This window comes from Lithobates pipiens, unplaced genomic scaffold (genome assembly GCF_037356315.1).
Source record: "Lithobates pipiens isolate NorthernLeopardFrog02 unplaced genomic scaffold, aLitPip1_a1.2 Scaffold_28, whole genome shotgun sequence".
Classification (NCBI taxonomy): Eukaryota; Metazoa; Chordata; class Amphibia; order Anura; family Ranidae; genus Lithobates; species Lithobates pipiens.
In genome coordinates, this window is record NW_027507789.1 from 230,003,979 (window position 1) to 230,075,788 (window position 71,810).

The 71,810-nt window shown below is 51.9% G+C and overlaps 1 protein-coding gene across 1 annotated transcript; it reads left to right on the top strand.

Annotated features, from left to right (window-relative positions):
• The first annotated feature begins 2,461 nt into the window (after nt 1-2,461).
• ADAP2 (ArfGAP with dual PH domains 2) lies at nt 2,462-46,725 on the top strand. The gene is made up of 11 exons (XM_077460702.1): nt 2,462-2,713; nt 12,962-13,089; nt 17,167-17,258; nt 18,168-18,247; nt 18,329-18,441; nt 21,076-21,222; nt 23,067-23,150; nt 30,128-30,190; nt 41,019-41,096; nt 45,873-46,106; nt 46,268-46,725. The coding sequence occupies exons 1-10, from the start codon at nt 2,635-2,637 to the stop codon at nt 46,086-46,088; spliced, it is 1,080 nt and encodes a 359-aa protein (XP_077316828.1). The 5' UTR covers nt 2,462-2,634; the 3' UTR covers nt 46,089-46,106; nt 46,268-46,725.
• The last annotated feature ends 25,085 nt before the right edge of the window (nt 46,726-71,810 follow it).

The following is a 71,810-nucleotide window of genomic DNA, read 5'->3' on the forward strand; positions in this document are numbered from 1 at the left end:
ATTTGGTAAATCTGAAGACGAAAACCTGCAGAAAATCTGATGGTGTGTGGGGGCTTTACTCCGGAGGGTTCAATATTGAGTCGGCCCTTTGCAGATATAACACCCTCACCTCTTCTGGGAAGGCCGTCCACAAGGTTTAGGAGGGTGTCTATGGAAATGTTTGACCATTCTTTCAGAAGAGCATCTGTGAGGTCAGGCACTGATGTAGGACGAGAAGGCCTGGCTCGCTGTCTGCTCTCTAATTCATCCCAAAGGTGTTCTATCAGGTTGAGGTCAGGACTCTGTGCAGGCCAGTCACGTTCCTCCACCCCAAACTCACTCCTCCATGTCTTTATGGACCTTGCTTTGTGCTCTGGTGGGCAGTCATGTTGGAACAGGAAGGGGCCGTCCCCAAACTCCTCCCACAAAGTTGGGAGCATGAAATTGTCCAAAATGTCTTGGTATGCTGACGCCTGAAGAGTTCCCTTCACTGGAACTAAGGGGCCAAACCCAACCCCTGAAAAACAACCCCCGTCATAACCCCCCCCTGCCATAATCTCCCCCCCTGACACCGTAATTCCCCTCCCCCAACACCATAATCCCCCCTCCTCCCACTCCATAATTGGCTGTCCACCATCAATGGGGACGGCCAATAGAGGGCATCGCCCCCTCCACGTGGAGCTCAGTAGATGCCGGTGACACATATTATGGCCAAACAGCATATAGAAGGTATATTTGTGGAGACACGGAAGGAATACCCCTGGGAGGCGCCCAGTGCCGTGCCGTGGGATTCTGCCCTCTATTGGCCATTGATGGTAATATAGTGACTGAGACGTCCCTCTATCACAGCGTGGTTCACCGCTCCCTACATTTGGATCTGACATTTGTATTTGAGGCGCAGCCCATTAGAAGATGGTGAGATTTAGTGCTGCTCTCTCTTGCTACGTCTTTGAACCTTTTCCCGTGTCCTGAGGAAGCCTTTACGGCGAAACGCGTAGACGCGACGCACAAGGGCTCAATGTACAAATGATATCATTTCATATGATTTTATATTGTTTTGAACACTGTTATCATATTGTATTTTTCAATACAATAAATATTTTTTTCTACTTTCCTATTTGCTTCCATGCCTTAAAAGTCCGACCTGTTGATATCTATTTGGTGTCTTCTTTGTTTTCCCTCATGATACATTACGGATGTGGCATTGTGGGTGCTTCTCCTTCCTATTTCTCGTAGAGGGAGAGAAGGAGAGGGGGGGAGAAGGAGAGGGGGGGAGAAGGAGAGGGGGGAGAGAAGTAGGGGGGAGGAGGAGTAGAGGAAGAGGGGGGGGTAGAGGAGTAGGGGGAGAGAAGTAGAGGGAGAAGGGGGAGGAGTAGAGGGAGAAGGGGGAGAGAAGTAGAGGGGGGAGGAGTAGAGGGAGAGGGGGAGAGAAGTAGAGGGGGGAGGAGTAGAGGGAGAGGGGGAGAGAAGTAGAGCGGGGAGGAGGAGAGGGAGAGGGGGAGAGAAGTAGAGGGGGGAGGAGTAGAGGGAGAGGGGGAGAGAAGTAGAGCGGGGAGGAGGAGAGGGGGAGAGAAATAGAGGGGGAGGAGGAGAGAAGGAGAGGGGGGAGGAGGAGAAGTAGAGGGAGGGAGAAGGGGAGGAGGAGTAGAGGAAGAGGGGGGTAGAGGGAGAGGGGGAGAGAAGTAGAGGGAGAGGGGGAGAGAAGTAGAGGGGGGAGGAGGAGGGGGAGAGGTGGAGAGAAGTAGAGGGAGAGAAGGAGAGGGGGAGAGAAGTAGAGGGGGGAAGGAGAGGGGGAGAGGAGGAGAAGTAGAAGGAGGGGGGGGTTAGAGGAGTAGAGGGAGAGGGGGGGGAGAAGTAGAGGGAGGGGGGGGGTAGAGGAGTAGAGGGAGAGGGGGGGGGAGAAGTAGAGGGAGGGAGGAGTAGGGGGGGAGAAGTAGAGGGGAGAGGAGAAGTAAAGGGAGGGAGAAGGGGAGAGGAGTAGGGGGGAGGAGGAGTAGAGGAAGAGGGGGGGTAGAGGAGTAGGGGGAGAGAAGTAGAGGGAGAGGGGAGATACGTAGAGGGGAGAGAAGTAGAGGGAGAGGGGAGAGACGTAGAGGGGAGAGAAGTAGAGGGAGAGGGGAGAGACGTAGAGGGGAGAGAAGTAGAGGGAGAGGGGAGAGACGTAGAGGGGAGAGAAGTAGAGGGGAGAGGGGGAGAGAAGTAGAGGGGGGAAGGAGAGGGGGAGAGGAGGAGAAGTAGAGGGAGAGGGGAGAGACGTAGAGGGGAGAGAAGTAGAGGGAGAGGGGAGAGACGTAGAGGGGAGAGAAGTAGAGGGGAGAGGGGGAGAGAAGTAGAGGGGGGAAGGAGAGGGGGAGAGGAGGAGAAGTAGAGGGAGAGGGGAGAGACGTAGAGGAGAGAGAAGTAGAGGGGGGAGGAGCAGAAGGAGAGGGGGAGAGAAGTAGAGGGGAGAGGAGCAGAAGGAGAGGGGGAGAGACTTGTCACTGACCTAGAAAAGGGAAATATGCGGCTGGGTTGGTCCGCCTGCTGCTGTCGCACTCGGGGGAGGGGACTTGGCATGGTGTCGGACGTTTTGCTCTCATAGATTGGTGACACTTCACTGAATGACACTGCTGGGGACACAGCTGGACTCTCTCCCTCGTATGCAGTGATTGGAGGATGGCGGAGCGAAGTCAGAAAGTTCTGGAGCTTCTACGTCTTCCAGAGAACTCTCATTGTGCGGACTGTGGACATCCAGGTAAGGGGGGGGGGTTCAGGTAACAGGGTGACCTGTGTACCATCTCCCCCCAGGCTCTGTGCCTTCTATCTACACATCCTCTGTGGTCATTGCCCCCCATATCATATATCTGGGGGTCCTCCAGAGCCCAGCACCCCCCTTCCTGCTGCTTTTCAGGTGGGCAGTCTACATGGAGGATAGAGAGGACTGTGCTGCTTCCCCGCCCCCCTTTACATACCAGACATATTGGGGGGTCAGAGGGATACCAGCTGTGCCAGGACTTCTATTACACTGATAAGAGATCCTGTTTGGGGTCATTTTTATATATTTATATCTTGTCCAAGAATATCCTAGAGATTCATCATGGGGGGGCAGTCTTCCTATATAGGGGGGTACGGCTCTCCAGTCCTCCTCCATACTATGATGTGCGCCCCTCCTCTATGTACAGCTCCCCTTCTAGTGGCCACATTTCTCTGAATGATGAGGATCTCTGATCTTCATGAATTGGGAAGTACTGTGCTGAGTTCCCGGGTCTGTACACCCGCTGTGCCCATTATGAGGGGTTCCCACCATCCCTGTGCTGAGTTCCCGGGTCTGTACACCCGCTGTGCCCATTATGAGGGGTTCCCACCATCCCTGAGCTGAGTTCCCGGGTCTGTACACCCGCTGTGCCCATTATGAGGGGTTCCCACCATCCCTGTGCTGAGTTCCCGGGTCTGTACACCCGCTGTGCCCATTATGAGGGGTTCCCACCATCCCTGTGCTGAGTTCCCGGGTCTGTACACCCGCTGTGCCCATTATGAGGGGTTCCCACCATCCCTGTGCTTAGTTCCCGGGTCTGTACACCCGCTGTGCCCATTATGAGGGGTTCCCACCATCCCTGTGCTGAGTTCCCGGGTCTGTACACCCGCTGTGCCCATTATGAGGGGTTCCCACCATCCCTGTGCTGAGTTCCCGGGTCTGTACACCTGCTGTGCCCATTATGAGGGGTTCCCACCCTCCCTGTGCTGAGTTCCCGGGTCTGTACACCCGCTGTGCCCGTTATGAGGGGTTCCCACCATCCCTGTGCTGAGTTCCCGGGTCTGTACACCCGCTGTGCCCATTATGAGGGGTTCCCACCATCCCTGTGCTGAGTTCCCGGGTCTGTACACCCGCTGTGCCCATTATGAGGGGTTCCCACCATCCCTGTGCTGAGTTCCCGGGTCTGTACACCCGCTGTGCCCATTATGAGGGGTTCCCACCATCCCTGAGCTGAGTTCCCGGGTCTGTACACCCGCTGTGCCCATTATGAGGGGTTCCCACCATCCCTGTGCTGAATTCCTGGGTCTGTACGCCCGCTGTGCCCATTATGAGGGGTTCCCACCATCCCTGTGCTGAGTTCCTGGGTCTGTACACCCGCTGTGCCCATTATGAGGGGTTCCCACCATCCCTGTGCTGAGTTCCCGGGTCTGTACATCCGCTGTGCCCGTTATGAGGGGTTCCCACCATCCCTGTGCTGAGTTCCCGGGTCTGTACACCCGCTGTGCCCATTATGAGGGGTTCTCACCATCCCTGTGCTGAGTTCCCGGGTCTGTACACCCGCTGTGCCCATTATGAGGGGTTCCCACCATCCCTGTGCTGAGTTCCCGGGTCTGTACACCCGCTGTGCCCATTATGAGGGGTTCCCACCATCCCTGAGCTGAGTTCCCGGGTCTGTACACCCGCTGTGCCCATTATGAGGGGTTCCCACCATCCCTGTGCCGAGTTCCCGGGTCTGTACACCCGCTGTGCCCATTATGAGGGGTTCTCACCATTCCTGTGCCGAGTTCCCGGGTCTGTACACTCGCTGTGCCCATTATGAGGGGTTCTCACCATCCCTGTGCTGAGTTCCCGGGTCTGTACACCCGCTGTGCCCATTATGAGGGGTTCCCACCATCCCTGTGCTGAGTTCCCGGGTCTGTACACCCGCTGTGCCCATTATGAGGGGTTCTCACCATTCCTGTGCCGAGTTCCCGGGTCTGTACACCCGCTGTGCCCATTATGAGGGGTTCCCACCATCCCTGTGCTGAGTTCCCGGGTCTGTACATCCGCTGTGCCCGTTATGAGGGGTCCCCTTGATATGTATTGGGGTTCCCTGTACAGTAGAGGTGACATTGTGTATGGAGATGTTCCTTCTTATCACGGTGAATTCCTGGAGCCTCTGCTGTGATTGGTCGGATTGATCTGTCACAATCACAGCACTCATTTCCCTTTTCTTGGAAATCCGGGTCATGACATGATCCGCACATTGCAGACATATGGAAGGTCTCAGCATAGAAGGGCAACCAGTGCAAAAGTACCAAAGCTGAGCTTCCCTCAATGTGGAGAGAAAAATGATACTTCAGGAGCCTGTTTATTATTATTGTCTGCAGCCTCGAACACAACGTGAGCCGCTCTTCTCCCTCCCCCCACTTCCTATACCTCTTCTACTAGGTACCGGTGATCCGTCATCGATCGATCTGAGCCCCTCCCTTGTATTAACACTTGCTGGGCTTTTACTGCAATCGTTATTCCATCCAACGCCCAACTATGCCACATAATGGGGGAGAAATATTCCAATTCTGCCACACACATCGCCAGGATCAGCCATTGTGACCGACAGATCGACTACATGCACAGCTCCTCCGACACCGATCCCCGCAGTTGATGGCCACTCGCCGTAAGGCCCATTTTATAACGATTGTATAATAATCTGCAGCAGTTCATTCAATAGAATCTGAAGGGACAAACATGACAAAATGTTCTTGTAGGATTCCAGATTGTACGATTTTCATTCAATCAGAACATACAAGACATGACATCACTTCCGAATTTTATAGTTGTACCAGAATCTTCATAACTTTAGTAACTTTCACCATCAGACGAGCAGAGCAGACAATCATTCGTCTGATAATCTCATCACATGTACCAGGCATTAGGGTCAGGGTCATGGATAGGGTTAGAGAGTCAGGGTAGGTTAAGGGATAGGGTTAGAGGGTCAGGGTAGAGGATAGGGTTAGAGGGTCAGGGTTGGTTAGAGGCTAGGGGATATGGTTAGAGGGTCAGGGTATGTGATAGGGTTAGAGGGTCATAGTAGAGGATAGGGTTAGAGGGTCAGGTCAGGGTAGGGGATAGAGTTAGAGGATCGGGTCAGGGTAGGTGATAGGGTTAGGGTAGATGATAGGGTTAGAGGGATAGGTCAGGGTAGAGGATAGGGTTAGAGGGTCAGGTCAGGTCAGGGTAGAGGATAGGGTTAGAGGGTCAGGGTAGGGGATAGGGTTAGAGGGTCAGGTCAGGGTAGAGGATAGGGTCAGATCAGGTTAGGGGATAGGGTTAGAGGGTCAGGTCAGGGTAGAGGATAGGGTTAGAGGGTCAGGTCAGGGTAGGGGATAGGGTTAGAGGGTCAGGTCAGGGTAGAGGATAGGGTTAGAGGGTCAGGTCAGGGTAGGGGATAGGGTTAGAGGGTTAGGGTAGGGGATAGGGTTAGGGTAGGGGATAGGGTTAGAGGGTCAGGGTAGAGGATAGGGTTAGAGGGTCAGGTCAGGGTAGGGGATAGGGTTAGAGGGTTAGGGTAGGGGATAGAGTTAGAGGGTAAGGGTAGGGGATAGGGTTAGAGGGTCAGGTCAGGGTAGAGGATAGGGTTAGAGTTTCAGGTCAGGGTATGGGATAGGGTTAGAGGGTCAGGTCAGGGTAGAGGATAGGGTTAGAGGGTCAGGTCAGGGTAGGGGATAGGGTTAGAGGGTCAGGTCAGGGTAGGGGATAGGGTTAGAGGGTTAGGTCAGGGTAGGGGATAGGGTTAGAGGGTCAGGTCAGGGTAGAGGATAGGGTTAGAGGGTCAGGTCAGGGTAGAGGATAGGGTTAAAGGGTCAGGTCAGGGTAGGGAATAGGGTTAGCGTGTCAAGGTAGGGGATAGGGTTAGAGTGTCAGGTCAGGGTATGGGATAGGGTTAGAGGGTTAGGGTAGGGGATAGGGTTAGAGGGTCAGGTCAGGGTAGGGGATAGGGTTAGAGGGTCAGGGTAGATGATAGGGTTAGAGTGTCAGGTCAGGGCAGGGGATAGGGTTAGAGGGTTAGGGTAGGGGATAGAGTTAGAGGGTAAGGGTAGGGGATAGGGTTAGAGGGTCAGGTCAGGGTAGAGGATAGGGTTAGAGTTTCAGGTCAGGGTATGGGATAGGGTTAGAGGGTCAGGTCAGGGTAGAGGATAGGGTTAGAGGGTCAGGTCAGGGTAGGGGATAGGGTTAGAGGGTCAGGTCAGGGTAGGGGATAGGGTTAGAGGGTTAGGTCAGGGTAGGGGATAGGGTTAGAGGGTCAGGTCAGGGTAGAGGATAGGGTTAGAGGGTCAGGTCAGGGTAGAGGATAGGGTTAAAGGGTCAGGTCAGGGTAGGGAATAGGGTTAGCGTGTCAAGGTAGGGGATAGGGTTAGAGTGTCAGGTCAGGGTATGGGATAGGGTTAGAGGGTTAGGGTAGGGGATAGGGTTAGAGGGTCAGGTCAGGGTAGGGGATAGGGTTAGAGGGTCAGGGTAGATGATAGGGTTAGAGTGTCAGGTCAGGGCAGGGGATAGGGTTAGAGGGTCAGGTCAGGTTAGAGGATAGGGTTAGAGTTTCAGGTCAGGGTATGGGATAGGGTTAGAGGGTTAGGGTAGGGGATAGGGTTAGAGGGTCAGGTCAGGGTAGGGGATAGGGTTAGAGGGTCAGGGTAGATGATAGGGTTAGAGTGTCAGGTCAGGGCAGGGGATAGGGTTAGAGGGTCAGGTCAGGTTAGAGGATAGGGTTAGAGGGTCAGGTCAGGGTAGGGGATAGGGTTAGAGGGTCAGGTCAGGGTAGAGGATAGGGTTAGAGGGTCAGGTCAGGGTAGGGGATAGGGTTAGAGGGTCAGGGTAGAGGATAGGGTTAGAGTGTCAGGTCAGGGTAGGGGATAGGGTTAGAGGGCCAGGTCAGGGTAGGGGATAGGGTTAGAGGGTCAGGGTAGGGGATAGGGTTAGAGGGTTAGGTCAGGGTAGGGGATAGGGTTAGAGGGTCAGGTCAGGGTAGGGGATAGGGTTAGAGTGTCAGGTCAGGGTAGGGGATAGGGTTAGAGGGTCAGGTCAGGGTAGGGGATAGGGTTAGAGGGTCAGGGTAGGGGATAGGGTTAGAGGGTCAGGGTAGGGGATAGGGTTAGAGGGTCAGGTCAGGGTAGAGGATAGGGTTAGAGGGTCAGGTCAGGGTAGGGGATAGGGTTAGAGGGTCAAGGTAGGGGATAGGGTTAGAGGGTCAGGTCAGGGTATGGGATAGGGTTAGAGGGTCAGGTCAGGGTAGAGGATAGGGTTAGAGGGTCAGGTCAGGGTAGGGGATAGGGTTAGAGGGTCAGGGTAGAGGATAGGGTTAGAGTGCCAGGTCAGGGTAGGGGATAGGGTTAGAGGGCCAGGTCAGGGTAGGGGATAGGGTTAGAGGGTCAGGGTAGGGGGTAGGGTTAGAGGGTTAGGTCAGGGTAGGGGATAGGGTTAGAGGGTCAGGTCAGGGTAGGGGATAGGGTTAGAGTGTCAGGTCAGGGTAGGGGATAGGGTTAGAGGGTCAGGTCAGGGTAGGGGATAGGGTTAGAGGGTCAGGGTAGGGGATAGGGTTAGAGGGTCAGGGTAGGGGATAGGGTTAGAGGGTCAGGTCAGGGTAGAGGATAGGGTTAGAGGGTCAGGTCAGGGTAGGGGATAGGGTTAGAGGGTCAAGGTAGGGGATAGGGTTAGAGGGTCAGGTCAGGGTAGGGGATAGGGTTAGAGGGTCAGGTCAGGGTAGAGGATAGGGTTAGAGGGTTAGGTCAGGGTAGGGGATAGGGTTAGAGGGTCAGGGTAGTGGATAGGGTTAGAGGGTCAGGTCAGGGTAGGGGATAGGGTTAGAGGGTCAGGGTAGAGGATAGGGTTAGAGGGTTAGGTCAGGGTAGGGGATAGGGATAGAGGGTCAGGTCAGGGTAGGGGATAGGGTTAGAGGGTCAGGGTAGGGGATAGGGTTAGAGGGTCAGGTCAGGGTAGGGGATAGGGTTAGAGGGTCAGGGTAGGGGATAGGGTTAGAGGGTCAGGTCAGGGTAGGGGATAGGGTTAGAGGGTTAGGTCAGGGTAGGGGATAGGGTTAGAGGGTTAGGTCAGGGTAGGGGATAGGGTTAGAGGGTCAGGGTAGGGGATAGGGTTAGAGGGTCAGGTCAGGGTAGGGGATAGGGTTAGAGGGTCAGGGTAGGGGATAGGGTTAGAGGGTCAGGTCAGGGTAGGGGATAGGGTTAGAGGGTCAGGGTAGGGGATAGGGTTAGAGGGTCAGGTCAGGGTAGGGGATAGGGTTAGAGGGTCAGGGTAGGGGATAGGGTTAGAGGGTCAGGTCAGGGTAGGGGATAGGGTTAGAGGGTTAGGTCAGGGTAGGGGATAGGGTTAGAGGGTTAGGTCAGGGTAGGGGATAGGGTTAGAGGGTCAGGTCAGGGTAGGGGATAGGGTTAGAGGGTCAGGGTAGGGGATAGGGTTAGAGGGTTAGGTCAGGGTAGGGGATAGGGTTAGAGGGTTAGGTCAGGGTAGGGGATAGGGTTAGAGGGTTAGGTCAGGGTAGGGGATAGGGTTAGAGGGTCAGGTCAGGGTAGGGGATAGGGTTAGAGGGTCAGGGTAGGGGATAGGGTTAGAGGGTCAGGTCAGGGTAGGGGATAGGGTTAGAGGGTCAGGTCAGGGTAGGGGATAGGGTTAGAGGGTCAGGTCAGGGTAGGGGATAGGGTTAGAGGGTCAGGGTAGGGTTTAGGGTCAGGGAAAAGATACCATTGTATGGTCCCAGGTGGGGCCCCTCTAATGCCGCGTACACACGGTCGGAGAATCCATCGGAGTGAGTCTTATCGGACCGTGTCGTCGGATAATCTGACTGTGTGGTCTGCATCGGACTGATTCTGTTGGACCCAATTTTCCAACATGTTGGAAATATTTCCCAACCAACTGGGCCGGACGGACCTAATCCGATCATGTGTAGAGCATTTTCATTGGACCAAGTGCCACACATGCTCAGATCAAATTCCTATATCAAAGCTATTGGCTACTAGCCTGAATGTAGTCCCATCGTAACGAAATGACGTCATCACGTTCTGAAAGATCTGATTTTTCGACAACTTTGTCCGACCCGTGTGTATGCAACAGTTTCGGACAAGATCCGTCGGATTTGGTTGTGGAAATCTCCGACCCGTGTGTATGGGGGCTTAGCCTTCATATAAGTGTGGGGTGGGGTTGATGTTTATGGATCTGTATGGGAAGTATGGACGGGATTTCCCCGGACAATCGCCTCCTCCCCTCCGGACGGTTGTGTATCGGGAGGGATTGGCTACTTTACCTTCAGCCCAAGGAGTAGCCAATCAGCCTACAGCAGTGTCTTATCAATAAGGAGCATTAGCCAATCACAGGCTCCATACACAGGAAGATCTTCCACCAATCCATACATTGTGTGTGGGTCGGGGGAAATGACATTTCTGTGGGGGAGGGGAAATCGTTTTCCAGCATGCTGGCTGATCTCTGTACTGTCGGCCTCCAGGGAATTGTGTCAGGATTTGAACCGTTGCAAGCATGTAAATCACATCTCAGAAGCATGCGTTGGTTTTTGTGTTTGGGGGTGATGAATGATGGCAGCTGATTGGTTAATGACTTTGTGGTATAGAAGAGCACAGAATTTGGGGTGTTCGGTACACGGGGCGCACCTCGGCACTTTATCCTGCACAGCCTCCTCCGGCCTCCATGGATGTACAGGATTCGGCCCTGTCCCTTTCCATCCCTCCTGCATAGTGGTAGGCAGGCAGCCTGAGCTTTGATATGGGTCTGTTTTATGGGTGATAGAAATGTGGGTTCAGCACCGGCACCCCGCTCTGAGTTGGGTATGTGGGTCCGGCTGCTGATAACCGGCGTGGCCTTATATACAGAGAGCAATGAAGGATGAGTCTGTGTGTGGGAGATACACTATGTGACTCCTCTTCCGAGGGCCCGGGAAATCTCTGGGGGGGCACACGTGGTTGGGGGGGGGGGGGGGCTAGTGAAACCTCAGGGGGGCCACACATGGTTGGTAGAGGCCCGGTGAGACCTCTGGAGGCCAAACATGGTTGGCGGAGGGCCCGGTGAAACCTCGGGGAGCCACACATGTTGGCAGGGGCCTGGAGAAAACGCTGGGGGCCACATATGGTTGGCAGGGGCCTGGAAAAACATCTGGGGGCCACATATGGTTGGCAGGGGCCTGGAAAAACATCTGGGGGCCACATATGGTTGGCAGGGGCCTGGAAAAACATCTGGGGGCCACGCATGGTTGGTGAAGGCCCAGAGAAACCTCTGGAGGCTCCACATGGTTCGCGGAGGGCCTGGTGAAACCTCTGGAGGCCACACATGATTGGTGGAGGCCACACATGATTGGTGGAGGCCTGGTGAAACCTCTGGAGGCCACACATGATTGGTGGAGGACTGGTGAATCCTCTGGGGGCCAAACATGGTTGATGGAGGCCTGGAGAAAACGCTGGGGAGCACACATGTTGGCGGGGGCCTGGAGAAAATGCTGGGGGCCACACATGGTTGACGGGGGCCTGGAGAAACCTCAGAGTGCCACATATGGTGGGCAGGGGCCTGGAAAAACATCTGGGGGCCACACATGGTTGGTGAAGGCCCGAGAAACCTCTGGAGGCACCACATGGTTTGCGGAGGGCCTGGTGAAATCTCGGGGGGGGGCGGGGGGCACACATGGTTGGTGAAGGCCCAGTGAAACCTCTGGAGGCACCACATGGTTGGCAGAGGGCCCGGTGAAACCTCTGGGGGCCACACATGGTTGATGGAGACCTGGAGAAAACGCTGGGGGCCAGACATGGTTTATGGAGACCCAGTGAAACATCTGGGGGCCAGACACGGTTGGCGGGGGGCCCGGTGACTGACCCATGTGGTAATCTGGGAGTTTTGTGGTCACCAGTGGCACTTCCTCTTCCCATCCTGAAATAGAAAGTTGTGTAAGAGAAGTGAGATGACGCGGAGAAGCTGCTGAGTCGGCGGCTCTCATTCCAAACCTCACACAACCCGCAGAGTCACCTGACTTCCAACTCTCCGTCCTCAGGCCTCTCCGCAATACCCTGTCTCCTGGCTTCTTCTCCAAACCTTCACCCCACCGCCATCTCATCATTTCTACCAACCTTCCATTACCTATTATGATTCCCTTCTCATTACACCACCAGCAACATGACCCTCCATCACATAGAAAATACTCTGCTCCTGGCCGCTCTATACCCTTCTCATTACACCACCAGCAACATGACCCTCCATCACATAGAAAATACTCTGCTCCTGGCCGCTCTATACCCTTCTCATTACACCACCAGCAACATGACCCTCCATCACATAGAAAATACTCTGCTCCTGGCCGCTCTATACCCTTCTCATTACACCACCAGCAACATGACCCTCCATCACATAGAAAATACTCTGCTCCTGGCCGCTCTATACCCTTCTCATTACTCCACCTCCGGGATCTCACACCTCCAACATGACCCTCCATCACATCGAAAATACTCTGCTCCTGGCCACTCTATACCCTTCTCATTACTCCACCACCAACATGACTCTCCATCACATAGAAAATACTCTGCTCCTGGCCGCTCTATACCCTTCTCATTACTCCACCACCAACATGACCCTCCATCACATAGAAAATACTCTGCTCCTGGCCACTCTATACCCTTCTCATTACACCACCTCCGGGATGTCACACCTCCAACATGACCCTCCATTACATCGAAAATACTCTGCTCCTGGCCACTCTATACCCTTCTCATTACTCCACCACCAACATGACCCTCCATAACATAGAAAATACCCTGCTCCTGGCCGCTCTATACCCTTCTCATTACACCACCTCCGGGATGTCACACCTCCAACATGACCCTCCATAACACAGAAAATACCCTGCTCCTGGCCGCTCTATACCCTTCCCATTACTCCATCACCAGGATCTCACACCTCCAACATGACCCTCCATAACATAGAAAATACTCTGCTCCTGGCCGCTCTATACCCTTCTCATTACTCCACCTCCGGGATCTCACACCTCCAACATGACCCTCCATACCATAGAAAATACTCTGCTCCTGGCCGCTCTATACCCTTCTCATTACTCCACCTCCGGGATCTCACACCTCCAGCATGACCCTCCATACCATAGAAAATACTCTGCTCCTGGCTGCTCTGTTGTCCTGATTGCGCTCCCTATCACCAGGCTGTTGAATATGTCTGTATCTTCAGTATGTAATGCGGGTTCCTCTTGCTCTGCAGACCCGGTGTGGGCGTCCTGCAATGTCGGGGTGTTTGTGTGTCTGGTGTGTTCTGGGGTTCATCGGATCTCATCCATCGGAAGAGTCAAATCAACTCAGCTGGATTACCTGGAGCATGATCTCATAGAGGTAAGACTGTGTGCCTGGCTGCCCAGCCTCTCCCTGCATGTGGTCACATCTAGAGGACATTGGGGGAGGTGGACTATCAGCCTTCTCTTATATACAGTGTGTGACAAAAGTAAGTACACCCCTCGGTGACATTTCTTCTCTCTTTTCATGTGACAACACTGAAGAAATGAGACTTGTCTACAATGTAAAGTAGTGAGTGTACAGCTTGTATAACAGTGTAAATTTCCTGTCCCCTCAAAATAACTCAACACACAGCCATTAATGTCTAAACTGCTGGCAACAAAAGTCAGTACACCCCTAAGGAAAAATCTCCAAATTGGGCCCAATTAGCCATTTTCCCTCCCCGGTGTCATGTGACTCGTTAGTGTTACAAGGTCTCAGGTGTGAATGGGGAGCAGGTGTGTTAAATTTGGCGTTATCGTTCTCACTCTCTCATACTGGTCACTGGAAGTACAACATGGCACCTCATGGCAAAGAACTCTCTGAGGATCTGAAGATAAGAATTGTTGCTCTACATAAAGATGGCCTAGGCTATAAGAAGATTTCCAAGACCCTGAAACTGAGCTGCAGCACGGTGGCCAAGACCATACAGCGGTATAACAGGACGGGTTCCCCTCAGAACAGGCCTCGCCATGGTCCACCAAAGAAGTTGAGGTCACGTGATCAGCGTCATATCCAGAGGTTGTCTTTGGGAAATAGACGTATGAGTGCTGCCAGCATTGCTGCAGAGGTTGTAGGGGTGGGGGGGGGGGGTCAGCCTGTCAGTGCTCAGACCATACGCCACACACTGCATCAAATTGGTCTGCATGGCTGTCATCCCAGAAGGAAGCCTCTTCTAAAGATGATTCACAAGAAAGACCACAAACAGTTTGCTGAAGACAAGCAGACTGAGGAGATGAATTACTGGAACCATGTCCTGTGATCTGATGAGACCAAGATAAAGGTATTTGGTGTCAGATGGTGTCAGGCGTGTGTGGGGGCAACCAGGTGAGGAGGACAAAGACAAGTGTGTCTTGTCTACAGTCAGGCATGGTGGTGGGGGTGTCATGGTCTGGGGCTGCATGAGTGCTGCCGGCACTGGGGGGGCTACAGATCATTGAGGGGACCATGAATGCCAACATGTACTGTGACATACTGAAGCAGAGCGTGATCCCCTCCCTTCAGAGACTGGGCCGCAGGGCAGTATTCCAACATGATAACCACCCCAAACACACCTCCAACACCACCACTGCCTTGCTAAAGAAGCTGAGGGTAAAGGTGATGGACTGGCCAAGCATGTCTCCAGACCTAAACCCTATTGATCATCTGTGGGGGATCTTCAGACGGAAGGTGGAGGAGGGGAAGGTCTCCAACATCCACCAGCTCTGTGATGTCATCATGGGGGAGGGGAAGAGGACTCCAGTGGTGACCTGTGAAGCTCTGGTGACCTCCATGCCCAAGAGGGTGAAGGCAGTGCTGGAAAATAATGGCGGCCACACAAAATATTGACACTTTGGGCCTAATTTGGAGATTTTCACTTAAGCCGCGTACACACGGGCGGACTGTCTGGCCTACTTAGTCCGCCGAAACACATTTCAGCGGACAGTCCGCTCGTGTGTGGGCTTCAGCGGACTTTTTCAGCGTGCAGTCTGGCGGACTAAGTATTTCGGAATTTCCGTAATACAGTCCGTCGGACTCGCATTTCGGCGGACAATCCGCCTGTGTGTGTGCCAGTCCGCCGTACTTTTGAAATGAGCGGACTTTTCCCGCCCGGAGAAAAGTCCGCTCATTTCGAGCGGGTATGCAGGTAGGCGGGGCACGCGACGGAGACGTAGCTGGCCCCGCCGCCTGGTATGGACTTAAAGGGGAACCCCAACGCCGAAAAAAATCGACGTGGAGGTCCCCCCCAAGTCCACAACAGACCCTTGTCCGAGCACGCTACCCGGCCGGCCAGAAAAGGGGGGCGAGCGAGCGCCCCCCCTCCTGAGCCGTACCAGGCCGCATGCCCTCAACATGGGGGGTGCCTTGGGGAAGGGGGGACGGCGCGGCCCCCCCACCCCAAAGCACCTTGTCCCCATGTTGATGAGGACAAGGGCCTCTTCCCGACAACCCTGGCCGTTGGTTGTCGGGGTCTGCGGGCGGGGGGCTTATCGGAATCCAGGAGCCCCCTTTAATAAGGGGGCCCCCGGATACCGGCCCCCCCACCCTATGTGAATGAGTATGGGGTACAATGTACCCCTACCCATTCACCTGTAAAATAAAGTACCAAAAAAAACACAACACAGGGTTAAAATATTTTATTGCACAGCTCCGGGGGTCTTCCGTCTTCGGGGGTCTTCTCGCCGGACTCCTCTGCTATCTTCTTGTAGCTCTTTTGCTAGCGGAGGAGTCCGGCTTTCTTCCTCGCCGCCGGCCTCTTCTCCCGACTTCGGGGGTCTTGTCCCCCTCTTCGGTTCTTCTGCTGGGCCACCGCGCCTTCTTATAGCTCTTTTACAGGCGGTGGCCCGGTCTTCTGTCGCCGCCGCCGCCGCCTTCCGTTCTTCTTCTTCTTCTTCTTCTCCAGGAGATGTTGCCTCGACGATCTCTCCGGCCGGAATGCCAGGGACGCACTGCGCGGCCACTTATATAGGGACAATGGGGCGGTGTCACATGGCTTTATGTCACATGGGTTGGTCACATGGTGACCCCGCCCCCTTACGATGTCATAGTCCCCATGTGACATCAACCCATGTGACCAACCCATGTGACATAAAGCCATGTGACACCGCCCCTTGTCCCTATATAAGTGGCCGCGCAGTGCGTCCCTGGCATTCCGGCCGGAGAGATCGTCGAGGCAACATCTCCTGGAGAAGGAGAAGGAGAAGAAGAAGAAGAAGAAGAACGGGCGGCGGCGGCGGTGGCGGCGGCAGCAGAAGACCGGGCCACCGCCTGTAAAAGAGCTATAAGAAGGCGCAGTGGCCCGGCAGAAGAACCGAAGAGGGGGACAAGACCCCCGAAGTCGGGAGAAGAGGCCGGCGGCGAGGAAGAAAGCCGGACTCCTCCGCTAGCAAAAGAGCTACAAGAAGATAGCGGAGGAGTCCGGCGAGAAGACCCCCGAAGACGGAAGACCCCCGGAGCTGTGCAATAAAATATTTTAACCCTGTGTTGTGTTTTTTTTGTACTTTTTTTCACAGGTGAATGGGTAGGGGTACATTGTACCCCATACTCATTCACATAGGGTGGGGGGCCGGTATCCGGGGCCCCCTTATTAAAGGGGGCTCCCGGATTCCGATAAGCCCCCCGCCCGCAGACCCCGACAACCAACGGCCAGGGTTGTCGGGAAGAGGCCCTTGTCCTCATCAACATGGGGACAAGGTGCTTTGGGGTGGGGGGGGCGCGCGGCTCCCCCTTCCCCAAGGCACCCCCCATGTTGAGGGCACGCGGCCTGGTACGGTTTAGGAGGGGGGGGGGCGCTCGCTCGCCCCCCTTTCCTGGCCGGCCGGGTAGCGTGCTCAGACAAGGGTCTGTTGTGGACTTGGGGGGTACCCCCACGCCGATTTTTTTCGGCGTTGGGGTTCCCCTTTATGTTCATACCAGGCGGCGGGGCCAGCGACGTCTCCTTCGCGGGCCCCGCCTACCTGGAGACGCGCTCGAAATGAGTGGACTTTCCTCCGCGTGTGTGGGCGAGTCCGTTCATTTTAAAAGTAGGGCGGATAGTATGGCAGACTTAGTCCGCCGTATTAGTCCGCTCAAAAAGTGCCGTGTGTGGGCAAGTCCGTTCATTCGAAAGTATGACGGACTGTCCGTCGGATTGTCTGATGGACTAAGTTGGCCAGACAGTCCGCCACGTGTGTACGCGGCTTTAGGGGTGTCCTGATTTTTGTTGCCAGCGGTTTAGACATTAATGGCTGTGTGTTGAGTTATTTTGAGGGGACAGGAAATTTACACTGTTATACAAGCTGTACACTCACTACTTTACATTGTAGACAAGTGTCATTTCTTCAGTGTTGTCACATGAAAAGATAGAAGACATGTCACTGAGGGGTGTACTTACTTTTGTCAGATACTGTACATCACCGTCCCTCTATATATGGTGTATTCTGTTTTTCTTCCTTGCAGTTCATGAGAAGTCACGGGAATCGGAGAGCGAAGGATGAATATGAAGCCTGTGTGCCCCCATTTTACTACCAACCAACAGAGCAGGATTGCATGTATGTCCACATGTCACACACAGTACGGGGCTGTCATATGTTTCTGGGTCATACTTGGGGTCACCAGTCTGGTATTTATATATTGTGGGGTCACCAGTCCGGTATTTATATATTGTGGGGTCACCAGTCCAGTATTTATATATTGTGGGGTCACCAGTCTGGTATTTATATATTGTGGGGTCACCAGTCCAGTATTTATATATTGTGGGGTCACCAGTCCAGTATTTATATATTGTGGGGTCACCAGTCCGGTATTTATATATTGTGGGGTCACCAGTCCAGTATTTATATATTGGGGGGTCACCAGTCTGGTATTTATATATTGTGGGGTCACCAGTCCAGTATTTATATATTGTGGGGTCACCAGTCCGGTATTTATATATTGTGGGGTCACCAGTCCGGTATTTATATATTGTGGGGTCACCAGTCCGGTATTTATATATTGTGGGGTCACCAGTCCGGTATTTGTATATTGTGGGGTCACCAGTCCAGTATTTATATATTGTGGGGTCACCAGTCCGGTATTTATATATTGTGGGGTCACCAGTCCGGTATTTATATAATGAAATCATATCCCCTCTCAGGCATCTCTTCTCCAGAGAGAATAAGTTCAGAGCTCACAACCTTTCCTCATAACTAATATCCTCCAGACCCTTTATTAGGGGTCATGTGACACCCTGGTATTCTCCTCTTCTTCTGGGGGCACTGCAGGCTCTGGTCACAGGACTCTGTGCTCTGTACCTTCCCCATTCAGCATATTGGAGGGGGTGTTAAATAAAGAGAGGGGGCGTGTCACATGTTCGGGGTCGGGGGGGAGGGGAGGTAAATAAAGAGAGGGGGCGTGTCACATGTTCGGGGTCGGGGGGGGGGGGTCTTTTGTGTGCTCCCTGATGAAGTTGGATCTTTCAGGGTGTTGAAGGAGCAGTGGATCCGAGCAAAGTACGAGAGGAAGGAGTTCACAGGAGGGAAGGAGTGTGTCTACTCTGTAGGTAAGTGTCCATTATAGAGAGGACTGGTCTCCGGGGGGAGGGGTGACATTGGCCACCTGACCTCCATTTTTCTTCCTGCAGATTATAAGGAAGGCTTCCTGTGGAAGAAGGGAAGGGACAACGGACAGTTCCAGAAGAGGATCTTTGTATACTCGGAGAAGGAGGGAGTGCTGAAATATTACATTGGAGACAAAGTGAGTGTCCCACACTGGGGACTTCCATAATATGCCAGGGACTGCCACCTGTCAGCCAACAATGAGGTCCTGATATAGGCCAGGGCAGTACCTACAGGGGGCCCAGTTCTCCAGGGAGCCCAGTTCTCCAGGGGGCCCAGATCTCCAGGGGCCCGTGCTCCCCCTCTGTACACCTGGATAGTTGGAACAGCGGCATATAGAAGAACCAATCCCCTCCATTTTCTTCCTGCAGCTGCTGAAAGCCGGCATCTCCCCCTCCTCCCTCCCTCCTCCTCCCTTCCGCAGGCATTCAGCGGCTGCAGGAGGAAAATGGAGGAGATTGGTTCTTCTATATGTCCCTCCTGTCCAGGTCCTGCTGTCCCTATGCCCTGTGTGCCCCCCCTCCCCCTCCCAGCTCTGCCAGCTTCCCTCTTCCCCTCTCCTGCGGGCTGCAGTGGGGGATGTGTCAGGATGGATAGCAGGGGAAGGGGGCAATAAATATGCCAATTAATGGCCACTTCCTTTTCTGAATAGACAGTCAGTGATCGCTACCAATCACGGGCTCTGTTCATTCATAACTGAAGCAAACTGGCTTGAGTTGGTCAGTGAATGGGAAGCCTCTGTACAGAGCTCTTCCTGTCCATTCATTCTGCAGGGGAATTAGTGTCCTTACTCTGCTTTCAAAGGTGACACATCAGAAGTCTGCGTACACTCTGATATCTCACCAAAGCCCCCCCCCCCATGGGATCCCTGAAAAATGAAAAAAAATTAAATAAAATTGTAAAAAAAAAAAAAAATTATATATATATATATATATATATATATATATATATATATATATATATATATATAATAAAAATATAAATATATATATATATAATATAAAAAAAAAATTGTGACAGGCCTAGCCGGGACAGAGGCTGTTGGAGGGGACAGAATGTGAGCCTCTTCCTTGCGATTTATGGGCCCTGGCATTTGGGGGGGGGGCGCTCTTTGTGAGCTGTATGCCTGGGGACCCTTGAGGTGGTGTTACTTGGATTCAGATCCATGTCCCCCCAAGACATACAGACTCTGGATATGTATTTGCCATATTAGCAATAGACTGAATCACACTGTTGGGACACAAACTGTTAGATGCGAATGTCATCAACTCCAGCCACCTGTCTGTTGTGTAAATGGGTCTAGTCTGGCTTGTAAGAGTATTCCACACATTGTAGTTTGTGCTAATTAACCCTGTGTTTATGTTTATGGTAATGTATATTGAATAGCCAATCAGTGAGCTAGGAGACAAAATCTTACCCTGAAAAGTCCTATCTCTCAGACACAGGCATGTACTGGCCATAGGGACTATAGGGAGTTTCCCGGTGGGCCGATGGCTCAGTGGGCCGGTTTCAGTGACAGCCAGTGGCATCACTAGGGGGGACTTTTGGGGCTATAGCCCCGAATCTGGGGCCCATAGCCCCGAGTCAGTCCAGGAGTCCCCAACCACAGGGACCTGGCCCACTACCTGCCCTCTTTCTGGTGACCCTGATGTAAGGAGGGGCTCTCTGTGGACCTGGATGTAAGGGAGGCTCTGTGGGGACCCGTATGTAAGGGGTTGGCTCTCTAGGGACCCTGATGTAAGGTGGATGATCTCTGGGGACTCTGATGTAAGAGGGGCTCTCTGGGGACCCTGATGTAAGGGGAAGGCTATATGGGGACCCTGATGTAAGGGGAGGCTCTCTGGGGACCCAGATGTAAGGAAGGGCTCTCAGGGGACCCTGATGTAAGGGGGGCTTTTTTGCGCAATTGCGTACAGTTTATATACTGTTTTTTGCGTGTTTGCAAAATTAAAGTGGGCCAGTCTGGATGAAGTCCAGGGCAAAATTTTTGTCCCAGTCCAGCCCTGCTCAGACAATTAGTCTGGGTCAATGATTAGATAATTAGCTCATGCTAATTAGGTTTGGTTTTAGTCTTCTACTGTATTATAAATACTTGGCATTTTGGTTCTAATAAATCAGTCCATGTTGAGCAGCTAAGCAAGTCAAGTCTTGTTTTGTGCTTGTGAGCGGTTGGAATATCTGATATCTATATTCAGACTTAGGAAGCGGTATACTGACGGAAGCTCTCAATCGTAGTGTGGGGATCGGTTCCGTCACAATAATAAAAAAAATATAACCGTAATAAAATCTAGTAGTGGTTGTGCCGGTAATACCAGGATCTCAAAAGTCGCAAATGCATCCGGGCCCTGGCATTCTGCCACGGTGGGGGGGGGGGGGTAGAACATGTAAAAGGGTCCCATGATGGGAGGTAAGGGTCCCGGAGAGAAATGCCCTGGCCAGGTATTGGGGGGCCCTTCATGGTTTCTTGCACCGGGGCCCTGAAGGTTCTAGGCACGACTCTGATATAAGCCATTCATTGGCTGTCCATGTTATGATTATTGCCGGTCATTATTCAGGAAGAAGGACCCATGTCAGTCCTAAGTGCTCCCGGCTTCCATTATGGAAGCGGCTCTCTCCACTCTTCCCTCCAGTCTCGCTGGCTACATCTGAAATATTTCTTTACATTTGTTACATCCATTTTGTGTCCTTTCCAGTGTTTCCATGAATATGCGATGAGAGTCCGGAGTATGGGGGGTCAGTGTTTGGGGTGTGCTAATATTTTCTCTTCCCGCAGAGGTCGGGTCCCAGAGGAAAGCTCGATATACAGACTTTGAACGCCACGTTCCAGGGGGAAAAAATCGATCACCATCATGGCCTGGAGATCACCTGTGTTCAGGGCGAGCGCACGCGCAGCATCTACGTCTACCATGACGATGGGAAGGTACGTTCCATTTCTGAGTTACAGCTCACTAGCCTCCTTGATTGGGAGAGTCTGGTTGGGATTATAGGTAGTCACGTAGGCTTCCGTCACCCAGAACCCCCATACTGTATCCTGAGGCACCTCCTGGTCCTGTCACCTAACACTCCTCATACTGTATCCTAACACTCCTCATACTGTATCCTGAGGGACCTCCTGGTCTTTTCATTAAACACTCCTCATACTGTATCCTGAGGCACCCCCTCGCCCTGTCACCTAACACTCCTCATACTGTATCCTGAGGGACCTCCTGGTCCTGTCACCTAACACTCCTCATACTGTATCCTGAGGGACCTCCTGGTCCTGTCACCTAACATTCCTCATACTGTATCCTGAGGGACCTCCTGGTCCTGTCACTTAACACTCCTCATACTGTATCCTGAGGGACCTCCTGGTCCTGTCACCTAACACTCCTCATACTGTATCCTGAGGGACCTCCCGGTCCTGTCACCTAACATTCCTCATACTGTATCCTGAGGGACCTCCTGGTCCTGTCACTTAACACTCCTCATACTGTATCCTGAGGCACCTCCTGGTCCTGTCACTTAACACTCCTCATACTGTATCCTGAGGGACCTCCTGGTCCTGTCACCTAACACTCCTCATACTGTATCCTGAGGGACCTCCCGGTCCTGTCACCTAACACTCATCATACTGTATCCTGAGGGACCTCCTGGTCCTGTCACTTAACACTCCTCATACTGTATCCTGACACTCCTCATACTGTATCCTAACACTCCTCATACTGTATCCTGAGGGACCTCCCGGTCCTGTCACCTAACACTCCTCATACGCGCAGCATCTACGTCTACCATGACGATGGGAAGGTACGTTCGATTTCTGAGTTACAGCTCACTAGCCTCCTTGATTGGGAGAGTCTAGTTGGGATTATAGGTAGTCACGTAGGCTTCCGTCACCCAGAACCCCCATACTGTATCCTGAGGCACCTCCTGGTCCTGTCACCTAACACTCCTCATACTGTATCCTAACACTCCTCATACTGTATCCTGAGGGACCTCCTGGTCCTGTCACCTAACACTCCACATACTGTATCCTGAGGGACCTCCTGGTCCTGTCACCTAACACTTCCTATACTGTATCCTGAGGGACGTCCTGGTCCTGTCACCTAACACTCCTCATACTGTATCCTGAGGGACCTCCTGGTCCTGTCACCTAACACTCCTCATACTGTATCCTGAGGCACCTCCTGGTCCTGTCACCTAACACTCCTCATACTGTATCCTAACACTCCTCATACTGTATCCTGAGGGACCTCCTGGTCCTGTCACCTAACACTCCACATACTGTATCCTGAGGGACCTCCTGGTCCTGTCACCTAACACTCCTCATACTGTATCCTAACACTCCTCATACTGTATCCTGAGGGACCTCCTGGTCCTGTCACCTAACACTCCACATACTGTATCCTGAGGGACCTCCTGGTCCTGTCACCTAACACTCCTCATACTGTATCCTAACACTCCTCATACTGTATCCTGAGGGACCTCCTGGTCCTGTCACCTAACACTCCACATACTGTATCCTGAGGGACCTCCTGGTCCTGTCACCTAACACTTCCTATACTGTATCCTGAGGGACGTCCTGGTCCTGTCACCTAACACTCCTCATACTGTATCCTGAGGGACCTCCTGGTCCTGTCACCTAACACTCCTCATACTGTATCCTGAGGGACCTCCTGGTCCTGTCAACCAGTTAACATGATTCGGCTTTTGCTGACACAAGTAATGCAGAATCTGGATATTTACAGTATAAATAATGTCATGTTGTGTTTTTCTTCTCTGATACAGGAAATCGTTGATTGGTACAACGTGCTCCGATACGGCCGATACCGGTATCTGAAGAAGAATTTCCCAGACACCCCGGAGGCTTTGGTGAGACTTCTGACCCGTGTGTGAGCCCCGCAATAGACCGACTCTGCCGCCATTTACAGATCCCGAAATATGATCCCCCCCAATCACTGTGCCCACATCATCAGACCCCACCCACTTCCCCCTACATCAGACCCTACCCACTTCCCCCTACATCAGACCCCACCCACTTCCCACCTATATCAGACCCCACCCACTTCCCACATCATCAGACCCCACCCACTTCCCACATCATCAGACCCCACCCACTTCCCACCTACATCAGACCCCCACCCACTTCCCACCTACATCAGACCCCACCCACTTCCCACATCATCAGACCCCACCCACTTCCCGCTACATCATACCCCACCCACTTCCCCCCCTACATCAGACCCCACCCACTTCCCACATCATCAGACCCCACCCACTTCCCACCTACATCAGACCCCACCCACTTCCCACATCATCAGACCCCACCCACTTCCCACATCATCAGACCCCACCCACTTCCCGCTACATCAGACCCCACCCTCTTCCCCCCCTACATCAGACCCCACCCACTTCCCACATCATCAGACCCCACCCACTTCCCACCTACATCAGACCCCACCCACTTCCCATCTACATCAGACCCCACCCACTTCCCATCTACATCAGACCCCACCCACTTCCCACCTACATAAGACCCCACCCACTCCCCACATCATCAGACCCCACCCACCTTCCGCTACATCAGACCCCACCCACTTCCCCCCTACATAAGACCCCATCCACTTCCCACCTACATCAGACCCCACCCACTTCCCACCTACATAAGACCCCACCCACTTCCCACCTACATCAGACCCCACCCACTTCCCACCTACATCAGACCCCACCCACTTCCCCCCTACACAAGACCCCACCTACTTCCCACATCATCAAACTCCACCCACTTCCCGCTACATCAGACCCCACCCACTTCCCACCTACATCAGACCCCACCCACTTCCCACCTACATAAGACCCCACCCACTTCCCACCAACATCACACCCCACCCACCTCCCACCTACATCACACCCCACCCATCACCTACATCAGACCCCACCCACTTCCCGCTACATCAGACCCCACCCACTTCCCACCTACATCAGACCCCACCCGCTTCCCCCCTACACAAGACCCCACCCACTTCCCACATCATCAGACTCCACCCACTTCCCGCTACATCAGACCCCACCCACTTCCCACCTACATCAGACCCCACCCAGTTCCCACCTACATAAGACCCCACCCAGTTCCCACCTACATAAGACCCCACCCACTTCCCACCAACATCACACCCCACCCACTTCCCACCTAAATAAGACCCTACCCAATTCCCACATCATCAGACCCCACCCACTTCCCACCTACATCAGACCCCACCCACTTTCCACCTACATCAGACCCCACCCACTTCCCACCTACATCAGACCCCACCCACTTCCCCCCTACACAAGACCCCACCTACTTCCCACATCATCAAACTCCACCCACTTCCCGCTACATCAGACCCCACCCACTTCCCACCTACATCGGACCCCACCCACTTCCCACCTACATCAGACCCCACCCACTTTCCACCTACATCGGACCCCACCCACTTCCCACCTACATCAGACCCCACCCACTTCCCCCCTACACAAGACCCCACCTACTTCCCACATCATCAAACTCCACCCACTTCCCGCTACATCAGACCCCACCCACTTCCCACCTACATCAGACCCCACCCACTTCCCACCTACATAAGACCCCACCCACTCCCCACCAACATCACACCCCACCCACCTCCCACCTACATCACACCCCACCCATCACCTACATCAGACCCCACCCACTTCCCACCTACATCAGACCCCACCCACTTCCCACCTACATCAGACCCCACCCACTTCCCCCCTACACAAGACCCCACCCACTTCCCACATCATCAGACTCCACTCACTTCCTGCTACATCAGACCCCACCCACTTCCCACCTACATCAGACCCCACCCAGTTCCCACCTACATCAGACCCCACCCAGTTCCCACCTACATAAGACCCCACCCACTTCCCACCAACATCACACCCCACCCACTTCCCACCAACATCACACCCCACCCACTTCCCACCTACATCACACCCCACCCATCACCTACATCAGACCCCACCCACTTCCCACCTACATCAGACCCCACCCACTTCCCACCTACATCACACCCCACCCACTTCCCACCTACATAAGACCCCACCCACTTCCCACATCATCAGACCCCACCCACTTCCCACCTACATCAGACCCCACCCACTTCCCACCTACATAAGACCCCACCCACTTCCCACCAACATCACACCCCATCCACTTCCCACCTACATCAGACCCCACCCACTTCCCACCTACATCAGACCCCACCCACTTCCCACCTAAATAAGACCCTACCCAATTCCCACATCATCAGACCCCACCCACTTCCCACCTACATCAGACCCCACCCACTTCCCACCTACATCAGACCCCACCCACTTCCCACCTACATAAGACCCCACCCACTTCCCACCAACATCACACCCCACCCACTTCCCACCTACATCAGACCCCACCCACTTCCCACCTAAATAAGACCCTACCCAATTCCCACATCATCAGACCCCACCCACTTTCCACCTACATCAGACTCCACCCACTTTCCACCTACATCAGACCCCTCCCACTTTCCACCTACATCAGATCCCACCCAATTCCCACCTACATCAGACTCCACCCACTGTTTCCTTACACAGAATGTTCTCAGTCCCCCGCAGATGTGGATTGTGACATATACAGTGCCTTGAAAAAGTATTCATACCCCCTGACATTCCCCACATTTTGTTACAACCAAAAACATAAATGTATTTTATTGGGATTTTATGTGATGGACCAACACAAAGTGTCACATAATTGTGAAGTGAAAGGAAAATGATAAATGATACAAATAAATATGTGAAAAGTGTGGGGGAGGGGCATTTGTATGGCGCCCCCTTCACTCTGATACCCCTAACTAAAATCTAGGGGAACCAATTGCCTTCAGAAGTCACCTAATTAGTAAATAGAGTCCCCCTGTGTGTCATTTAATCTCAGTATAAATACAGCTGTTCTGTGAAGCCCTCAGAGGTTTGTTAGAGAACCTTAGTGAACAAACAGCATCATGAAGGCCAAGGAACACACCAGACAGGTCAGGGATGAAGTTGTGGAGAAGTATAAAGCAGGATTGGGTTATAATAATATCTCCCAAGCTTTGATCATCTCACGGAGCTCTGTTCAATCCATCATCGGAAAATGGAAAGAGTATGGCACAACCGCAAACCTACCAAGACATGGCCGTCCACCTAAACTGACCGGGCCGGGCAAGGAGAGCATTCATCAGAGAAGAGCCAAGAGGTCCATGGTAACTCTGGAGGAGCGGCAGAGATCCACAGCTCAGGGGGGAGAATCTGTCCACAGGACAACTATTAGTCGTCTCTCCACAAATCTGCCCTTTATGGAGGAGTGACAAGAAGAAAGACATTGGAGAAAGAAAGTCATAAGAAGTCCTGTTTGTAGTTTGTGAGAAGCCATGTGGGGGAGGGGGCAGCAAACATGTGGAAGAAGGTGATCTGGTCAGAGGAGACCAAAATTCTACTTTATGGCCTAAAAGCAAAACGCTATGTGTGGGGAGAACTAACACCGCCCATCCCCCGAACACACCATCCCCACCGTGAGACATGGTGGTGGCAGCATCATGTGGTGGGGATGGTTTTCTTCAGCAGGGACAGGGAAGCTGGTCAGAGTTGATGGGAAGATGGATGGAGACAAATACAGGACAATCTTAGAAGAAAACCTGTTAGAGTCGGCAGAAGACTTGAGACCGGGGCGGAGGTTCCCCTTCCAGCAGGACAACGACCCGAAACATCCAGCCAGAGCTACAATGGAATGGTTTACATCAAAGCATATTCATGTGTTAGAATGGCCCAGTCACAGTCCAGACCTAAATCCCATTGAGAATCTGTGGCAAGACTTGAAAATTGCTGATCACAGACGCTCTCCATCCAATCTGACAGAGCTTGAGATATTTTACAAAGAAGAAGAATGGGCAGAAATGTCCTCTCTAGATGGGCAAAGCTGGTAGAGACACCCCCAAAAAGACTTGTAGAGAAAGGGGGTTCTACAAAGTATTGACTCCGGGGGGCGCCATACAATTGCCCCTCCCCCCCACACTTTTCACATATTTATTTGTATCATTTATCATTTTCCTTTCACTTCACAATTATGTGACACTTTGTGTTGGTCCATCACAGAAAATCCCAATAAAATACATTTATGGTTTTGGTTGTAACAAAATGTGGGGGATGTCAGGGGGTATGAATACTTTTTCCAGACTCTGTATTATGTGACGGCTGGTTGTCAGAATGGTTCTTCGGATTTATATAAAAATCAGAGGGGACTGTCTGTGTCACAATGGACATCCAATCAGATGTCAGCTGTCATTGTATTGTGGTGATAGGAGGGGTGTGGGGATTTCTCGGGGGGGCGGTGTCAGGAGTCGCGGTTCAGTAACGATGGATAATGTCAGGCGATCCCTCGGTGTGGCGGGAGAAGCCCCTCCGGTGATTGCTGTGCGGATCATTCCTGACATATGATGAGCCGCTTCCTGGACTGCAGAGATTTCCCCGCAGTATCTGATCAACCAGCTGGACCGCATTCCTCCACTCAACTCCCCCCACCATGAAAAGTCCCAGTGTGCCGCTCCGGGGCCCCTGTCATTGGAGGGGAATCACACCGAACCCCCCCCCCATCCCCCCACCATGTAAAGTCCCAGTGTGCCGGTCCGGACCCTTTATCTAGAGATTCATCCAATCACTATTATCTGGTGATTTATCACAGGATCTTCCTGGGGAGAGACCTTCGGGAACGAAGACTTTGTGTTCTTCTGGGGGTCTGAGGAAAGGGGCGCCATCTTCATACAAGAGATTCTCGGGGTGGTTTCATTGGCCTCCGTCTTGTTCAGCTCGGAGTGTGGGGGGCATGGCGGGCTTCTCTGCCAATCTTGTAGGTGGATATGGTGTGCCCGGCATCCAGGTGAAGGGCCCCCGACACACACTTACATTATGGCAGAGCGCATGTAGCCCATTGCCGGGTTTTGGTGCCTCGGTCATCTCTCCAGCCTTATCTCACCATTAAAGATTGTGAAGGTCTTCTGTATTTGGTGTTGGTCCCATAACTGGGGTCTTCTGTATTTGGTGTTGGTCCCATAACTGGGGTCTTCTGTATTTGGTGTTGGTCCCATAACTGGGGTCTTCTGTATTTGGTGTTGGTCCCATAACTGGGGTCTTCTGTATTTGGTGCTGGTCCCATAACTGTGGTCTTCTGTATTTGGTGTTGGTCCCATAACTGTGGTCTTCTGTATTTGGTGTTGGTCCCATAACTGGGGTCTTCTGTATTTGGTGTTGGTCCCATAACTGGGGTCTTCTGTATTTGGTGCTGGTCCCATAACTGGGGTCTTCTGTATTTGGTGCTGGTCCCATAACTGTGGTCTTCTGTATTTGGTGCTGGTCCCATAACTGGGGTCTTCTGTATTTGGTGCTGGTCCCATAACTGTGGTCTTCTGTATTTGGTGTTGGTCCCATAACTGTGGTCTTCTGTATTTGGTGTTGGTCCCATAACTGGGGTCTTCTGTATTTGGTGCTGGTCCCATAACTGGGGTCTTCTGTATTTGGTGCTGGTCCCATAACTGTGGTCTTCTGTATTTGGTGCTGGTCCCATAACTGGGGTCTTCTGTATTTGGTGCTGGTCCCATAACTGGGGTCTTCTGTATTTGGTGCTGGTCCCATAACTGTGGTCTTCTGTATTTGGTGCTGGTCCCATAACTGGGGTCTTCTGTATTTGGTGTTGGTCCCATAACTGGGGTCTTCTGTATTTGGTGTTGGTCCCATAACTGGGGTCTTCTGTATTTGGTGCTGGTCCCATAACTGTGGTCTTCTGTATTTGGTGTTGGTCCCATAATTGGGGTCTTCTGTATTTGGTGCTGGTCCCATAACTGGGGTCTTCTGTATTTGGTGCTGGTCCCATAACTGGGGTCTTCTGTATTTGGTGCTGGTCCCATAACTGGGGTCTTCTGTATTTGGTGCTGGTCCCATAACTGGGGTCTTCTGTATTTGGTGTTGGTCCCATAACTGGGGTCTTCTGTATTTGGTGTTGGTCCCATAATTGGGGTCTTCTGTATTTGGTGTTGGTCCCATAACTGGGGTCTTCTGTATTTGGTGTTGGTCCCATAACTGGGGTCTTCTGTATTTGGTGCTGGTCCCATAACTGGGGTCTTCTGTATTTGGTGCTGGTCCCATAACTGTGGTCTTCTGTATTTGGTGTTGGTCCCATAACTGGGGTCTTCTGTATTTGGTGCTGGTCCCATAACTGGGGTCTTCTGTATTTGGTGCTGGTCCCATAACTGGGGTCTTCTGTATTTGGTGTTGGTCCCATAACTGGGGTCTTCTGTATTTGGTGTTGGTCCCATAACTGGGGTCTTCTGTATTTGGTGTTGGTCCCATAACTGGGGTCTTCTGTATTTGGTGCTGGTCCCATCAGTGTGGTGCGATGAGGTGAGCCAGGAATACGGGAAATGATCTCACTTACCTTTAAGTTCCTTTCCTGGGTCTCCTCCTGCTTTCTCACCATCACCAGAACACCGGGAGAAGGGGGGCATTAGAGGCTAAATGTCTGCTATCCTGAGGGTGGCGCTGATGGTGAACGGGTGGAGTTGGCCTTCCAGTATTCTGACATGAGGAGAGCCAGGAACTGAAATTTACAGGTAAGTCTGATAACTCTCCAACGATGTCATCTGCCACCGTGATCATGTGATCAGTCCCGCCGCATGAATGGATGATGCAATTTTTTTTTTGGTTAACAGAAGTGTGATGTCATTTCCACATCTTTGTTGCCCCCGGCCCCTCTGAACTTGTCCCTTTTCATCTCTTTCCAGTTAATCCCAAAGATCACCCGCAACTACACCAAATCCGGCTACATGGAGAAGACTGGCCCTACGGTGAGTGACGGCCGCTAGACGGTCATAACACATCAGCCTTACCGACCGCTAAACAAAGTGATGATGTCACACAGACGCAGATCATGTGATCAGCCAGCATTCACCCTACAACCATTCTGAGAATCTGCACAATACTATGCAAGGCGAGACCGGAGCTCCACTCTACACAGGAAACGTGACGTCACGTGACGTCACTCGAGTTTTGTCTATAGGCTGATTGTTACGTTGAAGCCGGTAAAAAAAAAAAAAAAAACTTTTTTGGGGTGGAGGGGACATGTTTCCTGTCTGGGGTGGAGCTCCATTCTGCAGCCAGACCCCTCTCATGTAAGGAGCAAATGTCACATACAGTGGGGGGAATACTGATTTGACCCTCTGCAGATGGTGGAAGTTTTGCCCACTTACATAGAAATGAAGGTTCTATCATTGTTATCAGAGGTGTGTTTTATATGATGGAGACGGAATATCAACCAAAATCCAGAAAAATCACACAATATAAATGTTATAAATGGAGTTGCAGTTCAGTGAGTAAAATAAGTATTTGATCCCCAAGCAAAACATGACTTAGTAGTTGGTGGAGAAACCCTTGTTGGTGATCACAGAGGTCAGACGTTTCTTGTAGGTGGTGATGAGGTTTCCACATCTCAGGAGGGATTTTCTCCTCTCTTCTCTACAGATCTTCTCTAAATCCTGAAGGTCTCTTGGCAACTTGAAGTTTCAACTCCTCCATTTATTTTCTATAGGATTAAGGTCTGGAGACTGGCTAGGCCACTGCATGACCTTAATGTGCTTCTTATTGAGTCACTCTTTTGTTGCCATGGTGATATGTTTTGGGTCATTGTCATGCTGGAAGACCCATCCATGACCCATCTTCAGTGTTCTGGATAAGGGAAGAAGGTTCTCATCCAAGATCTTACAATACATGACCCCGTCCATTGGCCCCTCAGTGTGGCAAGGTCGGCCTGGACCTTTATCAGAGAAACCGCCCCAAAGCATCATGTTCCCCACTCCGTGTGTGACTGTAGGGATGGTGTTCATGTTCCCACCTCCGTGTGTGACTGTAGGGATGGTGTTCATGTTCCCACCTCTGTGTGTGACTGTAGGAATGGTGTTCATGTTCCCACCTCCGTGTGACTGTAGGGATGGTGTTCATGTTCTCACCTCCGTGTGTGACTGTAGGGATGGTGTTCATGTTCCCACCTCCGTGTGTGACTGTAGGGATGGTGTTCATGTTCCCACCTCCGTGTGTGACTGTAGGGATGGTGTTCATGTTCCCACCTCCGTGTGTGACTGTAGGGATGGTGTTCATGTTTCCACCTCCGTGTGTGACTGTAGGGATGGTGTTCATGTTCCCACCTCCGTGTGCGACTGTAGGGATGGTGTTCATGTTCCCACCTCCGTGTGTGACTGTAGGGATGGTGTTCATGTTCTCACCTCCGTGTGTGACTGTAGCGATGGTGTTCATGTTCTCACCTCCGTGTGTGACTGTAGGGATGGTGTTCATGTTTCCACCTCCGTGTGTGACTGTAGGGATGGTGTTCATGTTCCCCCCTCCGTGTGTGACTGTAGGGATGGTGTTCATGTTCCCACCTCCATGTGTGACTGTAGGGATGGTGTTCATGTTCCCCCCTCCGTGTGTGACTGTAGGGATGGTGTTCATGTTCCCCCCTCCGTGTGTGACTGTAGGGATGGTGTTCATGTTCCCCCCTCCGTGTGTGACTGTAGGGATGGTGTTCATGTTCCCCCCTCTGTGTGTGACTGTAGGGATGGTGTTCTTAGGGTCATAGTCAGCATTTTCCTTCCTCCAAACACAGGGAGTCGAGTTAATACTGAAAGAGCTGAATTTTGGTCTCATCTGACCACAGAACTTTCTCCCAATCCTTCTCTGAATAATTTAGATGTCCAATGGTCCTGTCCATGTGTCTTCCTGAGGAGGGGGACCTGTCCATGTGTCTTCCTGAGGAGGGGGACCTGTACATGTGTCTTCCTGAGGAGGGGGACCTGTACATGTGTCTTCCTGAGGAGGAGGACCTGTACATGTGTCTTCCTGAGGAGGGGGACCTGTACATGTGTCTTCCTGAGGAGGGGGACCTGTACATGTGTCTTCCTGAGGAGGGGGACCTGTACATGTGTCTTCCTGAGGAGGGGGACCTGTACATGTGTCTTCCTGAGGAGGGGGACCTGTACATGTGTCTTCCTGAGGAGGAGGACCTGTACATGTGTCTTCCTGAGGAGGGGGACCTGTACATGTGTCTTCCTGAGGAGGGGGACCTGTACATGTGTCTTCCTGAGGAGGAGGACCTGTCCATGTGTCTTCCTGAGGAGGGGGACCTGTACATGTGTCTTCCTGAGGAGGGGGACCTGTACATGTGTCTTCCTGAGGAGGGGGGACCTGTACATGTGTCTTCCTGAGGAGGGGGACCTGTACATGTGTCTTCCTGAGGAGGGGGGACCTGTACATGTGTCTTCCTGAGGAGGGGGGACCTGTACATGTGTATTCCTGAGGAGGAGGACCTGTACATGTGTCTTCCTGAGGAGGAGGACCTGTCCATGTGTCTTCCTGAGGAGGGGGACCTGTCCATGTGTCTTCCTGAGGAGGGGACCTGTACATGTGTCTTCTTGAGGAGGGGGACCTGTCCATGTGTCTTCCTGAGGAGGGGGACCTGTCCATGTGTCTTCCTGAGGAGGGGAACCTGTACATGTGTCTTCCTGAGGAGGGGGACCTGTACATGTGTCTTCCTGAGGAGGGGGACCTGTACATGTGTCTTCCTGAGGAGGAGGACCTGTACATGTGTCTTCCCGAGGAGGGGGACCTGTACATGTGTCTTCCTGAGGAGGAGGACCTGTACATGTGTCTTCCCGAGGAGGGGGACCTGTACATGTGTCTTCCTGAGGAGGGGGACCTGTACATGTGTCTTCCCGAGGAGGGGGACCTGTACATGTGTCTTCCTGAGGAGGAGGACCTGTACATGTGTCTTCCTGAGGAGGGGGACCTGTACATGTGTCTTCCTGAGGAGGGGGACCTGTACATGTGTCTTCCTGAGGAGGGGGACCTGTACATGTGTCTTCCCGAGGAGGGGGACCTGTACATGTGTCTTCCTGAGGAGGAGGACCTGTACATGTGTCTTCCCGAGGAGGGGGACCTGTACATGTGTCTTCCTGAGGAGGGGGACCTGTACATGTGTCTTCCCGAGGAGGGGGACCTGTACATGTGTCTTCCTGAGGAGGGGGACCTGTACATGTGTCTTCCTGAGGAGGGGGACCTGTACATGTGTCTTCCTGAGGAGAGGACCTGTACATGTGTCTTCCAGAGGAGGGGGACCTGTACATGTGTCTTCCCGAGGAGGGGGACCTGTACATGTGTCTTCCTGAGGAGGGGGACCTGTACATGTGTCTTCCTGAGGAGGAGGACCTGTACATGTGTCTTCCTGAGGAGAGAGACCTGTCAATATGTCCTCCTGAGGAGGGGGACCTGTCCATGTGTTTTCCTGAGGAGAGAGACCTGTCCATATGTCCTCCTGAGGAGGGGGACCTGTACATGCGTCTTCCTGAGGAGAGAGACCTGTCCATATGTCTTCCTGAGGAGGGGGACCTGTACATGCGTCTTCCTGAGGTGAGAGACCTGTCCATATGTCCTCCTGAGGAGGGGGACCTGTACATGTGTCTTCCTGAGGAGGGGGACCTGTACATGTGTCTTCCTAAGGAGGAGGACCTGTACATGTGTCTTCCTGAGGAAGGGGACCTGTACATGTGTCTTCCTGAGGAGGGGGGACCTGTACATGTGTCTTCCTGAGGAGGGGGACCTGTACATGTGTCTTCCTGAGGAGGGGGGACCTGTACATGTGTCTTCCTGAGGAGGGGGGACCTGTACATGTGTATTCCTGAGGAGGAGGACCTGTACATGTGTCTTCCTGAGGAGGAGGACCTGTCCATGTGTCTTCCTGAGGAGGGGGACCTGTCCATGTGTCTTCCTGAGGAGGGGACCTGTACATGTGTCTTCTTGAGGAGGGGGACCTGTCCATGTGTCTTCCTGAGGAGGGGGACCTGTCCATGTGTCTTCCTGAGGAGGGGAACCTGTACATGTGTCTTCCTGAGGAGGGGGACCTGTACATGTGTCTTCCTGAGGAGGGGGACCTGTACATGTGTCTTCCTGAGGAGGAGGACCTGTACATGTGTCTTCCCGAGGAGGGGGACCTGTACATGTGTCTTCCTGAGGAGGAGGACCTGTACATGTGTCTTCCCGAGGAGGGGGACCTGTACATGTGTCTTCCTGAGGAGGGGGACCTGTACATGTGTCTTCCCGAGGAGGGGGACCTGTACATGTGTCTTCCTGAGGAGGAGGACCTGTACATGTGTCTTCCTGAGGAGGGGGACCTGTACATGTGTCTTCCTGAGGAGGGGGACCTGTACATGTGTCTTTCTCGAGGAGGGGGACCTGTACATGTGTCTTCCCGAGGAGGGGGACCTGTACATGTGTCTTCCTGAGGAGGAGGACCTGTACATGTGTCTTCCCGAGGAGGGGGACCTGTACATGTGTCTTCCTGAGGAGGGGGACCTGTACATGTGTCTTCCCGAGGAGGGGGACCTGTACATGTGTCTTCCTGAGGAGGGGGACCTGTACATGTGTCTTCCTGAGGAGGGGGACCTGTACATGTGTCTTCCTGAGGAGAGGACCTGTACATGTGTCTTCCAGAGGAGGGGGACCTGTACATGTGTCTTCCCGAGGAGGGGGACCTGTACATGTGTCTTCCTGAGGAGGGGGACCTGTACATGTGTCTTCCTGAGGAGGAGGACCTGTACATGTGTCTTCCTGAGGAGAGAGACCTGTCAATATGTCCTCCTGAGGAGGGGGACCTGTCCATGTGTTTTCCTGAGGAGAGAGACCTGTCCATATGTCCTCCTGAGGAGGGGGACCTGTACATGCGTCTTCCTGAGGAGAGAGACCTGTCCATATGTCTTCCTGAGGAGGGGGACCTGTACATGCGTCTTCCTGAGGTGAGAGACCTGTCCATATGTCCTCCTGAGGAGGGGGACCTGTACATGTGTCTTCCTGAGGAGGGGGACCTGTACATGTGTCTTCCTAAGGAGGAGGACCTGTACATGTGTCTTCCTGAGGAAGGGGACCTGTACATGTGTCTTCCTGAGGAGGGGGACCTGTACATGTGTCTTCCTGAAGAGGGGGACCTGTACATGTGTCTTCCTGAGGAGGGGGACCTGTACATGTGTCTTCCTGAAGAGGGGGACCTGTACATGTGTCTTCCTGAGGAGGGGGACCTGTACATGTGTCTTCCTGAGGAGGGGGACCTGTACATGTGTCTTCCCGAGGAGGGGGACCTGTACATGTGTCTTCCTGAGGAGGAGGACCTGTACATGTGTCTTCCTGAGGAGGGGGACCTGTACATGTGTCTTCCTGAGGAGGGGGACCTGTACATGTGTCTTCCTGAGGAGGGGGACCTGTCCGTGTGTCTTCCCGAGGAGGGGGACCTGTACATGTGTCTTCCTGAGGAGGAGGACCTGTACATGTGTCTTCCCGAGGAGGGGGACCTGTACATGTGTCTTCCTGAGGAGGGGGACCTGTACATGTGTCTTCCTGAGGAGGGGGACCTGTACATGTGTCTTCCTGAGGAGAGGACCTGTACATGTGTCTTCCAGAGGAGGGGGACCTGTACATGTGTCTTCCCGAGGAGGGGGACCTGTACATGTGTCTTCCTGAGGAGGGGGACCTGTACATGTGTCTTCCTGAGGAGGAGGACCTGTACATGTGTCTTCCTGAGGAGAGAGACCTGTCAATATGTCCTCCTGAGGAGGGGGACCTGTCCATGTGTTTTCCTGAGGAGAGAGACCTGTCCATATGTCTTCCTGAGGAGGGGGACCTGTACATGCGTCTTCCTGAGGAGAGAGACCTGTCCATATGTCTTCCTGAGGAGGGGGACCTGTACATGCGTCTTCCTGAGGTGAGAGACCTGTCCATATGTCCTCCTGAGGAGGGGGACCTGTACATGTGTCTTCCTGAGGAGGGGGACCTGTACATGTGTCTTCCTAAGGAGGAGGACCTGTACATGTGTCTTCCTGAGGAAGGGGACCTGTACATGTGTCTTCCTGAGGAGGGGGACCTGTACATGTGTCTTCCTGAGGAGGGGGACCTGTACATGTGTCTTCCTGAGGAGGGGGACCTGTACATGTGTCTTCCTGAAGAGGGGGACCTGTACATGTGTCTTCCTGAGGAGGGGGACCTGTACATGTGTCTTCCTGAAGAGGGGGACCTGTACATGTGTCTTCCTGAGGAGGAGGACATGTACATGTGTCTTCCTGAGGAGGGGGACCTGTACATGTGTCTTCCTGAAGAAGGGGACCTGTACATGTGTCTTCCTGAGGAGGGGGACCTGTCCATATGTCCTCCTGAGGAGGGGGAACCTGTACATGCGTCTTCCTGAGGAGAGAGACCTGTCCATATGTCTTCCTGAGGAGGGGGACCTGTACATGTGTCTTCCTAAGGAGGAGGACCTGTACATGTGACTTCCTGAGGAGGGGGACCTGTACATGTGTCTTCCTGAGGAGGGGGACCTGTACATGTGTCTTCCTGAGGAGGGGGACCTGTACATGTGTCTTCCTGAAGAGGGGGACCTGTACATGTGTCTTCCTGAGGAGGGGGACCTGTACATGTGTCTTCCTGAGGAGGGGGACCTGTACATGTGTCTTCCTGAGGAGGGGGACCTGTACATGTGTCTTCCTGAAGAGGGGGACCTGTACATGTGTCTTCCTGAGGAGGGGGACCTGTACATGTGTCTTCCTGAGGAGGGGGACCTGTACATGTGTCTTCCTGAAGAAGGGGACCTGTACATGTGTCTTCCTGAGGAGGGGGACCTGTACATGTGTCTTCCTGAGGAGGGAGACCTGTACATGTGTCTTCCTGAGGAGGGGGACCTGTACATGTGTCTTCCTGAAGAGGGGGACCTGTACATGTGTCTTCCTGAGGAGGGGGACCTGTACATGTGTCTTCCTGAGGAGGGGGACCTGTGCATGTGTCTTCCTGAAGAAGGGGACCTGTACATGTGTCTTCCTGAGGAGGGGGACCTGTGCATGTGTCCTCCTGAGGAGGGGGACCTGTACATGTGTCTTCCTGAGGAGGGGGACCTGTACATGTGTCTTCCTGAAGAGGGGGACCTGTACATGTGTCTTCCTGAGGAGGGGGACCTGTACATGTGTCTTCCTGAGGAGGGGGACCTGTACATGTGTCTTCCTGAAGAAGGGGACCTGTACATGTGTCTTCCTGAGGAGGGGGACCTGTGCATGTGTCCTCCTGAGGAGGGGGACCTGTACATGTGTCTTCCTGAGGAGGAGGACCTGTCCATGTGTCTTCCTGAGGAGGGGGACCTGTACATGTGTCTTCCTGAGGAGGAGGACCTGTCCATGTGTCTTCCTGAGGAGGGGGACCTGTACATGTGTCTTCCTGAGGAGGGGGACCTGTACATGTGTCTTCCTGAGGAGGGGGACCTGTACATGTGTCTTCCTGAGGAGGGGGACCTGTACATGTGTCTTCCTGAGGAGGAGGACCTGTCCATGTGTCTTCCTGAGGAGAGAGACCTGTCCATATGTCTTCCTGAGGAGGGGGACCTGTCCATATGTCTTCCTGAGGAGGGGGACCTGTCCATGTGTCTTCCTGAGGAGGGGGACCTGTACATGTGTCTTCCTGAGGAGGAGGACCTGTACATGTGTCTTTCTGAGGAGAGAGACCTGTCCATATGTCTTCCTGAGGAGGGGGACCTGTCCATATGTCTTCCTGAGGAGGGGGACCTGTACATGTGTCTTCCTGAGGAGGAGGACCTGTACATGTGTCTTCCTGAGGAGGGGGACCTGTACACGTTTCTTCCTGAGGAGGAGGACCTGTACATGTGTCTTCCTGAGGAGGGGGACCTGTACACGTTTCTTCCTGAGGAGGGGGACCTGTACATGTGTCTTCCTGAGGAGGAGGACCTGTACACGTTTCTTCCTGAGGAGGGGGACCTGTACATGTGTCTTCCTGAGGAGGAGGACCTGTACACGTTTCTTCCTGAGGAGGGGGACCTGTACATGTGTCTTCCTGAGGAGGAGGACCTGTACACGTTTCTTCCTGAGGAGGGGGACCTGTACATGTGTCTTCCTGAGGAGGAGGACCTGTACACGTTTCTTCCTGAGGAGGAGGACCTGTACACGTTTCTCCCTGAGGAGGGGACCTGTACATGTGTCTTCCTGAGGAGGAGGACCTGTCCATGTGTCTTCCTGAGGAGGGGGACCTGTACATGTGTCTTCCTGAGGAGGAGGACCTGTACATGTGTCTTTCTGAGGAGAGAGACCTGTCCATATGTCTTCCTGAGGAGGGGGACCTGTCCATATGTCTTCCTGAGGAGGGGGACCTGTACATGTGTCTTCCTGAGGAGGAGGACCTGTACATGTGTCTTCCTGAGGAGGGGGACCTGTACACGTTTCTTCCTGAGGAGGAGGACCTGTACATGTGTCTTCCTGAGGAGGGGGACCTGTACACGTTTCTTCCTGAGGAGGGGGACCTGTACATGTGTCTTCCTGAGGAGGAGGACCTGTACACGTTTCTTCCTGAGGAGGGGGACCTGTACATGTGTCTTCCTGAGGAGGAGGACCTGTACACGTTTCTTCCTGAGGAGGGGGACCTGTACATGTGTCTTCCTGAGGAGGAGGACCTGTACACGTTTCTTCCTGAGGAGGGGGACCTGTACATGTGTCTTCCTGAGGAGGAGGACCTGTACACGTTTCTTCCTGAGGAGGGGGACCTGTACATGTGTCTTCCTGAGGAGGAGGACCTGTACATGTGTCTTCCTGAGGAGGGGACCTGTACACGTGTCTTCCTGAGGAGGGGGACCTGTACATGTGTCTTCCTGAGGAGGGGGACCTGTACATGTGTCTTCCTGAGGAGGGGGACTTGTACATGTGTCTTCCTGAGGAGGAGGACCTGTACACGTTTCTCCCTGAGGAGGGGACCTGTACATGTGTCTTCCTGAGGAGGGGGACCTGTACACGTTTCTCCCTGAGGAGGGGGACCTGTACATGTGTCTTCCTGAGGAGGGGGACCTGTACATGTGTCTTCTTGAGGAGGGGGACCTGTCCATGTGTCTTCCTGAGGAGGGGGACCTGTACATGTGTCTTCCTGAGGAGGGGGACCTGTACATGTGTCTTCCTGAGGAGGGGGACCTGTACATGTGTCTTCCTGAGGAGGGGGACCTGTACATGTGTCTTCCTGAGGAGGGGGACCTGTACATGTGTCTTCCTGAGGAGGGGGACCTGTACATGTGTCTTCCTGAGGAGGGGGACCTGTCCATGTGTCTTCCTGAGGAGGAGGACCTGTACATGTGTCTTCCTGAGGAGGAGGACCTGTCCATGTGTCTTCCTGAGGAGGGGGACCTGTACATGTGTCTTCCTGAGGAGGAGGACCTGTACATGTGTCTTTCTGAGGAGAGAGACCTGTCCATATGTCTTCCTGAGGAGGGGGACCTGTCCATATGTCTTCCTGAGGAGGGGGACCTGTACATGTGTCTTCCTGAGGAGGAGGACCTGTACATGTGTCTTCCTGAGGAGGGGGACCTGTACACGTTTCTTCCTGAGGAGGGGGACCTGTACATGTGTCTTCCTGAGGAGGAGGACCTGTACACGTTTCTTCCTGAGGAGGGGGACCTGTACATGTGTCTTCCTGAGGAGGAGGACCTGTACACGTTTCTTCCTGAGGAGGGGGACCTGTACATGTGTCTTCCTGAGGAGGAGGACCTGTACATGTGTCTTCCTGAGGAGGGGACCTGTACACGTGTCTTCCTGAGGAGGGGGACCTGTACATGTGTCTTCCTGAGGAGGGGGACCTGTACATGTGTCTTCCTGAGGAGGGGGACCTGTACATGTGTCTTCCTGAGGAGGGGGACCTGTACATGTGTCTTCCTGAGGAGGGGACCTGTACACGTGTCTTCCTGAGGAGGGGGACCTGTACATGTGTCTTCCTGAGGAGGGGGACCTGTACATGTGTCTTCCTGAGGAGGAGGACCTGTACATGTGTCTTCCTGAGGAGGGGGACCTGTCCATGTGTCTTCCTGAGGAGGAGGACCTTGCGGGGGCTGCAGGATTTCAATCCATGGTGGTGTATTGTGTCACCAATGGTTTGTTTGGTGACTGGGGTCCCAACTGCCTTGAGATCCTTCACAAGCTCCTCCCATGTAGTTCTGGGCGGATCCCTCACTTTTCTCATGACCATCCTCACCCCATGAGGAGAAATCTTCCATGGAGCTCCAGACTGAGGACAATTGATGGTTATTTTGTATTTCTTCCATTTGTGAATAATCTCTCCGGCACTCGTCTCCTCTCACCAAGCTTCTTGCTGATGGTCTTGTAGCCCATTCCAGCCTTGTGCAGGTCTCCAATCTTCTCCCCGACCTCCTCTGACAGATCTTTGGTCTTCCCCATGATGGTGAGGATTGGAGGGAAGGGATTCTGTGGACAGGCGTCTTCTATACACATAACGAGTTGTCGTTAGGAGAACCTTCTTACATTGTCAGGACTGATCTGTGCACCACATGAGCACCTACTGGGGCCAGTCTGTGGGGGGAGGGGTATTGTTGGTAGGGAGGGGATCAAATACTTATTTTACTCACTATATTTCTGATCACATAATCAGTCAGAATTTCACCTCTACACACTGTGAGGAGCTCCGCCATACTATGTCATAAGGAGCGTGATGTCACCGATCGGCAGGGATTTCCCCGGGACTGTGATAGTAAACGTCTGGGAGAGATTCCATCCAATACATTTCACTGACCAGAGATTTCATGTCACTCTGCAGCTGAAGGAAGCCTTTAGGAAACGTTGGTTCACCCTGGACTCCGAGGAAAGGAAACTTCTCTACTACAGGAGACCCCTGGTGAGGCCCAAAGTCACATACTACATACATGTCATTGTTCTGGACCCCCAAGTGTCAGGGTGTCATTGTTCTGGACCCCCAAGTGTCAGGGTGTCATTGTTCTGGACCCCCAAGTGTCAGGGTGTCATTGTTCTGGACCCCCAAGTGTCAGTGTCATTGTTCTGGACCCCCAAGTGTCAGGGTGTCATTGTTCTGGGACCCCCAAGTGTCAGGGTGTCATTGTTCTGGGACCCCCAAGTGTCAGGGTGTCATTGTTCTGGGACCCCCAAGTGTCAGGGTGTCATTGTTCTGGGACCCCCAAGTGTCAGTGTGTCATTGTTCTGGGACCCCCAAGTGTCAGGGTGTCATTGTTCTGGGACCCCCAAGTGTCAGGGTGTCATTGTTCTGGGACCCCCAAGTGTCAGGGTGTCATTGTTCTGGACCCCCAAGTGTCAGGGTGTCATTGTTCTGGGACCCCCAAGTGTCAGGGTGTCATTGTTCTGGATCCCCAAGTGTCAGGGTGTCATTGTTCTGGACCCCCAAGTGTCAGTGTGTCATTGTTCTGGACCCCCAAGTGTCAGTGTGTCATTGTTCTGGACCCCCAAGTGTCAGGGTGTCATTGTTCTGGACCCCCAAGTGTCAGGGTGTCATTGTTCTGGACCCCCAAGTGTCAGTGTGTCATTGTTCTGGACCCCCAAGTGTCAGGGTGTCATTGTTCTGGACCCCCAAGTGTCAGGGTGTCATTGTTCTGGACCCCCAAGTGTCAGTGTGTCATTGTTCTGGGACCCCCAAGTGTCAGGGTGTCATTGTTCTGGACCTCCAAGTGTCAGTGTGTCATTGTTCTGGACCTCCAAGTGTCAGTGTGTCATTGTTCTGGGACCCCCAAGTGTCAGTGTGTCATTGTTCTGGACCCCCAAGTGTCAGTGTGTCATTGTTCTGGACCCCCAAGTGTCAGGGTGTCATTGTTCTGGATCCCCAAGTGTCAGGGTGTCATTGTTCTGGGACCCCCAAGTGTCAGGGTGTCATTGTTCTGGACCTCCAAGTGTCAGTGTGTCATTGTTCTGGGACCCCCAAGTGTCAGTGTGTCATTGTTCTGGACCCCCAAGTGTCAGTGTGTCATTGTTCTGGACCCCCAAGTGTCAGTGTGTCATTGTTCTGGACCCCCAAGTGTCAGTGTGTCATTGTTCTGGACCCCCAAGTGTCAGTGTGTCATTGTTCTGGGACCCCCAAGTGTCAGGGTGTCATTGTTCTGGACCTCCAAGTGTCAGTGTGTCATTGTTCTGGACCTCCAAGTGTCAGTGTGTCATTGTTCTGGGACCCCCAAGTGTCAGTGTGTCATTGTTCTGGACCCCCAAGTGTCAGTGTGTCATTGTTCTGGACCCCCAAGTGTCAGGGTGTAATTGTTCTGGACCCCCAAGTGTCAGTGTGTCATTGTTCTGGACCCCCAAGTGTCAGGGTGTCATTGTTCTGGACCCCCAAGTGTCAGTGTGTCATTGTTCTGGGACCCCCAAGTGTCAGTGTGTCATTGTTCTGGGACCCCCAAGTGTCAGCGTGTCTTTGTTCTGGACCCCCAAGTGTCAGTGTGTCATTGTTCTGGACCCCCAAGTGTCAGTGTGTCTTTGTTCTGGACCCCCAAGTGTCAGGGTGTCATTGTTCTGGACCCCCAAGTGTCAGTGTGTCTTTGTTCTGGACCCCCAAGTGTCAGTGTGTCATTGTTCTGGACCCCCAAGTGTCAGTGTGTCTTTGTTCTGGACCCCCAAGTGTCAGAGTGTCATTGTTCTGGACCCCCAAGTGTCAGGGTGTCATTGTTCTGGACCCCCAAGTGTCAGTGTGTCTTTGTTCTGGACCCCCAAGTGTCAGTGTGTCATTGTTCTGGACCCCCAAGTGTCAGTGTGTCTTTGTTCTGGACCCCCAAGTGTCAGGGTGTCATTGTTCTGGGACCCCCAAGTGTCAGTGTGTCATTGTTCTGGGACCCCAAAGTGTCAGTGTGTCATTGTTCTGGATCCCCAAGTGTCAGTGTGTCATTGTTCTGGATCCCCAAGTGTCAGGGTGTTATTGTTCTGGACCCCCAAGTGTCAGTGTGTCATTGTTCTGGGACCCCCAAGTGTCAGTGTGTCATTGTTCTGGAACCCCAAGTGTCAGTGTGTCATTGTTCTGAACCCCCAAGTGTCAGTGTGTCATTGTTCTGAACCCCCAAGTGTCAGGGTGTCATTGTTCTGGGACCCCCCAAGTGTCAGTGTGTCATTGTTCTGGGTCCCCCAAGTGTCAGTGTGTAATTGTTCTGGGACCCCCAAGTGTCAGTGTGTAATTGTTCTGGGACCCCCAAGTGTCAGTGTGTCATTGTTCTGGACCCCCAAGTGTCAGTGTGTCATTGTTCTGGACCCCCAAGTGTCAGGGTGTAATTGTTCTGGACCCCCAAGTGTCAGTGTGTCATTGTTCTGGACCCCCAAGTGTCAGGGTGTCATTGTTCTGGACCCCCAAGTGTCAGTGTGTCATTGTTCTGGGACCCCCAAGTGTCAGCGTGTCATTGTTCTGGGACCCCCAAGTGTCAGCGTGTCTTTGTTCTGGACCCCCAAGTGTCAGTGTGTCATTGTTCTGGACCCCCAAGTGTCAGGGTGTCTTTGTTCTGGACCCCCAAGTGTCAGGGTGTCTTTGTTCTGGATCCCCAAGTGTCAGTGTGTCATTGTTCTGGACCCCCAAGTGTCAGTGTGTCATTGTTCTGGACCCCCAAGTGTCAGGGTGTCTTTGTTCTGGACCCCCAAGTGTCAGTGTGTCATTGTTCTGGATCCCCAAGTGTCAGTGTGTCATTGTTCTGGACCCCCAAGTGTCAGGGTGTCTTTGTTCTGGACCCCCAAGTGTCAGTGTGTCATTGTTCTGGACCCCCAAGTGTCAGGGTGTCATTGTTCTGGACCCCCAAGTGTCAGTGTGTCATTGTTCTGGGACCCCCAAGTGTCAGGGTGTCATTGTTCTGGGACCCCCAAGTGTCAGGGTGTCATTGTTCTGGACCCCCAAGTGTCAGTGTGTCTTTGTTCTGGACCCCCAAGTGTCAGTGTGTCATTGTTCTGGACCCCCAAGTGTCAGTGTGTCTTTGTTCTGGACCCCCAAGTGTCAGGGTGTCATTGTTCTGGACCCCCAAGTGTCAGTGTGTCTTTGTTCTGGACCCCCAAGTGTCAGTGTGTCATTGTTCTGGACCCCCAAGTGTCAGTGTGTCTTTGTTCTGGACCCCCAAGTGTCAGAGTGTCATTGTTCTGGACCCCCAAGTGTCAGGGTGTCATTGTTCTGGACCCCCAAGTGTCAGTGTGTCTTTGTTCTGGACCCCCAAGTGTCAGTGTGTCATTGTTCTGGACCCCCAAGTGTCAGTGTGTCTTTGTTCTGGACCCCCAAGTGTCAGGGTGTCATTGTTCTGGGACCCCCAAGTGTCAGTGTGTCATTGTTCTGGGACCCCAAAGTGTCAGTGTGTCATTGTTCTGGATCCCCAAGTGTCAGTGTGTCATTGTTCTGGATCCCCAAGTGTCAGGGTGTTATTGTTCTGGACCCCCAAGTGTCAGTGTGTCATTGTTCTGGGACCCCCAAGTGTCAGTGTGTCATTGTTCTGGAACCCCAAGTGTCAGTGTGTCATTGTTCTGAACCCCCAAGTGTCAGTGTGTCATTGTTCTGAACCCCCAAGTGTCAGGGTGTCATTGTTCTGGGACCCCCCAAGTGTCAGTGTGTCATTGTTCTGGGTCCCCCAAGTGTCAGTGTGTAATTGTTCTGGGACCCCCAAGTGTCAGTGTGTAATTGTTCTGGGACCCCCAAGTGTCAGTGTGTCATTGTTCTGGACCCCCAAGTGTCAGTGTGTCATTGTTCTGGACCCCCAAGTGTCAGTGTGTCATTGTTCTGGGACCCCCAAGTGTCAGTGTGTCATTGTTCTGGGACCCCCAAGTGTCAGTGTGTCATTGTTCTGAACCCCCAAGTGTCAGGGTGTCATTGTTCTGGGACCCCCCAAGTGTCAGTGTGTCATTGTTCTGGGTCCCCCAAGTGTCAGTGTGTAATTGTTCTGGGACCCCCAAGTGTCAGTGTATCATTGTTCTGGGACCCCCAAGTGTCAGTGTCATTGTTCTGGACCCCCAAGTGTCAGTGTGTCATTGTTCTGGGACCCCCAAGTGTCAGTGTGTCATTGTTCTGGGACCCCCAAGTGTCAGTGTGTCATTGTTCTGGACCCCCAAGTGTCAGGGTGTCATTGTTCTGGACCCCCAATTGTCAGTGTGTCATTGTTCTGGATCCCCAAGTGTCAGTGTGTCATTGTTCTGGACCCCCAAGTGTCAGGGTGTTATTGTTCTGGGACCCCCAAGTGTCAGGGTGTCATTGTTCTGGACCCCCAAGTGTCAGGGTGTCATTGTTCTGGACCCCCAAGTGTCAGGGTGTTATTGTTCTGGGACCCCCAAGTGTCAGTGTGTCATTGTTCTGGACCCCCAGGTGTCAGTGTGTCGTTGTTCTGGACCCCCAAGTGTCAGTGTGTCATTGTTCTGGACCCCCAATTGTCAGTGTGTCATTGTTCTGGACCCCCAATTGTCAGTGTGTTATTGTTCTGGGACCCCCAAGTGTCAGTGTGTCATTGTTCTGGGACCCCCAAGTGTCAGTGTGTCATTGTTCTGGACCCCCAAGTGTCAGTGTGTCATTGTTCTGGACCCCCAAGTGTCAGTGTGTCATTGTTCTGGGACCCCCAAGTGTCAGTATTGGGGTGCTTGTCTATACATTGGTGTCGGGGATGGGGGGTTGTGATGTCACAATTCTATATACCCCATTGTATATTTGTAGGACCCCTATGAGCAGGGCAGAGTGTTTATCGGCAGTACAAAGTGCGGTTATCAGGTGGCGGAAGGTTTTCCTCGAGGGATAAAAGGGAACAAGTGGGACGCCGGGATCACCATCACCACCCCGGATCGGGAGTTCGTCTTCACCTGTGAGAACACAAAGGAACAGAAGGAATGGATGGAGGCACTCCGGAGCGTCATGTCCCGACCCGACCAATGACAGAGTAAGACGCCAGAGGTGAGTCCAAACATCACACAGTAAAATGTGTATGGGGGATGGGCAGACCCCGGAGCGGGGTACATCCGGGACCCCTAGCTGTCACTGGGGGACATCTTTGTACCCCATATCTGTGAGGGCACCAGAACCAACCAATGACGTCTCCAATTCTTCCTCCACAGAAGAGGTGCACCTCAGGAGAACCATCATTTAATCCTTGGAGTCCTCCATGATGTCGGAGATCTCAGCGGCCAGCTAAACAGACTCTTTGTATTAAGCACTAAAGGTTATGAAGCAGCCAATCATCTGTCAGGGATGATACAGGGGAGGGGCAGGTAAGGTGATAGAAAATGCCACAATAGCGCCCCCTCCCCCCCGGACTCCATGATGGAAGTATGTCTGTTACTGTGGCTACAGCAAGATGGCTGCCATGGAACTATGATGAATATGTCTGTTACTGTACTACAGCAAAATGGCTGCCGCACACTTCCCCTGCCGCTGTCTGAACTTCCTGCACCTTGTCGTTCTGTTACCTGTACATAATATTCTATTCACTACAAATGTATAATGACCCCCTCCCCCCTCCCCCCGGGGGGCTCTCACTGCTGTCATTTTGTAATAAAATGTTGTTTGTCGGACACATGGGATTGTTTGATGTTCTACAGTCACAGCGCAACCAATGAGATGCTTCCTTTTCATGACCCCAAATTCTGCCCCAATGAATTGTGACATCCCCCCCCCCAAGACACAATGCCAGAGACCCCACATTCTACTGCCCCCCCCCCCAGGACACAATGCCAGAGACCCCACATTCTACTGCCCCCCCCCCCCAGGACACAATGCCAGAGACCCCACATTCTACTGCCCCCCCCCCCCCCCCAGGACACAATACCAAAGACCCCACATGTGACGGACCCCCGTACTCAAGATAAGTCTGCCCGCCATAAATGCTTTCTCTGTCCGGTACCACACAATCCAAGATCCCTCAGAGCACCCAGTCATTAACCGTAACGCAATGTAGGGTGAAACATCAGACTGTCTATTCAAAACACAGGTACAGAGAGGTAGCAATGCAGGGTAAACTGTCCAATCAGCAATAAGGAACACAGAGGCATTTGAACAATAGACCACCTTATCCGCAGGGAGGGCTAATGGAGGAATTCCCCCCTCCCCTCTCTGACCCGAGTTTACATGCTAGGAACACTAATACAAATATCCATCCCATAATACACTTCTTCTAAGGCAGACAGACACAACAGAACAATGGGACACAGCCACACCCCAAATGATCCCAGCAAATAGTTCACAGCAGCATGATACAACACACAATATATACATATACAGTGGTGTGAAAAAGTGTTTGCCCCCTTCCTCATTTCCTGTTCCTTTGCATGTTTGTCACACTTAAGTGTTTCGGAACATCAAACCAATTTAAACAATAGTCAAGGACAACACAAGTAAACACAAAATGCAATTTGTAAATGAAGGTGTTTATTATTAAAGGTGAAAAAAAATCCAAACCATCATGGCCCTGTGTGAAAAAGTGATTGCCCCCCTTGTTAAAACATACTATAACTGTGGTTGTCCACACCTGAGTTAAATTTCTCTAGCCACACCCAGGCCTGATTATTGCCACACCTGTTCACAATCAAGGCATCACTTAAATAGCTGCTTGACACAGTAAGGTCCACCAGAAGATCCTTAAAAGCTACACATCATGCCGAGACCCAAAGAAATTCAGGAACAATTGAGAAAGAAAGTCATTGAGATCTATCAGTCTGGAAAGGGTTATAAAGCCATTTCCAAAGCTTTGGGAATCCAGTGAACCACAGTGAGAGCCATTATCCACAAATGGCGAAGACATGGAACAGTGGTGAACCTTCCCAGGAGTGGCCGGCCGCCCAAAATTACCCCAAGAGCGCAGCGACGACTCATCCAAGAGGTCACAAAAGACCCCACAACAACGTCCAAGGAACTGCAGGCCTCACTTGCCTCAGTTAAGGTCAGCGTTCATGCCTCCACCATCAGGAAAAGACTGGGCAAAAATGGCCTGCATGGCAGAGTTCCAAGGAGAAAACCACTGCTGAGCAAAAAGAACATCAAAGCTCGTCTCAATTTCTCCACAACACATCTTGATGATCCCCAAGACTTTTGGGACAACATTCTGTGGACCGATGAGACAAAAGTGGAACTCTTTGTAAGGTGTGTGTCCAAGTATATCTGGCGTAGAAGGAACACTGCATTTCATAAAAAGAACATTATACCAACAGTAAAATATGGTGGTGGTAGTGTGATGGTCTGGGGCTGTTTTGCTGCTTCAGGACCTGGAAGACTTGCCGTGATAAAAGGAACTATGAATTCTGCTGTCTACCAAGAGATCCTGAAGGAGAATGTCCGACCATCTGTTCGTGTACTCAAGCTGAAACCAACTTGGGTTCTGCAGCAGGACAATGATCCTAAACACACCAGCAAGTCCACCACCGAATGGCTGAAGAAAAACAAAATGAAGACTTTGGAGTGGCCTAGCCAAAGTCCTGACCTGAATCCTATTGAGATGTTGTGGTATGACCTTAAAAAGGCCGTTCATGCTCGAAAACCCTCTAATGTAACTGAATTAGGACAATTCTGCAAAGATGAGTGGGCCAAAATTCCTCCAGGACGCTGTAAAAGCCTCATTGCACGTTATCGCAAACGCTTGGTTGCAGTTGTTGCTGCTAAGGGTGGCCCAACCAGTTATTAGGTTTAGGGGGCAATCACTTTTTCACACAGGGCCATGATGGTTTGGATTTTTTTTCACCTTTAATAATAAACACCTTCATTTACAAATTGCATTTTGTGTTTACTTGTGTTGTCCTTGACTATTGTTTAAATTGGTTTGATGTTCCGAAACACTTACGTGTGACAAACATGCAAAGGAACAGGAAATGAGGAAGGGGGCAAACACTTTTTCACACCACTGTATACACCATTCCAGTGTAGTTGTACAGCGAGTCCGACTATCGCAGATCATGGTGGGGTTCTCAGTCACCCTGTGCCCCCCACCCAAAGTGATTCCCGTCACAACCTGGAGACCTCAGACAGGTTGACTCCAAAGTTAGTTGGTAGTTCCAGTCCCCCAATGCCGGTATCCACACAGTACCCCAAATAAATTGTCCCAAACAGAGCAATACTCACCCAGCCAACCTCTGCCTCGCTCATAGAACATACCCGCTGCTGGGGGGAAGCGCAGACTTGCCCTTCTCCCTGGAGTCCCTTCAGCCACTGGAGAGAAGACAGGGTGGCTGGGCTCACTTCGTTGTGCTGTTGGGGATCTGGGCCGACTTCCCAGCAACCCTGGGGTATACAAATGAAGACTGAAGTCCCATCCACTCTGCCATGTTACTAACACTTCTGCTGAGGACCCCACATCATCTGCTCTGGCTATTGGGGAGGGAGGCCGACTGCCCCGGCTCCCTAGAACTCTGAAGTTGTTGCCGGTGCTGGGCAGAGGTTGGTAGCACTCTGCCCTGTTGCCAACACATCTGCTGGATTTCTGTTAGTGCAGACCGCAGGCCCATCCACCGACACCAGATCAAGCTGCACTTGTGAGGTGCCGACTGCATTCTCTCCTTGGATCCTGATCTGCTGCTCGGGAGTGACCACCACCTCCTCACCCTGGGCCTCCAGAACTGCCGCAGGTGTGGGGCAGAGGTCTTGGATCCACTGTCCGGTTGCCAGCGCTTCAGCTGGGTTGGTGTCATCATTCTGGGGTTCCTTCTGCTGCTGGAACTCCCTTTCTCAGGTATTGTCTCCCAGGTGCAGAGCAGACGTGCTGTGAGACAGAGCTGACACGCAGACACGCTGTCAGAAGCTCTGTCACCAGCCGTCCACAAGTTCCGGCCCCTCCAGCCTCAGCTTTCCCCGGACCTCCAGCAGCCAGAACCAGCTATCAGCCCGCCCCCCCCCCCCCCCCCACCGGGCAGGGGGGTCTAGGAACCGGATCTCCCCAGCCCCCGATAACCGCCTCTCCACTCACCCACCTCGGATCACACGATCCCCGCCGCCGCTTGCCGCCAGTCGCTCCGGACATGCACGCAGGAAACACCGCGGCTCAGGCCTAGCCCGGTGCCTCCACCGGCCATTTCCTGCTCACACCTGCCCCTCCATTCGCATCCACTCGCCACGCCAGGCCCTGGAACCCACATCGACCTGACCCCTCCCCCATCCGCAAGGATCCCTCATCAAGACCGGGAGGCCGAGTCTGGGACAGCCCGGGCCTTCGGCCTAGCCAGGCGGCCATATTGTTCCACCCAGCTACTCCAGTCTGAGCCAGAGCCTAGGCTCCGGCCTAGCCCGACGGCCATCTTGGTACACCCAGCACCTCCAGTCACTGCCTCAGCTCCACCAGGACCTGGAGGCACCCCCCAGACCCCCTCTCAGCAGGTTCTATTGGTGACCTGGTCCCCTTCCTACCAGCCATCAGGGGGAGCATCAACCACAGCCACCATTAGTCGCCTCCAATGCTCTAGCTTGCTAGACAAGGAAGACCATGGCTGTGGCTGAGCCCCAGCACACTTGAGCCCACCGCCCAGCTCACCATGTGAGCCCACCTCCCAGCTTACCCTACCTCCCCTCTGTAGGCTTGCAGGCTTTTTTCCGAATCAGTACTCCGCTGCCTTTCACTACCGGACCGCTCCACAGAGACACCAGGAGACAGCAAGACGGGACCACCACAACAGGACCGCCGCACAGCAAGTCAGGACCACCACCTTCAGGTAAGCTTGTGTGACCCCCCCCCCTCCCCCCATGGTTGATCCAGGGTCTTGCGGTCCGACCACCTCCGGGGGTCAGGAAGGAATTTTTCCCCCTATCGGTGCAATTGGCTGACACAGCTAGGGGTTTTTTCGCTTTCCTCTGGATCAATGGGAGGGTGGTGGGTCCATAGGACCCCCCCCCCAGCACCACCACCTAAATTATTTTACACGTTCATTAGCTCAACCATTCAGCCTTCACCAGCAGTACTCTTCTGGTCCAGGTTCTTCGCTTCAAGCAGAGGCAGCTGGAACAGCCAGGAATTCACGACCCCAATATAAATACTCTGACCGCTTAGGCGATCCAAAAGATCAACTTGCGCGCTTACAAATAGCCTTAACACGGCGGCAAGGCTGATAACTAGACCGACAACAGGATAAAATCCCGGAGCAGGATCACCATCTTTTGTCCTCCCAGGACCATCAACTTCCCTCCGCGGGCCATGTGCCACTTCAAATACTCAGCAGAAGCTCTCCACAGACTAAGGATGGAATACCACCTCATCATTGCCACCCTCTTTACAAAAAATCCTACAAAAAGAACGACTACTAAATACCGGCCTACAATCAACCATCAAACACAGGAAGACAGCTACTCATCCACGACAATTAGCATGCGCCTTGATCAACACCAGGTCAGCAGTCAAAAACAGACTGGAAGTACAAGACTTCATCACCGATAACAGCATAGATTGCCTCTTCATCACTGAAAGCTGGCTAACCCCTGACTGCAACACCATCCTCATCGAATTGGTGCCAAAGAACTATAGGATCTTAACAGAGCATCGGAAAGGGAAAAAAGGAGGAGGCCTAGCAGTGATCTTTAAATCGCACTTGGCGCTCACCAAACTAACGGTACAGAAGCCAGTGGCTTTTATGGAGACACTGACGCTACATCTTCATTCAACACCCCATGATACCACTCACATTCTACTGTGCTACAGACCGCCTGGGCCAAAGACTAATCTTCTTACACCCCTCACAGAACTCATTGCAATGCACACCCTGAAATCCAAAAACTTCATGGCACTCTGGGATTTTAACCTTTTGGCAAACGACTCGCAAGACCACATCGCGACCGCCTGCATCAACTAACTGGAAGAACTGGGTCTCCAGCAACTGATAAAGACTTCCACACACGGGTCGGGACACACCCTGGACCTCATCTTCAAACAAAATATGGACATTGACATACTCGACAACATGACACTACCATGGACTGACCACCACGCCATCAAATTCAAAATATCCTCCAATACCGTACACCAGAAACAGAAACCTGCAACAACAACGCATTGGACCAGATCGCAGAAGAAACTACACATTCCGAAACCTTCAAAACCATTTTATCCAAAAAAATAGCAACGCTGGATTTAAGCCACTCATCTGAGCAAATACTCAGCTCCCTTAACAAGGTATTACTACATTCAGCAGACACAGTAGCTCCAAAACGCAGGACACGCATCAGGAGAAAAAACTCGGGATGGTTTAATGACCACCTTTCTCTACTAAAGCAAGAACGTAGAAGAGCTGAAAGAACATGGAGAAGAAATCCCACCGAGGAAAACCACACAAACTACAAAGGACTCACGGTGAATTATCGCAAAGCAATCTTCGAAGCTAAAAAGGATAATTTCTCAAAGGCAATCTCAACAGCCCTAAACCGCCCTCGGGAACTCTTTAAAATAGTCACTCAATCGATGATCCCGGTATGCTTAGAGCCCCCAGCAAACGAAACCCAAGATTTCTGCAATGAATTATCAATTTTCATCAACAAAATCGAAACCATCAGGAAAACAATTCATCATAAAAAAACAGCCAACCACAGTCAACAAAAGCAAAAAGAAGATATCTACACCCACAACATCCCACAACCGCCAAAGTTTTTGCTGACCCCAATTACCACTGACCTCACGAAAAACATCGTCAAAAACCTTCGAGACAGTACATCACCAATTGACATCATCCCCACAAAACTCCTGAAAGAATGCTGCGACATCGTGGCTCCCACCATATCTCACAAGGCATCGTCAAACCCCTGCTAAAGAAACCTAACCTCGACCCTCAGGACCCAAACCGGCCTAGCCCGGCGGCCATCTTGGCCGATTACAAGCATCAACACCATCTCCAAGATCATGGAGAAAGCGGTAGTTCAACAGATACAACACCACCTGGATACACACAAGCTCCTGGACCCGCTGCAATCAGGCTTCCGCTTGGGCCATAGGACTGAACAGCACTCCTCAAGATATGGGACGACGCCCTCGAAGCAGCGGATGACAGAGCATCATGCCTCCTGGTACTGTTGGACCTCAGTGCAGCGTTTCATACAGTGGACCACAATACTCTACTCATCCGCCTCACATAAGTAGCAGGAGTCTTAGGTTCAGATCTTTAATGATTCGCATCCTTCCTAGGAAATCGTTCACAGACAGTGAAACTAGGAGAATTCACCTCTGAAACCCAGGCAGTCTCCTGCGGAGTCCCCCAAGGATCGCCCTTGTCGCCAGTGCTCTTCAACATATACATCCGCCCACTCCTCCAAATCATCAGATTTTCTGACCTCTGCTTCCACTCATATGCTGACGACACGCAACTTTACTTTTGTATCGCTGAACAAAAAGACCATCATCAGCAACTAGAAAATTGCCTCGCTCTGATAGAAGACTGGATGACCACCAACTCCCTCAAACTCAACGAATCAAAAACAGAGCTTCTCATCCTCCACGCAAACCATAATGCCGCGTACACAGGACCGGACTTTTCGAGGGACTAGGTCTGACGGACTTTCGGCGGAGTTCCGACTGACTTTCCGAATGAACGGACTTGGCCACACACAATCACACCAAAGTCCGACAGATTCGAACGTGATGACGTACGACCGGACTAGAATAAGGAAGTTCATAGCCAGTAGCCAATAGCTGCCCTAGCGTCGGTTTTTGTCTGTCGGACTAGCATACACACAAATGGATTTCTCGGTCCGGCTGAGTTCCGTTGGAAAAATTTAAAATGTGTTCTATTTCTAAAGTCCACCGGATTTTTGGCAAGCAAAGGTCCAACGGAGCCCCACACAAGATCGAATTGCTGTCAAAAAGTCCGGTCGTGTGTACACGGCATAATTCCCGAACCAAGATCCCCTGGACACCACCCACCATTTTTGGGCAGACTGTCATCCCAAAGACCAAGGCAAAGAGTCTCGGGGTCATCTTTGACTCGCAAATGTCAATGGATGCCCAAATAGGAGCAGTAGTCAGTGGTTCTCACCATCTGCTCCGCCTGCTATGCAGACTAATCCCGTTCATTGTACAGAAGGACAAAGCAGTGGTAGTTGGAACAATCATTAAAGTGGTTGTAAACCCTTAGGGTTTAAACCACTTTGACCTACAGGTGAGCCTAGATTAAGGCTTACCTGTAGGTCCAAGAAACCTATACGGTTTAGGAGATATTCACCTGAAGACATCCACCGCTGTCTAAGGCGCATGCTCCGTAGACGGCGGCACGCAGGCGCACTGGGCAAGCCGCAGATCGCAGCGATATGCCGCGAGTGTCGGCTCCCGTGTGCATGCGCGGGAGTGACGTCATCGCTGCTCCGGCGAATCCCAGCGCCAGAACAGCGAGACCCACCAAGAAGATGGACACTCGGAACAACAGGGGACAGCGGTGACTTCGCTGGCTCCTGTGTCAGGTAAGTGACACATAATGGACTACTATGCGATGTGATGTCCATTATGCTTTACCTTTGCAGGGAATCAAAGAGGAAGTAAACCCATCAGGGTTTACTTCCTCTTTAATTCACGACTGGACTACGCAAACTCCCTTTACTTAGGATTACCCCAATATCAACTTGCGCGCTTACAACTTATCCAAAACACGGCGGCAAGGCTGATAACAGGAAGAAAACCCTGGGAATCCATCTCTCCTTCCCTAAGGAGCTTAAATTGGCTAACCGTAAATAATCAAATCACATTCAAGACCCTCTGCCTCACCCACAACTGGCTGCATGGAGATGCTCCTCAATACCTATTCGAGAAAATAAAACACTACACGCCCAACCGCTGTCTTCGATCCTCTAACCAAAACCTCCTCCTCATTCCCAAATCTCGGTACAAATCAAAGGGGGAACGGAGATTCGCTGTCCAAGGACCACGGCTATGGAACGCTCTACCAATCAACATCCGCATGGAAGAAAACCTCCAGGTCTTCAGGAAAAAAACTCAAGACCTTCCTCTTCTAAGAAGCTGGACAACAAAGCTCCGCACAGCCCCTTGATGCGATTCAGTTCGCTTTGTGCGCTATACAAATTATTCATTCATTCAGGTGCACAAACCCTTGTTGGGAAGTGGGAATGGCTGCATTCCCTCCCTGCATCTCCGAAATCCTCCGGGGAAGAGGAACCATCACCTTCTCACCTCGGGCCTCCGAAACTGACACGACTGTAGAGCAGGGGTCTGCAGTACTCTATCCTGCTGCACGTACTTCTGCTGGGGGTTCACTAGGTGGTTCCACGTCTACAGAAAAGTCTATTAAATCCCCAGTCCATTAAGTCCATACATTCTGTAACCTGCAGCTGGAGAGCTGAGCCGACTGCTCCATCTCCCATCTCCTCATCCGGCTGCTGAACAGACACATTCCTCCACCCAAGAGCAAGAGATGTAAACCCTTACAAACCACTTTGACCTACAGGTAAGCCTAGATTAAGGCCTACCTGTAGGTCCAAGAAATATCTCCCAAACCTACACGGTTTAGGAGATATTTGCCCGAAGACAGCCACGAAGATGCCACGCAATGCCGCGTGTCTCAGCTCCCGTGCGCATGCGCGGGAGTGACGTCATCGCGGCTTCGCCGAATGACAGCGGCGGAGCAGCGAGACCCACCGAGAAGATGGATGCACCGGACTACAGGGGACATCCTTGACTTCGCTGGCTCCTGTGTCAGGTAAGTGACACATAATGGGCTACTATGAGATGTGATGCGATGCGATGCATAGTAGTCCATTATGCTTTACCTTTGCAGGGAATGAAAGAGGAAGTAATACTCATCAGGGTTCACTTCCTCTTTAAGGTCAGTCAGCACTTGCTGCATCCACCATAATGCCCCATACACGCGGTCGGAAATTCCAATGGAAAAAGTCTGATCGGATTATGTTGTCGGAAAATCCGATCGTTTGTGGGCTCTATCGGACTTTTGTCTGTCGGAATTTCCGACAAAAAAAAAGTTTGTGAGCTGGATCTAAAATTTTCCCACAACAAAATCCGATCAGACTTTTTCCAATCGCGTGTAGAGAATTCCGACGCACAAAGTGGCACGCATGCTCAGAAAAATTACGGAGACTAAAAAGCTATTGGCTGCTGGCTTCTACGTAGTCCCGTCGTACGTGTATAACGTCACCTCGTTCCGAACGATCGGATTTTCCGACAACTTTGTGCGACCGTGTGTATGACAAGTTTTGGGCCAAAATCCACCGGCAAAAAATCCGACGGATTTTGTGGTCAGAATGTCTGACCGCGTGTATGGGGCATAAGTCCTCCGTGTCCATAGCTGTGGGGGCAGGTGGGCAAAACACACTGTTACTCTGCCACATTGCCGACTCTTCAGCCAGGATTTCAGAGCTGTAGGCTGGTATTTCTGGATAGTCCCAGGCAAAGGCTCCTGGTTCACTCCTGATTCACTCCTGGTTCACTCCTGATTCACTCCTGGTTCACTCCTGGTTCAGTTGTTCCCCCAATAATAGCATTCGCACTTCATACTGCAACCAGTGCCTTGCAAAAGTATTCACCCCCTTGGCATTTGTCATGTTTTGTTTCCTCACAACCTGGAATAACACGGATGGTTTGAGGATTTGCCGCATTTAATTTACAGAACACGCCCAGAACTTTGAAGATTTTTTTTATTTATTGTGAAGCAAACAACAAATAGGACAAAATAACAGAAAAGTCAATGTGCAGAACGATTCACCCCCCCCCCCCCAAAGTCAATACTGAGATTTTTGCCCATTCCTCCTCGTTGCAAAACTGCTCCAGCTCCTTCACGTCTGATGGTTTGCGCTTGTGAACAGCAATCTTTAAGTCTGACCACAGATTTTCTATTGGATTGAGGTCTGGGCTTTGACTAGGCCATTCCAACACATTTCCATGTTTCCCCTTAAACCACTCAAGTGTTGCTTTAGCAGTGTGTTTGGGGTCATTGTCCTGCTGGAAGGTGAACCTCCGTCCTCCCCTCAAATCACACAGAGAGGGCTACGGGCAGGGCTGTCTTTAATATAGATTGGGCCCTGGGAAAAAAATGTCTTGGGCCCCCCTCCCCCCCATGCAATTTCCCTCTCCACCTTCTCTGAGACATAAAATAAATAGCAGCTAGACCTAAAATCAGTTTTCTGTATCAGATCAGGCAGCGATTGCCATTGGTTGCCAGCAGTTACAGCATATCATTACTGCTTACTGTCTAGTTGCTAGAGGTTACAGCACACATTGCGGCTCACTGATTAGTTGCTAGAGGTTACAGCACATCATCTCCTCACAACAGGGGAGCACGATATACATAGGAATGCAGCCTTTATTTACATATCAATGCCGCCAGCCGCAGCTATTTACTTAGTATTGTCACCGCTATTTACATACGAATGCCGGTTATTTATATGTAAACACAGGTCTGCAAGGGAGTCACTTGCACAAAACAAGCTGGGCAGCATTAGTAGCAGCACTTCACACAGATATTAGGACACAGCACAGGAATAAAACTTCAAGGGACAAGGGAATAGTGATGGCCGAACGGTTCGCCCGGCGGTCGTTTCGCGGCGAATTTCCGACTTTCGCCGTCCGCGGGTTCGAACGCCTTTTTCCGTCGTTCGCCCCGGCGGACTTACGTGTTTAATGTATACAAGAACTTTAACCTTTCGTGACACGTTTATCATGTGTTACAGGACAACCAATTGAGACATGACAGCTCATGGACACTTGGACATTCCCCCTAACCTATAAATACACCCGATCCGGTGGCCATTTTACATTCTTTCTTCTGTCACTGTAGGGAAAGGATCCTGTGTGGAGTAGGGACAGAGAAAACGCTAGCTATTTGGTACACAAAAGTTCTTTTCAGGACTGGTATAGGTGTTAGGTCAGCAGCCTGAGTTTCTTTTGTCAGTTTAGATAAAGGGACAGAGCGCTGTATGCTGCTATTTTAGGGACAGCTCAGCCAGATTAGTCTTTCTTCATCATCATCATCATCATCATCATTAGCTGTTACTATCAGGTCCACAAAAGAGCTGTTCCAGCTAATCGTTCCAGCCTACTCTTTTTTGCCAATTTGTATAGGGACAGGCAGGAAGCAGTGTGTCAGGCAGTGAGGATAATTTTAAAGACTTGCTGTTACTATTAGTTCCACAAAGGTTCTTTTCAGGACTGGTATCAGTGGTACGGTAATAGGCTTGTACACGTATAATATTCTTTCTTCCAAATATAGAAAGAATATTATACTTGACTGCTGCCCTTCTGCTGCAGTCTGCTAATCATTCACAACTCACTTGTTCCACAAAGCTCTTTATCAGGACTGGTAACTTGGTCTGTCTAGGGTGCTACGGTACATAGGCTTGGGTGCGGTACAGTCTGCTGTTCTGTAAGGACCGCTATCGGTCCACAATACATAGGGTTGCCGTGCACTACTGCTGACCGCTGCCCTATACTGCAGCAGTCCTTCATTGGTATAGGGACTGACGTACAGTCTGCTAATCACTAACACACAACCTGCTTGGTCCACAAAAGTTCTTATAAGGACTGGTAACTTGGTATAGGGTGCTACGGTACATAGGCCTGAGTGCGTTACAGTCTGCTGTTCTGTAAGGACCGCTATCGGTCCACAATACATAGGGTTGCCGTGCACTACTGCTGACCGCTGCCCTATACTGCAGCAGTCCTTCAGCGGTATAGGGACTGACGCACAGTCTGCTAAACACTAACACACAACCTGCTTGGTCCACAAAAGTTTTTATAAGGACTGGTAACTTGGTATAGGGTGCTACGGTACATAGGCCTGAGTGCAGTACAGTCTGCTGTTCTGTAAGGACCGCTATCGGTCCACAATACATAGGGTTGCCGTGCACTACTGCTGACCGCTGCCCTATACTGCAGCAGTCCTTCATTGGTATAGGGACTGACGTACAGTCTGCTAATCACTAACACACAACCTGCTTGGTCCACAAAAGTTCTTATAAGGACTGGTAACTTGGTATAGGGTGCTACGGTACATAGGCCTGAGTGCGTTACAGTCTGCTGTTCTGTAAGGACCGCTATCGGTCCACAATACATAGGGTTGCCGTGCACTACTGCTGACCGCTGCCCTATACTGCAGCAGTCCTTCATTGGTATAGGGACTGACGTACAGTCTGCTAATCACTAACACACAACCTGCTTGTTCCACAAAAGTTCTTATAAGGACTGGTAACTTGGTATAGGGTGCTACGGTACATAGGCTTGAGTGCGGTACAGTCTGCTGTTCTGTAAGGACCGCTATCGGTCCACAATAGATAGGGTTGACGTGCACCACTGCTGACCGCTGCCCTATACTGCAGCAGTCCTTCAGCGGTATAGGGACTGACGTACAGTCTGCTAAACACTAATACACAACCTGCTTGGTCCACAAAAGTTCTTATAAGGACTGGTAACTTGGTATAGGGTGCTACGGTACATAGGCTTGAGTGCGGTACAGTCTGCTGTTCTGTAAGGACCGCTATCGGTCCACAATAGATAGGGTTGACGTGCACCACTGCTGACCGCTGCCCTATACTGCAGCAGTCCTTCAGCGGTATAGGGACTGACGCACAGTCTGCTAAACACTAACACACAACCTGCTTGGTCCACAAAAGTTTTTATAAGGACTGGTAACTTGGTATAGGGTGCTACGGTACATAGGCCTGAGTGCGTTACAGTCTGCTGTTCTGTAAGGACCGCTATCGGTCCACAATACATAGGGTTGCCGTGCACTACTGCTGACCGCTGCCCTATACTGCAGCAGTCCTTCAGCGGTATAGGGACTGACGCACAGTCTGCTAAACACTAACACACAACCTGCTTGGTCCACAAAAGTTTTTATAAGGACTGGTAACTTGGTATAGGGTGCTACGGTACATAGGCCTGAGTGCAGTACAGTCTGCTGTTCTGTAAGGACCGCTATCGGTCCACAATACATAGGGTTGCCGTGCACTACTGCTGACCGCTGCCCTATACTGCAGCAGTCCTTCATTGGTATAGGGACTGACGTACAGTCTGCTAATCACTAACACACAACCTGCTTGGTCCACAAAAGTTCTTATAAGGACTGGTAACTTGGTATAGGGTGCTACGGTACATAGGCCTGAGTGCGTTACAGTCTGCTGTTCTGTAAGGACCGCTATCGGTCCACAATACATAGGGTTGCCGTGCACTACTGCTGACCGCTGCCCTATACTGCAGCAGTCCTTCATTGGTATAGGGACTGACGTACAGTCTGCTAATCACTAACACACAACCTGCTTGTTCCACAAAAGTTCTTATAAGGACTGGTAACTTGGTATAGGGTGCTACGGTACATAGGCTTGAGTGCGGTACAGTCTGCTGTTCTGTAAGGACCGCTATCGGTCCACAATAGATAGGGTTGACGTGCACCACTGCTGACCGCTGCCCTATACTGCAGCAGTCCTTCAGCGGTATAGGGACTGACGTACAGTCTGCTAAACACTAATACACAACCTGCTTGGTCCACAAAAGTTCTTATAAGGACTGGTAACTTGGTATAGGGTGCTACGGTACATAGGCTTGAGTGCGGTACAGTCTGCTGTTCTGTAAGGACCGCTATCGGTCCACAATAGATAGGGTTGACGTGCACCACTGCTGACCGCTGCCCTATACTGCAGCAGTCCTTCAGCGGTATAGGGACTGACGCACAGTCTGCTAAACACTAACACACAACCTGCTTGGTCCACAAAAGTTTTTATAAGGACTGGTAACTTGGTATAGGGTGCTACGGTACATAGGCCTGAGTGCGTTACAGTCTGCTGTTCTGTAAGGACCGCTATCGGTCCACAATACATAGGGTTGCCGTGCACTACTGCTGACCGCTGCCCTATACTGCAGCAGTCCTTCATTGGTATAGGGACTGACGTACAGTCTGCTAATCACTAACACACAACCTGCTTGGTCCACAAAAGTTCTTATAAGGACTGGTAACTTGGTATAGGGTGCTACGGTACATAGGCCTGAGTGCGTTACAGTCTGCTGTTCTGTAAGGACCGCTATCGGTCCACAATACATAGGGTTGCCGTGCACTACTGCTGACCGCTGCCCTATACTGCAGCAGTCCTTCAGCGGTATAGGGACTGACGCACAGTCTGCTAAACACTAACACACAACCTGCTTGGTCCACAAAAGTTCTTATAAGGACTGGTAACTTGGTATAGGGTGCTACGGTACATAGGCCTGAGTGCAGTACAGTCTGCTGTTCTGTAAGGACCGCTATCGGTCCACAATACATAGGGTTGCCGTGCACTACTGCTGACCGCTGCCCTATACTGCAGCAGTCCTTCATTGGTATAGGGACTGACGTACAGTCTGCTAATCACTAACACACAACCTGCTTGTTCCACAAAAGTTCTTATAAGGACTGGTAACTTGGTATAGGGTGCTACGGTACATAGGCTTGAGTGCGGTACAGTCTGCTGTTCTGTAAGGACCGCTATCGGTCCACAATAGATAGGGTTGACGTGCACCACTGCTGACCGCTGCCCTATACTGCAGCAGTCCTTCAGCGGTATAGGGACTGACGTACAGTCTGCTAAACACTAATACACAACCTGCTTGGTCCACAAAAGTTCTTATAAGGACTGGTAACTTGGTATAGGGTGCTACGGTACATAGGCTTGAGTGCGGTACAGTCTGCTGTTCTGTAAGGACCGCTATCGGTCCACAATAGATAGGGTTGACGTGCACCACTGCTGACCGCTGCCCTATACTGCAGCAGTCCTTCAGCGGTATAGGGACTGACGTACAGTCTGCTAAACACTAATACACAACCTGCTTGGTCCACAAAAGTTCTTATAAGGACTGGTAACTTGGTATAGGGTGCTACGGTACATAGGCTTGAGTGCGGTACAGTCTGCTGTTCTGTAAGGACCGCTATAGGTCCACAATAGATAGGGTTGACGTGCACCACTGCTGACCGCTCACCTATACTGCAGCAGTCCTTCAGCGGTATAGGGACTAAGAGTTTTGTCACAGGGTCATTTAAAAAATGACATGCAGAGGAAGAGGCAGGCCCTTCCGCAGGGGTGGTAGGGGTAGGGCAGGAGCAACAGGCTTGAGCCAAAGTGGGAAGTTGCAGAAGGTGCGTTCAATTACTTTAAAGGATGCACCAGACTTGGTTGAGTGGCTCGCTCAGCCTTACTCTTCTGCACCCTCCTCATCCTCTCGATCTGCACCCTCTTCTTCACTCTCTGCTATGTGCACCCCCAAAGACACTACCACCAACAACACGACCACCACCACCACCACCACATACCTTCCGCTTGAGTCACTGGAATTATTTTCCGATCCATATCAAGAGGACATTTCTGATGCGCAGCCACTCTTGGTATTGGATCAGGAAGAGGAGGTAGCAACAAGCGCTACTCAGCAGTCTGACGCCAGTACCCAGATCAGCCCAAGGAGGAGGTTGGTCCCCGGTGTTGCTGCCTACTCTACTTATAGCGGTGGGGAAGGTGACGTTGATGATGACGTGTCTAGTGATGTCACGTGGGTGCCCACAAGAGAGGAAGAGGAGGGGAGTTCAGAGGGAGATATGGACCAGCAGATAGGGAGGAGAAGCAGCAATGACTTACATTGCACAGCAGGGACAAAGCAGACTGCAAATGTATCAGGAGCGAGTCATCGACCATGTACGGTCACATCTGGCGCTCCCAGGACACCGGCACATGGCTCCGCAGTGTGGGCTTTTTTTAACGTGTCCGCTGCTGACAATAGCGTTGCCATCTGCAATCTTTGCAGTCAACGCGTTAGTCGCGGTAAGCCCAATACTCACCTAGGGACGACCGCCTTAAGAAGGCACATGAGCAGCCATCACCGAGCCCAGTGGGAGCAACGGAACACACAAAGCCACACTGCAGGCTCTCACCGTCCAGCCTCGTCTTCTACTTCTCCTTCTCCTCTCTCCTCACAATTGTCCTCCACTCCACCTTCCATCACGCCAAGCTCACATTTTTCTGCAAAAAGGCAGGCTTCCGTGGGCCTAATGTTTGAGCGTAAAAAAATGATGACGCCGGATAACCCTCTTGCCCAACGGTTGGCGGCTGGCTTGTCAGAACTCATAGCCCGCCAACTACTGCCATATAAACTGGTGGACTCGGAGGCCTTTCGCAAATTTGTGGCCATTGGAACACCACAATGGAAGGTCCCAGGAAGGAAGTATTTCTCAGAGAAGGGCATCCCAGAGCTATATGGCCATGTTCAGCGGCAAGTGAATGTATCTCTGGCACACAGTGTCGGTGCCAAGATACATCTGACCACAGACACGTGGTCTAGCAAACACGGGCAGGGAAGGTATATCAGTTTTACTGCCCACTGGGTGAACCTTCTGACGGCCGTCAAGCATGTAACCCGTGGCACCCGTGTAGATTTGGTTTTACCGCCACGGATTGCATGCAGGCCTGACTCTTCTTCTCCTCCTCCTACTCCATCCTCCTCCCTCTCCTCCTCAGCTGCCTCCTCCTTTTCCGCTGCTAGCGTCTCTTCCACTGCACCGCCCAAGCTCCCCAGAACCTATTCCACATGCCAGGTGAGACGTTGCCATGCCGTGCTGCGTCTGTTGTGCCTGGAAGCAAAGAGCCACACTGGCCCGGCACTCCTTTCAGCTTTGCGTTCACAGGCAGATGAGTGGCTAACACCGCTCAATTTGACAGTTGGTAAAGTGGTGTGTGACAACGGTGCCAATCTGCTTAGCGCATTGAAACAGGGCAAAATCACGCACGTGCCGTGCATGGCACACGTCTTAAACTTGGTCGTGCAGCGATTCCTTGTCAAATACCCTGGGGTCCAGGACATCTTGCGGCAGGCAAGGAAAATCTCGGCCCATTTCAGAAGATCTTACACGGCCATGGCTCGCCTTGCTGACATTCAGCGGCGACACCATCTGCCGGTCAGACGTCTTATTTGCGATTGCCCGACGCGATGGAACTCAACCTTCTATATGCTTGATAGGCTGCTCCAGCAGAAACGTGCAGTTAACGTCTACCTGTATGAACTCTGCGAAAGAAACGGTTCTGGGGAGCTGGGTTTTTTTTCACCGCGCCAGTGGCTGCTCATGCGCGACACATGCAGACTTCTGCGGCCATTTGAGGAGATCACCAAACTGGTCAGTCGCAGCCATGGCGCCATCAGTGACATGGTACCTTATGCCTTCTTTCTGGAGCGTGCATTGCGTCGTGTCATTGATCAGGCTGTGGAGGAGCAGGAGCGGGAAGATGAGGAAGTCGCAATGCTGGATGAATTCCCAGGGGGGGCTACTCTATCTGAGACAAGTCAACAACAGGAGTCTGATGAGGAGTCAGAGGAGGATGGTGCCGGGGCGGATGAGCAGGAGCAAGAAGAGCATGCTTTAAACCTTTCTGGGATCCCTGTTGTGCGAGGATGGGGAGAGGAGAATGAAGAGGACGACATTATCCTGGATGATGAGCAGGAGCCAGGCCACCACACCGCTTCCACTTTAGTGCAAATGGGGGCCTTCATGCTCCAGTGTTTTAATAGGGACCCCCGTATAAAAAGCATGAGGGTCAAGGACCAGTACTGGGTGGCAACGTACTTAGACCCCCGGTACAAACACAAAATGGCGGAAATGTTACCGCCGTCGCAGAGGGCTGTCAGAATGCAGCACTTCCAGGCCTTGCTTCGAGAAATGCTGCATTCTGCTTTTGCGTGCGCTGGCAGAGGAGCAATTCCCACTCCCAGAGAAGGATTTGCGGGTACCAATCCAACAGCGCCTGCAAGAAGAGGCCGGTTTGAAGATGTGTTGGTGACTTCGGATATGAGGTCATTCTTTCAGCCGACCCATCGACAGGTGTCATCCGGATCCAGCATCAGGGAACGCCTAGACCGTCAGGTGTCCGACTACATTGGGTTAACGGCCGATGTGGACGCTCTGAGGAGTGATGAACCCCTAGACTACTGGGTGGGCAGGCTTGACCTCTGGCCAGAGCTTGCCCAATTTGCAATCGAACTGTTGGCTTGCCCCTCATCCAGTGTCCTGTCCGAAAGGACGTTCAGCGCAGCAGGGGGGATTGTGACCGATAAGCGTACTCGCCTAGCTCACCACAGTGTTAACTACCTCACATTTCTAAAAATGAATGAGGCATGGATCTCGGAGGAATTCAACACATGTGATCAGTAGACCATGTATATGTCTATAAACAATTTTTGGAATCAAGCACACAGACCTTCTTAATTCATTTGGCTCACTTCCCTGACCCAAAAAAGCACACCGTACTATATGCCCCTACCCTCCTCTTTGAAGAGGTTGAGCGGTGTCATATTTCTACTGGGGCTGCTTATTATGAGGGGTTCCCACCATCCCTGTGCTGTGCTGACTTCCTCCTGGGTGTTCTTATTATGAGGGGCTCCCACCATCCCTGTGCTGTGCTGACTTCCTCCTGGGGGTTCTTATTATGAGGGGATCACACCATCCCTGTGCTGTGCTGACTTCCTCCTGGGGCTGCTTACGGTGCTGCTGTCAGCGCTGTATGTCACGGAGCTGCTGTCAGCGCTGTATGTCACGGAGCTGCTGTCAGCGCTGTATGTCACGGAGCTGCTGTCAGCGCTGTATGTCACGGAGCTGCTGTCAGCGCTGTATGTCACGGAGCTGCTGTCAGCGCTGTATGTCACGGAGCTGCTGTCAGCGCTGTATGTCACGGAGCTGCTGTCAGCGCTGTATGTCACGGAGCTGCTGTCAGCGCTGTATGTCACGGAGCTGCTGTCAGCGCTGTATGTCACGGAGCTGCTGTCAGCGCTGTATGTCACGGTGCTGCTGTCAGCGCTGTATGTCACGGAGCTGCTGTCAGCGCTGTATGTCACGGAGCTGCTGTCAGTGCTGTATGTCACGGAGCTGCTGTCAGCGCTGTATGTCACGGAGCTGCTGTCAGCGCTGTATGTCACGGAGCTGCTGTCAGCGCTGTATGTCACGGTGCTGCTGTCAGCGCTGTATGTCACGGAGCTGCTGTCAGCGCTGTATGTCACGGAGCTGCTGTCAGCGCTGTATGTCACGGAGCTGCTGTCAGCGCTGTATGTCACGGAGCTGCTGTCAGCGCTGTATGTCACGGAGCTGCTGTCAGCGCTGTATGTCACGGAGCTGCTGTCAGCGCTGTATGTCACGGAGCTGCTGTCAGCGCTGTATGTCACGGAGCTGCTGTCAGCGCTGTATGTCACGGAGCTGCTGTCAGTGCTGTATGTCACGGAGCTGCTGTCAGCGCTGTATGTCACGGAGCTGCTGTCAGCGCTGTATGTCACGGAGCTGCTGTCAGTGCTGTATGTCACGGAGCTGCTGTCAGCGCTGTATGTCACGGAGCTGCTGTCAGCGCTGTATGTCACGGAGCTGCTGTCAGCGCTGTATGTCACGGTGCTGCTGTCAGCGCTGTATGTCACGGAGCTGCTGTCAGCGCTGTATGTCACGGAGCTGCTGTCAGCGCTGTATGTCACGGAGCTGCTGTCAGCGCTGTATGTCACGGAGCTGCTGTCAGCGCTGTATGTCACGGAGCTGCTGTCAGCGCTGTATGTCACGGAGCTGCTGTCAGCGCTGTATGTCACGGAGCTGCTGTCAGCGCTGTATGTCACGGAGCTGCTGTCAGCGCTGTATGTCACGGAGCTGCTGTCAGCGCTGTATGTCACGGAGCTGCTGTCAGCGCTGTATGTCACGGTGCTGCTGTCAGCGCTGTATGTCACGGAGCTGCTGTCAGCGCTGTATGTCACGGAGCTGCTGTCAGCGCTGTATGTCACGGAGCTGCTGTCAGCGCTGTATGTCACGGAGCTGCTGTCAGCGCTGTATGTCACGGAGCTGCTGTCAGCGCTGTATGTCACGGAGCTGCTGTCAGCGCTGTATGTCACGGAGCTGCTGTCAGCGCTGTATGTCACGGAGCTGCTGTCAGCGCTGTATGTCACGGAGCTGCTGTCAGCGCTGTATGTCACGGAGCTGCTGTCAGCGCTGTATGTCACGGAGCTGCTGTCAGCGCTGTATGTCACGGAGCTGCTGTCAGCGCTGTATGTCACGGAGCTGCTGTCAGTGCTGTATGTCACGGAGCTGCTGTCAGCGCTGTATGTCACGGAGCTGCTGTCAGCGCTGTATGTCACGGAGCTGCTGTCAGCGCTGTATGTCACGGTGCTGCTGTCAGCGCTGTATGTCACGGAGCTGCTGTCAGCGCTGTATGTCACGGAGCTGCTGTCAGCGCTGTATGTCACGGAGCTGCTGTCAGCGCTGTATGTCACGGAGCTGCTGTCAGCGCTGTATGTCACGGAGCTGCTGTCAGCGCTGTATGTCACGGTGCTGATGTCAGTGCTCTGTATTACGGTGCTGCTGTCAGTGCTCTGTATCTCCTGCACCCTCTTGTTTGCCTACCCTGGTCCCTGACCTTCCCTCTCCTCCATTGCCTTCATTAGCTCCATAGTCCTGAATTGTCAGAACAATTTCCCAAATAAAAAAAAAATGCTTGTAGTTATCGATCCCAAATTCACCTCATACATGTATTATGCTATTGTCCAGGTGGTGGGACTACGTGCTACCCCCTAATAATTACCCCGTGGCCGCAAATTCGACCTAAAGGTTTGCGAAATTCGCCTCCCATTGAAGTCAATGGAGCCCGCGGCGAACGGTCGTTTTCGCGAACGTTTGTGTCCGTTCGCGTTTCGCGTTCGCGAAACGTCCCGTCGGAAGTTCGTCCATCACTACAAGGGAATTTAAACCTGGATAGTTGGCAAGTGTGAGGCAGCTGTTTTGGGCCCCAAAACAATGACAGGGCCCAGGGCAGCTGCCCCTTTTGCCCTGCCTTAAAGACGGCCCTGGCTACGGGGTTTGCTCAAGGATATCCCTGCACTTAGCACCATCCATCTTTCCCTCAACTCTGACCAGTCTCCCAGTCCCAACTGCTGAAAAACATTCCCACAGTATGATGCTGCCACCACCATGTTTCACAGTGGAGATGGTGTTCTTTGGGTGATGGTGTTTGTGCCCGACATAGCTTTTTCTTTGATGGCCAAAAAGTAAAATTTTAGTTTCCTCAGATCAGAGCACCTTCCTCCATACATCTTGGGAGTCTCCCACGTGCCTTTTCCCCAACTCGAAAACGTGCCATTTTGTTTTTTGCTGAAAGTAATGGCTTTCTTCTGGCCACTCTATGGAGCGTACGGCTTGACTTTCCAGCAGAAAAAGTGAGACGGAATCTTTTCATCATATATTCCGATCGTGTGTGGGGCCTCATCGGACTCTTTTTTACAAAAATTCTGACGGACCCAGAAATAGAAGATGTTTTAAATCTTTCCGAAGGAATCAATTCCTATCGGGAAAACCGTTCGTCTGTATGCTGTTCCGACGGACCAAAAACGACGCATGCTCTGAAGAGACGGATGCTATTGGCTACTGGCTATTGAACTTCCTTTTTTCTAGTCCCGTCGTACGTGCTGCCCTTCTCCACCCCCTTTAGTATGATAGCCCCCCCTAGTAGGATAGACCCCCTCCACTTTAGTATTATAGCCCCCTTCTCCATGATAGCCCCCTCCACCCCCCTCTTTAGTATGATTGTCCCTCCACTTTAGTATAATAGCCCTTCTCCCCCTCTTTAGTATGATAGCCCCTCTTTAGTAGGATAGCCCCCCTTCACTTAAATATTATAGCCATCTTCACCAGGATAGCCCCGACCACCCCCCCCTCTTTAGTATGAGAGCCTCCCTCCACCCCCCCCTCTTTAGTATGAGAGCCTCCCTCCACCCCCCTCTTTAGTATGATTGTCCCCTCCACTTTAGTATAATAGCCCCCCTTCACCATGGTAGCCCCCTCCAGTCCCCCTCTTTAGTATGATAGCCCCCCTCCACAGTATGATCCCCCCCTTTAGTATGATAGCCCCCAAATTTGTATGATAACCCTTCTCCACCCCCTTTAGTATGATAGCCCCCTCTTTAGTATGCTAGCCCCCTCCACTTTAGTATTATAGCCCCCTTCACCGAGATAACCCCCTCCAGTCCCCCTCTTTAGTATGATAACCCTCCTTAACTTTAATATTATAGCCCCCCTCCACCCCCTTTAGTATGATAGCCCCCCTCTTTAGTATGATAGGCCCCTCCTTAGTATTATAGCCTTCCTTTAGTATGATAGCCCCCTCTATTTTAGTTTTATAGCCCCCCTTCACCATGGTAGCCCCCTCCAGTCCCCCTTTTTTTGTATGATAGATCCCCACTTAAGTATAATAGCCCTTCTCCCCCTCTTTAGTATGATAGCCCCCCTCCACAGTATGATGCCCCCGAATTTAGTATGATAGCCCCCACATTTGTATGACAACCCTTCTCCACCCCCTTTAGTATGATAGCCCCCTCTTTAATATGATAGCCCCACCTTTAGTATGATAGCCCCCCTCCACAGTATGATAGCCCCCCTTCACTTTAATATTATAGCCCCCCTCCACCCCCCTTTAGTATGATAGACCCCCTTCACTTTAGTATTATAGCCCCCTTCACCCCCCTTTAGTATGATAGCCCCCCTTTAGTATGATAGCCGCCCTTTAGTATGATAGCCCCCTCCACTTTAGTATTATAGCCCCCCCTTCACCATGATAACCCCCTCCAGTCCCCCTCTTTAGTATGATAGCCCCCCTTAACTTTAATATTATAGCCCCCCTCCAGTATGATAGCCCCCTCTTTAGTATTATAGCCTTCCTTTAGTATAATAGCCCCCCCTTTAGTATGATATCCCCCTTTTTGTATTATAGCCTTCCTTTAGTATGATAGCCCCCCTCTGTAGTATAATAGCCCCTCTTTAGTATGATAGCCCCTCTTTAGTATGATAGTCTCCCCTTTAGTATGATAGCCCCCCTCTGTAGTATAATAGCCCCCACTTTAGTATGATAGCCCCCCTTTAGTATGATAGCCCCTCTCTTTAGTATGATAGCCCCTCTTTAGTATGATAGTCTCCCCTTTAGTATGATAGCCCCTCTATAGTATGATAGCCTTCCTTTAGTATGATAGCCCCTCTTTAGTATAATTGTCTCCCCTTTAGTATGATAGCCCCCCTTTAGTATGATAGCCCCCCTTTAGTATGATAGCCCCTCTCTTTAGTATGATAGCCCCTCTCTTTAGTATGATAGCCCCCCTCTTTAGTATGATAGACCCTCTTTAGTATAATAGCCCCCCCTTTAGTATCATAGCCCCTCTAAATAGCCTCCTCTTTAGTATGATAGCCCCCCTCTATAGTATGATAGCCCCTCTCTTTAGTATGATAGCCCCCTCTATAGTATGATAGCCCCCCTTTAATATGATAGCCCCCCCTCTTAAGTATGATAGCCTCCTCTTTAGTATGATAGCCCCCTCTTTAGTATGATAGCCCCTCTATAGTATGATAGACCCTCTCTTTAGTGTGATAGCCCCCCTCTATAGTATGATAGCCCCCCTTTAGTATGATAGCCCCCCCTTTAGTATGATAGCCCCCTCTTTAGTATGATAGCCCCTCTATAGTATGATAGCCCCCCTCTATAGTATGATAGCCCCCCTTTAGTATGATAGCCCCCCCCTTTAGTATGATAGCCCCTCTCTTTAGTGTGATAGCCCCCCTCTATAGTATGATAGCCCCCCTTTAGTATGATAGCCCCCCCTTTAGTATGATAGCCTCCTCTTTAGTATGATAGCCCCCTCTTTAGTATGATAGCCCCTCTATAGTATGATAGCCCCCCTCTATAGTATGATAGCCCCCCTTTAGTATGATAGCCCCCCTTTAGTATGATAGCCCCCCTCTATAGTATGATAGCCCCCCTTTAGTATGATAGCCCCCCTTTAGTATGATAGCCCCTCTATAGTATGATAGCCCCTCTCTTTAGTGTGATAGCCCCCCTCTATAGTATGATAGCCCCCCTTTAGTATGATAGCCCCCCCTTTAGTATGATAGCCTCCTCTTTAGTATGATAGCCCCCTCTTTAGTATGACAGCCCCTCTATAGTATGATAGCCCCCCTTTAGTATGATAGCCCCCCTCTTTAGTATGATAGCCCCTCTTTAGTATGATAGCCCCCCTCTATAGTATGATAGCCCTCCTCTTTAGTATGATAGCCCCCCTTTAATATGATAGCCCCCTCTTTAGTATGATAGCCCCCCTCTATAGTATGATAGCCCCTCTCTTTAGTATGATAGCCCTCCCTTTAGTATGATAGCCCCTCTCTTTAGTATGATAGCCCCTCTCTTTAGTATGATAGCCCTCCCTTTAGTATGATAGCCCCCCTCTTTAGTATGATAGCCCTCCTTTAGTATGATAGCCCCTCTCTTTAGTATGATAGCCCCTCTTTGGTATGATAGCCCCGTTTAGTATGATAGCCCCTCTTTAGTATGATAGCCCCTCCTTGGTATGATAGCCCCTTTTTAGTATGATAGCCCCCCTTTAGTATGATAGCCCCCCTCTTTAGTATGATAGCCCCCCCTTTAGTATGATAGCCCCCTCTTTAGTATGATAGTCTCCCCTTTAGTATGATAGCCCCCCTTTAGTATTATAACCCCCCGATTTTGTATGATAGCCCCCCTTTTAGTATGATAGCCCCTTTTTAGTATGATAGCCCCCCTTTAGTATGATAGCCCCCCTCTTTAGTATAATAGCCCCTCTTTAGTATGATAGCCCCTCTTTAGTATGATAGCTCCCCCTTTAGTATGATAGCCCCCCTTTAGTATGATAGCCCCCCTCTTTAGTAT

Excerpts from the sequence above, each read along its gene's own strand:
- ADAP2 (XM_077460702.1), top strand. The coding sequence starts at position 2,635 with ATGGCGGAGCGAAGTCAGAAAGTTCTGGAGCTTCTACGTCTTCCAGAG. Across the intron at positions 17,259-18,167 it reads CCAACAGAGCAGGATTGCAT|GGTGTTGAAGGAGCAGTGGA; the intron begins GTATGTCCACAT and ends TGGATCTTTCAG. Across the intron at positions 41,097-45,872 it reads TCTACTACAGGAGACCCCTG|GACCCCTATGAGCAGGGCAG; the intron begins GTGAGGCCCAAA and ends GTATATTTGTAG.